Below are 72,089 nucleotides of genomic sequence, written 5' to 3'. Positions count from 1 at the left end.
TTTGAATAATATGCTTCAAAACTGGTCAAAGATAGTTCCTAAGATTTAGGAGTCATTTATGGTATTCAAAGATTGATTTAGTCAATTGTATATTATTTCAGTTTGTTATTTAATAATCACATTTATTGTGATGATAATTATCCATTATCCTATGGTTATGGTGTTAATTAGGCGAGATTATAATTTACTTAATTTGGTTTTCGTCTTCAACCTATAAAAAGGCATGATGTATTTGTCCATGGCAGCAAATCAATAAACAAGTATTACCTCAATTCTTTTTCTTTGTTATTTTGTTTTTCTCTAACAAAATTGATATCAGAGCCAAAATTAGGTCTTTAGAAAAATTAGATTTTTGGGAAAGTTAACAAAATACTCATGGCCAACAATGGAGTAAGTATCTCATCCTAACATTTAATTCCTTTGTTTAAAGAAGAAAATTATCACTTATAGAGTTTGAAAATGAAAACTTTGTTCAAGTCTCAAGAACTATAGGACATCATGGAGAATGGGTATGTGGAACCAGTAGAAGTTTCTGGTGGAACCCAGTTAAAGATTGCGGGAGAATCGAAAGAAAAACTCAAAGGCTTTGTTGTTCATCCAATCGGTTTTCCACGGATTGCAGCAGCATCTACCTCTCAGCAAGCCTGGAATATTCTCAAGACTGAATTTTTCTGCGACAAAAAGGTAATTGCTGTAAAGCTTTAAACACTCCGTACTGAATTTGCTAATTTGGCTATGAAGGATGATGAATCTATACAAGGGTTCTTATCAAAGGTCTCTGGGATTGTCAGTCATATAAGAACACATGGTGAAGTCGTCACTAATAAAACAATCGTTAATAAGGTTCTATGAAGTCTTACCAACAAATTCATCCATATTGTCACTGCTATTGAATAATCTAAGGATTTATCAACTTATACATTTGATGAGTTGATGAGTTCCTTGATCGCACATTGAGAACGGGTGAACAAGCCATCTGAAAAAATTAAAGAGAACGCTCTTCAAGTCAAAGGAGAGTCTTCCTCTAAAGGGAAACATGAGAAATCAAGAGATAGAGGGTATGGCAGAGGCAATTTCAGGGGACGAGACCGCGGAGGAAGTAAAGTCGTGGTTCATCCACAGGTCGTGGTCAATCTGCAGGTCGAGGTCAAAATAGAAGCAGTTGGCAATCTAGAAGCAATATACAGTGTTATTATTGCAAGAAATATGGGCATAAAGAATCAGAATGTTGGAGTAAAGAGAGATGAATCAAAGCAAGCGAATTTCACTGAGAATTCACAATAGGAAAGCAAGCTGTTCATGGCTCATTCAAAAATTGATCCAATGGACATTGTTGTGTGGTTCATCAACAATGGCTGTTCAAACCATATGGCTGGAGCAAGAACACTTTTCAAGAAGCATGATGAGTCACAAAAGTCAAAAGTATGGCTCGGAAATGATAAGCAAATCATAGTTGAAGGCAGAGGTACCATTGCAATTCCGGCATCAAATGATGATATGAAGCTCCTCCAAGATGTTCAGTATGTACCTTCTCTTGCTCATAACCTTTTGAGTGTTGGTCAATTAATTAAGGGAGGATATTCTATTTTATTTGAGAATGATTGCTGCAACATTTATGATAAAAAAAATCTAGCCACAAAATTGTAGGAGTCCAAATGACTCAAAATAAAATGTTTCCCCTTAATGTGTCTGATGGTGATGTTAGTAGTGCACTAACTGTTAAAGGTAGCACAAAGGCTGATTTATGGCATTTGCGGTATTGGCATTTGCGGTATGGTCATTTGAACGTTAAAGGGCTACAATTGTTAGGTCAGAAAAATATGATTGTTGGCTTATAAAAAATTGAAGCTGTTGAATTCTGTGAAGGGTGTGTATATGGAAAAAAAAGTAGACCATCTTTTCCTGTTGCAAATGCTTAGAGAGCTTCTACTTGTTTAGAGCTTGTTCATGCAGATGTACGTGGTCCCATGTCAACTGAATCTCTAGGAGGAAGTCGATATTTTCTGCTATTTGTTGATGATTATAGTCGAATGAATTGGGTTTATTTCTTAAAAAATAAATCCCAAGCTTTTGATTGTTTCAAGAAGTTTAAGTCACTTGTGGAGAAACAAAGCGGGTGTCAAATTAAAACACTTCGTACGGATCGAGGAAGCGAATTTGTATCAGATGAGTTTAACACCTTTGTGAAAAAAATGACATTCACAGACACGCCTCAGCAAAATGGCATAGCAAAGAGGAAAAATCGTACTATTGTTGAGATGGCAAGAAGCATGTTGAATTCAAGAGGTCTTCCAAAGTTGTTCTGGGCTAAAGCTGTGGCTATGGCAGCATATATTTTCTGAATATTTCTCCTACAAAGGCTGTCCTAAATCAGACTCCATATGCGGTGTGGAGAGGTAATCAACTAAGGGTAAGCCATTTACGTGTTTTTGGTTGTATAGCATATACTTTGGTAAATTCTCGCTCTAAGCTTGATGATAAATTCGTGAAATGCATATTTGTGGATTATAGTGTTCAATTCAAAGCATATAAACTATATAACCCTGTGAGTGGCAAAGTCATTATTAGCAGGAATGTTTTATTCAATGAAGAAGCAAGCTAGACATGGGAGAAAGAAGGCACACCAAAAACAATTTTCCACAAAATTGCACAAGAACATTCATCACTAGAGACTTCAATAAATGGTGGAAATGAGAATAATACTTCACCTGCTACACCAGCTAGAAGTACTTCATCAACACCTGATGGTAGCAGCAGCAATTCACAAAATTCAGGATCTTCTTCAGCACCACCACCTCATAAATTCAAGTCTTTAAGGGAGGTATATGAGTCCTACTCTTTTGCCTTGTATGTGACAGAACTAACATGTTTTGATGAGGCAGCTGATAGTGAAGAATGGGAAGCAACAATGATGGAAGAGATGAGGGCAATCAAACACAACAACATATGGGAATTGTTGATGTCCTAGAGGATAAGGCTCCTATTGGACTCAAATGGGTCGACAAAGTAAAGCATCATGCAGATGGAAGTATCAAGAGGTTCAAATCGTTGCTAAGGGGTATGCACAACTGATCAAATATAAATTAGCCACATTTTTATTATCTTTGTCATTGCTTATTTACACATTTTTCAGCTTAATTTATGGTTTTTTATCTTATTTTTACAGAAAAGGAAGAAATTGAAAAATTGGAGAAAAAGTGCAGAAAAGGCTGGAAAAGTGATTGGGTCAGAGTGATTTGGCCAAATCACTCGCAGAGACTGGCCAAATCACTTGCAGTGATAGAAAAACTGGACTGACTCACAGAAAGCGATTGGGGCAAGTGATTTGCCCAAATCACCCGTCCCAATCACATTGACAACAGAAATTGACAGCAGAGCGGGAAAAAGAAAAAAAATCAGATTTAAAAAGAATAGAAGCCCAAAAACACTTCAAACACTGCCAGCTCAAATCCAAAAGCCACAAGGATGTCCTTCTACCAAGAGAATTCCATCTACAACAAAATACAAGAAGAGAAAGAGGAATCAAAGACCACAAAGACCAAGTCAAAATAGGGATTCCAAACCTTAATTGAACTTGGACTCTCCAGCTATAAGAAGGCAGCCTCCAAACCAGCAAAGGCATCCTCTCCCACCTTTGGAAATCTACAGAATTCAGCAGGAGAATTGCAGCAGTCTCTTCTTCTCTTCCTCTCTTCTTTCTTTTGTGTATTTTGCCCACCATGAGTGGCTAATTTCCTTCTTTTTTAGTTGAAGTTGAGGAAATTCAGATTTGTGATGAATTGGGAGATTTAAAACTCCATTGTTAAACTCTTATTTTGCTTTCAATATTTATGCAACTTGATTTTTTCTATAATTGTTACTTTGCTTTTAGAATCAATAAGGGCCCATTGCTTTTAAATTGCTTGAGTAATAAATTGTTTGAATAATTTAAGTCCGTAACTGCTTATATTATTTGAACATAAATATAATCAGTTGCATAATCTAGACTTGACCACGCGGTTGGCAAAGATAGAATTGGGTTTCTCTAAGTCTTAATGCAGTCAACAGTTGTTCGATGCTAAATGCCCCAAGGACGTTCCTTGGCAACTTATTGATTAGTGTTTGATTAGCGAACGTTTCCTAATCAAACTAGAACTAAGGAGGAATTGGTTGTGAGAAGCGTCTTCCACAACCAAGACTAATTTATTGAAATAAAATAGGAGTCTTAAATAATCAATGATCAATTCTAAACAAGCTGAAATAGACTCATACTTCAACTAGAATCTCTTTCCCATTGAACTTCTCATCTATTTAAATTATTGCTTTCTTTTGCTATTTAATTTTAATTCATTATCATCAAAACCCCCCTTTTTTAATTATTTGTTATTTATTTGCCTTAGTCATTATTAGGAAAATATTCGGTGTCAATTCCCTGTGGTTCGACCCTATTGCCACTATCTGCAAGTTAATTGTTGATTGTTTAATAGGTTTATTTTTTACGGCTTCGACAACCGCTATCTGCAAATTCAGCAACCAAGGCCATGTGGGATATGTGCAAACACAAACCACCCAACTGATCTATGTCCATCCCTTCAAGAAGAAGACCAGCAAGTCAATGCTGTTGGAGGCTTCAATGGGCAAAGAAGATATGATCCCTATACAAACACCTATAATCAAGGTTGGAGGGACCATCCAAATTTCAGTTATGCAAGGGGCAATCAATATCCAAACCACCAGCAGAGGAATCAAACTCAAGCTGCACCTTAAAAGTCCAATGCACCCCTTGAAGAGATTGTGAAGACCTTAGCAAATACCGTGCAAAATCTTTAGCAACAAGTGAGCCAAATGGTCACTTCAATGAGCAAATTGGAGTCACAAGGGAAGCTACCATCCAAAACTGAGATAAATCCAAGGCAAAATGCTAGTGCCATCACATTGAGCAGTGAAAAAGAGTTGCAAGACAGTAGGGCTGAAAAGTTGCAAAAACAGGCCATGGAAGAAAATCTGCCAGAAAGTGATCAGGGCAGTTGATCTGCCCAAATCACTGACCCAATCACTAGGCAGACTGAGCTGCCCAGCAGTGATCTGCCCAAATCGCCAGAGAAGGCAGAATTTGATTTGCTCAAATCAACAGAACAGGCAGAATTCAGTCAAAGGCAGAAACAACAACCAGTGGAGAAATTCAAGGTACCTCCTCCCTTTCCCAAAAGATTTGCAAGATCTCAAAAAGAAAAAGAGGAAAAAGAGATATTGGAGACACTTCGCAAGGTAGAAATCAACATTCCCCTACTTGATACTGTAAAGCAAATTCCAAGGTATGCCAAGTTTCTCAAAGAGCTATGCACCAACCGAAGGAAACTTGCTGAACGTGAAAAGGTACACTCAAGGGCACCAGCATTGTGATCCAATTGGCTGATCGATCAGTTGTCTACCCCAAGGGAGTGCTTGAGGATGTGTTGGTGCAAGTGGACCAACTAGTCTTCCCAGCAGATTTTTATGTAATAGACATGGAGGAAGAAAAGAGCAACACCACCTCTGACATCCTACTTGGAAGACCATTCTTGAGCGCAGCTAGAACAAAAATTGATGTGCATGATGGCACATTAACCATGGAGTTTGAAGGGGAAGTTATCAAGTTTAATGTTTATGATGCCATGAAATTCCCCAATGATGTTTCCCCTGTTTATGGCCTTGATATTATTGATGATTTGAGTCAAGAAATTTTTGATTTTGATCAAGAAAACTTACTCTATGCTGGTCTTTGCAGGAAAGAAGAAGTGGACAGCAGCTATGCCATGACAGAAGCAGTGGAGACAGCAGACTGTTGTACATTGCTGGTGGCAGATGATCTGCCCAAATCACCTAGACAAACAGAATCTGATTTGGCCAAATCACTGGAATAGACAGACAAGGCCGAGCTAAATTTGACCACATCACCAGAATCAATAACGGATGATTTGCCCAAATCACTACGACAGACAGACATGACAGAAGGTGATTTGGCCAGACCACCCAAACAGACAGCAAGCAATCTGCCCAAATCAGCAAACCAGCAACAATCTGCAGATAAGACAGCAAATGCACCAGATTTGAAGCCCTTACCAGAACACCTCAAATATGCCTTCTTGGGAGCTGAAAATACACTTACAGTTATAATTTCCAACCAGCTCAGCCCAAAAGAAGAAGAAAAGCTCCTTGAGGTGTTGAGAAAACACAAGAAGGCAATTGGGTGGACCTTGGAGGACATCAAAGGCATATCACCCTCAACATGCATGCATCGGATACTCATGGAGGATGAGTGCAAACCTGTTCGTGAGGCTCAAAGAAGGCTGAACCCACCAATGATGGAGGTTGTGAAGAAAGAAATTGTGAAACTCTTAGACACTAGAGTCATTTACCCCATCTCTGACAGTAAATGGGTGAGTCCCATCCATGTGGTATCAAAGAAGACTGGGATTACCATTGTCCCTAATTCTGAAGGTGAGTTGGTATCCACTCGTGTACAAAATGGGTGGAGAGTTTGCATGGATTACAGGAAGCTCAACACAGCCACAAGGAAGGACCACTTTCCCTTGCCCTTCATGGATCAAATGCTTGAGAGACTTGCTGGAAAGAGCCATTACTGCCTCCTAGATGGATATTCGGGATTCTACCAAATTCCCGTTGCACCTGAAGATTAAGAGAAGACCACTTTCACATGCCCATTTAGCACCTTCGCATTTAGAAGGATGCCCTTCGGTCTTTGCAATGCACCAGCTACCTTCCAAAGGTGCATGATGAGCATTTTTTCTGACTATGTGAAGAAGATTATTGAAGTCTTCATGGACGATTTCACGGTATATGGCAACTCATTCAATGAATGCCTAGCCAACTTGAAAAAAATACTTCAAAAATGCTTGGAGTCAAATCTAGTTCTCAACTACGAGAAATGCCACTTCATGGTCAGCCATGGCTTAATCTTGGGCCATATTGTTTCAGCAAAAGGGATTGAGGTGGACAAAGCTAAAATTGACACCATCAAAAATCTGCCCTATCCAACCAGCATTAGGGAGATTAGATCTTTTCTTGGCCATGCTAGTTTTTATAGGAGGTTTATTAAAGATTTCTCCAAAATAACCCAGCCTTTATGCAGATTATTACAGCAGGATGTGTCATTCGAGTTTGATGACAGCTGCAAAACAGCTTTTGATTTAGTCAAATCACTGCTGGTTACTGCCCCAGTCATCCAGCCACCTGATTGGACCTTGCCATTTGAGATCATGTGTGACGCCAACAATTTTGCTGTGGGTGCAGTGTTGGGACAGCGAAAAGGTAACTCTCCTCATGTCGTTCACTATGCCTCACGCACCCTAGATGCTGCACAATGCAATTATTCAACCACGAAAAAAGAATTGCTGGCTGTTGTGTTTTCATTGGAGAAATTTTGGTTCTATCTACTTGGGACAAAGGTGATTATTTATTCAGACCATGCTGCATTGAGATATTTAATCAAGAAAAAAGGAGTCCAAACCAAGGCTGGTATGATGGATATTGCTGTTGCAAGAGTTCGACTTAGAGATCCATGACAAGAAGGGAAAGGAGAACCTTGTAGCTGATCACCTCAGCAGAATTCTGACCGAGATGGAGACATGCCCCATCAATGAAAAATTCCCTGATGAGCACTTCTTTGCTGTCCAAGAAGAGGAACCATGGTATGCTGATATTGTTAATTTCCTTGCCACAGGTGATTTGCCTACTGATTTGCCCAAACACTTGAGAGACAAGATCAAGAAAGATGCAAGGTATTATGTGTAGGATGAGCCTTACCTATGGAAGCATTGTGCAGACCAAGTCATAAGGAGATGCATCCCGGATCAAGAAACACATTCTGTCCTAGCCTTCTGCCACTCATATGGCTGTGGAGGACACTTTGGGCCACGCAAGACAACCTTGAAAATTCTTGAAAGTGGGTTATTTTGGCCTAACATATTTAGAAATTCCTATTTATTTTGTAGGTCATGTGCAAGATGCCAACAAACGGGAAACCTTGGCAACCGAAGTGAAATGCCACAAGCACCCATCATGGTGTGTGAAATCTTTGATATTTGGGGCATTGACTTCATGGGGCCATTCCCACCTTCCTTTGGCAACACCTACATACTTCTAGCCGTGGACTATGTGTCCAAGTGGATTGAGGCCAAGGCAACAAGGGCTGATGATGCAAAAACAGTTTGTGACTTTGTGAAATCCCAAATATTCTCAAGATTCGGTCTGCCCAAAGCCATTATCAGTGACTGAGGCACCCATTTTTGCAACAAGGTAGTAGAAACTCTCCTCAAGAAGCACCATGTCATCCACAGAACCTCTACTGCCTATCATCCTCAAATAAATGGGCTGGCCGAAGTGTCAAATAGGGAGATCAAGTCCATCTTGGAGAAAACAGTCTGCCCAAATCACAAAGACTGGAGTGTGCGCCTCAGTGATGCCTTATGGGCATATAGAACAGCATATAAAACTCCAATTAGGATGTCTCCATACAGGCTGATTTATGGGAAAGCTTGCCATCTACCTGTAGAACTTGAACACAAAGCCTATTGGGCTGTGAAGAGCTGCAATCTTGATGAGAAAGAAGCTGGAGCCAACAGAAAATTGCCTTGAGGAGATCCGGCGTGATGCATATGAAGCTTCATGGAATTACAAAGCAAAAACCAAAGCCTTCCATGACAAAAATATCTCCAGAAAACACTTCCAGGTTGGTGATAAGGTTTTGCTTTTTGATTCAAGGTTCAAATTATTTCCTGGGAAGCTTCGGTCTAGGTGGATTGGGCCATTTGTGGTTGAGCATGTCTATCCACATGGGGCTGTTGACATATGGAGTCCACAAACAAGCAAAATTTTCAAAGTTAATGGACATTGTTTAAAGAAATTTTATGAAGGATTTACTGTTCATCTTGTGAAAGAGATCCCCTTGGATCCCCCTTCCCTAGACTGCTGATCAACTCAAGGAAGTCCAGCCCAAGACAGAAAACAGGGCGTTACTGGGAGGCAACCCAGCTGAAGCGATCTGCCCAAATCACAGCCCAGTCTGGGGCAAATTGCCTGCATACACCATAGTCACAAGTAATTGGGGCAAGTGATTTGCCCAAATCGACAACCCAAATCGACAGGGTTCACCCCAGTAAGAACAAGATCAAACCAGGCAGTTGCACCAAAGAAGTGATTTGCCCAGGTGATTTGACCAAATCGTCAGGCCCAATCAACAACTCCGCCTACCAATAGCAAAAGGTGTGAACAGTACCAGCCATGCAACAGCAAGGAAGAAAGTGATTTGGCCAAGTGATTTGCCCAAATCACTGACCAAATCACCCTGTCAAGAAATCAGAGACTCAGCATTTAATGATCAGGGCAGTTCAACTACCCCAAATCACTTTAAATAATTTTTATTTTATTTTCTTCCTTTTCATGCTATCTCTTTCTGTTTCATCTCCTCCTTCTCTTTCAAGTCTTCCCTCACCGACGACCACCAGCGACAGCAAAGCACCATGGTAAGAAGCAAGATGATGGTTACCGGCGGCCTCGGAATGTGAAGGCGACGTGGGATGCCTAGGCCCATCCGTATTCCCACTAACAGCGATGAAGAAGCAATGGAAAACCCACCACCCGTCCCCAACGACGCCGACACTGAAGCGGCCGACGAAGCAAGAAACACCGTCAGTCCAACACCCCAGACCTATCGCCGTCGGACCAAGGCGTCGTTGATTGCACCACCACCTTCCTCACCATCAGTCGCGACAGACACCCAGGAAGGCGAAACGCCTGAAGAAGAAACTTATTCCACCAGTCATGGCCAGAAACGGCCAAGAACACCATCACCACCACCATCACCAAGCCCGGAGCGACAACAAGAGACACCCAGTGCCACACCGCCTGTAAGCCAAGAAAATGGCGAATTGCCTAGCGATTTGCCCAAACCGACCCACCCTGATCACATCACTCAGACCCTGACGTTCAACAAGGCGTCCGAAAGGGCCAGGCTAGACAGAGTTTCCTCTACATCCTACCACACAGGTAAGTACATTCACCTTGGCACTCTTGAAGAACTGAGACTCCAACGCCAGGTACGTACCTTAATCTCTGCCATTGGTTGGGACAAATTCTTCTTCCTCCACTTTCCATCCTTCACTGAACTCACACATGAGTTCTTCACTACTTTTTATTTTGATAAACCAGCCATGCACAACCTGCACACACCAGACATCATTGGATTCAGGCTATTGGGATAGCGATTTCGCTTATCCCTACAAGAGTTTGGCACTGCCACGAGCTGTGAATGCCCTGACTCTTCCTGGGATTTTTCTGCAGAATTCAATCCCAGCACTGCCTATCTGGAATTGTGTGATAACCCCCCTGATTCTTACTCACCCACCAGGTCTAAGGACCTGTATCTCAAAAATCCAAGCCTGAAATACATTCACAGGTTTCTGGCCTACATATTTTCTGGGAGGAAGGATGCACCCAACATCCTGACCAGAACGGAGCTGTACATACTGTGGTGCATGCACCACCACCAGAAACTACACTTTGGTTATTGGGTTGCAACCCAAATATCCAGCATTATCCAGTACCACCGCCCCCTGATCCTTGGGCACTTGATCACTGCCATTGCAGTGAACCTGAAACTTTTACACCCTGCCCATACTGATCTCACCCCCACTAACAAGCCAACCCCCCTGGACCTTCGATCTTTAGATGATATAGGGTTGCTTTGCAAAGTGGGGGACATTTTTTCTCTTTCGCCTGCAGGACCTCTCACACCACGCCATGAGCGTGTATTCCGAAAGAAGAAGGCACAGCCTGCCCCAGCAGATGGGACAGCAGGGGAAACAGAGCAGGCACCTCCAGCAAATGAATCACCTGCTGTGGCACCACAGCAGGAAGCACATCAAGACCCTGAAGACGCAGCCCTAAACCAAACAGTAGAGGCACGTCTCAGCAAAATTGAGACCAGAATGCACAACATGGAGCTCCTGTTGCAACTACTGGTAGATCATTTCCTGCCCACAGATCAGCAGAGACAGTGATTTGGCCTAGTGATTTGCCCAAATCACCTGGCCAAATCACCCACAGGCCAGGAAGTCCCTTTCCCTTTCCTCCTTAATTTTTCTATATATATGTTCAAACATTGAGGACAATATTTGGGATAGGTGTGGGGGTACTGTTGGATTACTTTTGCTTATTTTTGCAATATCTTTCGCTTTCTTTTTGTTTCTTTTTGTGTCTTTTTGCATCTTTTTACCCTATAACACACACTAGATTTTTTTTCCCTTTGCACACATTTTTCACTTTCTGCACACACACAGAATTTTGTCTTAGCTTTTGCTCTACTCAGCATAGATAACAAGGTTAAAAGAGCTTCCTATCTCATGACCCCATTGATTTTCCACCCCTTTAAGTCTAAATTGAATCAATTACAGTATGCTACCTTCACTTAGGAAGTTCTTTTCTTGAATTAAATCTCTAAATTTGCTGTGGTCAAGGAAATAAAAATATAAATGCATGCAAATAAAAAGTTAGTGTAACTCCCTATGAGTTGATTTGCCCAAACCATTATGAAAAGAAAAGAAAAAGAAAAAACCAGCACAAATCATAAAACCTATTCTTATGGTCAAATAAGCTATGAACAGAGCTAGTAGCCACTTGAACAAGTGACTAACTGAGTAATCGGGGGTGGGTATCACCAATATGCACCTTCGCGTAAAAATGTTAGTGACTTTTTCAGGTAAGAATAAAAAAGTTCTGCTGAATAAAATAAAATGCTCAAGGAAGGGCAAGTCACTCTTAGAGGTTGCATTGAGCTTATACAAAGAGAATAAGCATGATTGAATCAAAAATCTTTCCCTTGACCATAGTAGGTGAGGGGAATCAAGGAAAAGAGAAGAACAACCTTGGTGCATGTACTCTACACTGTAATACTTCAATTTAGGAGTATAGGGGGGCTGATTAAGTGGTACTTAGGCTCAAAAGAAAAAGGGGCTTGATTGACTAAGTTGTTTGTTGCTTGAGGACAAGCAAAAAGCTAGGTGTGGGGGTATTTGATCAAACATAAATTAGCCACATTTTTATTATCTTTGTCATTGCTTATTTACACATTTTTCAGCTTAATTTATGGTTTTTTATCTTATTTTTACAGAAAAGGAAGAAATTGAAAAATTGGAGAAAAAGTGCAGAAAAGGCTGGAAAAGTGATTGGGTCAGAGTGATTTGGCCAAATCACTCGCAGAGACTGGCCAAATCACTTGCAGAGATAGAAAAACTGGACTGACTCACAGAAAGCGATTGGGGCAAGTGATTTGCCCAAATCACTCGTCCCAATCACATTGACAACAAAAATTGACAGCAGAGCGGGAAAAAGAAAAAAATCAGATTTAAAAAGAATAGAAGCCCAAAAACACTTCAAACACTGCCAGCTCAAATCCAAAAGCCACAAGGATGTCCTTCTACCAAGAGAATTCCATCTACAACAAAATACAAGAAGAGAAAGAGGAATCAAAGACCACAAAGACCAAGTCAAAATAGGGATTCCAAACCTTAATTGAACTTGGACTCTCCAGCTATAAGAAGGCAGCCTCCAAACCAGCAAAGGCATCCTCTCCCACCTTTGGAAATCTGCAGAATTCAGCAGGAGAATTGCAGCAGTCTCTTCTTCTCTTCCTCTCTTCTTTCTTTTGTGTATTTTGCCCACCATGAGTGGCTAATTTCCTTCTTTTTTAGTTGAAGTTGAGGAAATTCAGATTTGTGATGAATTGGGAGATTTAAAACTCCATTGTTAAACTCTTATTTTGCTTTCAATATTTATGCAACTTGATTTTTTCTATAATTGTTACTTTGCTTTTAGAATCAATAAGGGCCCATTGCTTTTAAATTGCTTAAGTAATAAATTGTTTGAATGATTTAAGTCCGTAACTGCTTATATTATTTGAACATAAATATAATCAGTTGCATAATCTAGACTTGACCACGCGGTTGGCAAGGATAGAATTGGGTTTCTCTAAGTCTTAATGCAGTCAACAGTTGTTCGATGCTAAATGCCCCAAGGACGTTCCTTGGCAACTTGTTGATTAGTGTTTGATTAGCGAACGTTTCCTAATCAAACTAGAACTAAGGAGGAATTTGGTTGTGAGAAGCGTCTTCCACAACCAAAAATAATTTATTGAAATAAAATATGAGTCTTAAATAATCAATGATCAATTCTAAACAAGCTGAAATAGACTCATACTTCAACTAGAATCTCTTTCCCATTGAACTTCTCATCTATTTAAATTATTGCTTTCTTTTGCTATTTAATTTTAATTCATTATCATCAAAACCCCCCTCTTTTAATTATTTGTTATTTATTTACCTTAGTCATTATTAGGAAAATATTCGGTGTCAATTCCCTGTGGTTCGACCCTATTGTCACTATCTGCAAATTAATTGTTGATTGTTTAATAGGTTTATTTTTTACGGTTTCGACAACCGCTATCAACAACATCAAGGTGTTGACTTTAATGAAACTTTTTCTCCTATTACTCGTTTTGAAACAGTGACAGTGCATTTATCTTTGGGTGCTAAATTGAATTTGACTATTTATCAATTTGATGTTAAATATGCATTTTTGAATGGAGAGTCGGAAGAAGAGATTTATATGACATAACCTGAGGGGTTTGTAGTTAGTGGTCAAGAAAGCAAAGTCTATATACTTAAGAAAGCACTTTATGGATTGAAACAAGCACCAAGGGCATGGTATAAAAGGATTGACTCATATTTTCTAAAAATTGATTTTGTAAAGAATGAAATGAGCCAACTTTGTATGTGAAAAAGCATGATAATGGTGATTTTGTAGTTGTCTGTATTTATGTAGATGACATGATTTATTTGGGGTCTTCTGAAACTTTAATTGCTGAGTTCAAATCATGCATGATGGGGGAGTTTGAAATGTCAGATTTAGGAAAGTTGCAATATTTTCTTGGACTTGAAGTAAATCAAGTGGAAGATGGCATATTTCTTTCACAGAGAAAGTATGCAAAAAATATTCTATACAGATTTTATATGCACAACTGTAAAGAAGCAGCTACACCAATGAATGTTAATGAGAAGTTACAGCTTGAGGATGGTACAGGTGCTGTTGATCCAAGTTATTACGGAAGCTTAATTGGCAGATTGAATTATTTAACTCATACTCGGCCAGACATCATGTACTTGGTGAGTGTGCTATCAAGGTACATGCACTCTCCCACAAGACAACATCTTGGAGCAGCAGAAAGGGTACTATGATACAACATTGTCGAAACTGAAGATTTTGGCATATGGTACTCAAAGAATGGAAATGTCAGTCTACTTGGGTATAGTGACAGCGATTGAGCTGGCTGTATAGATGATAGGAAAAGTACTTCAAGTCATGTTTTTAATTTGGGGTCAGGTGCAATATCTTGGAGTTCAAAGAAGCAAGATGTGGTGGCACTGTCATCATCGAAAGCAGAGTATGTTGTTGTGATATCTGCAGCATGTCAAGCAGTTTGGTTATGAAGATTGCTGGTAGATGTTCATCAAGAGGAAAAGGGAGCCACAACAATATTCTGTGACAACAAGGCCACAATTGCAATGACAATAAATCCAGCTTTTCACAGTAGGACAAAGCACATTGATATTCGCTATCACTACATTCGCAGCCCGACTACAAAGCAAGAAATTGAGTTGAAATTCTATCTAATAAATAGCCAAGTTACTGATGTTCTTACTAAGGCTCTTCCCATTGACAAGCTTATTTATTTTCGACAGAGACTTGTTGTTTGTAGTTTTGAAGCAAAGGAGTATGTTGAATAATATGCTTCAAAACTCTGGTCAAAGATTGTTCTTAAGATTTAGGAGTCCGTTATGGTAGTTAAAGATTGATCGAGTCAATTGCATAGTATTTTAGTTTGTTAGTCAATAATCACATTTATTGGTGATGATAATTGTCCATTATCCCATGATTAGTATTAATTAGGCGAGATTATGATTTACTTAATTTGGTCTTTATCTTTCGCCTATAAAAAAACATCTGATGTATTTGTCCATTGCAGCAAATCAATAAAAAGGGTATTATCTCTCTCAATTCTTTTTCTTTGTTATTTTGTTTTTTCCCAACAAGTTCCACCACCAATATCAACCAATGACTTCAACCCCTCAAACACCCACATGCACTCATTTGATCAGCACTCGCGCAACCAGCCTAGCATCACTAGCCATTGCTTCGTTAAAGAAATTGTTGAGATTCAGTTCATATCCAGCATACTCCCAAATAAATGTCTTCCCATGAGCTGCATCAAATGGAGTAACATCATTGTTTAGGAACCAAGTACTCGTATAATGCCATGCTCCAGTTAACTTATCAGTAATATAATTAATTTGTATTTAATTATTATAATTTTTATAAATTTAAAATTAAATAGATTATAATTTTAGTTTATATGTTCAATAAATTAATCTTATTTAATATTGTTTAATAGATCAAAATTTTATTAATATAAAGATGCAAGTATATATTCTGTTTTTTTTTATGAGACTATATCTGTTTATTTGCTATCTCTTGTGTAGCTTTCCTTGTCCTTCTGAGTAGGGGAGTGTCCTATCCTGCTCAGTGGGTTATCCTCCCTCAATCTGGGTGGATATAAATATTTTTATTATTAAGATATAGGCTTGAAGTTGAGGTTGTTTTATTAGTAGATCAATCTCATATTATGTTATCCTTCTTCAACCTCCGGTGGTGCTTCAATATGCATTGATCGGTTGCTTGGTTGCATTAGTGGTCCTTGCATGATTAGATCTAAGGAACCCTGGGGTCTTTGAATAGTTTTGCAACTTGCATGGATGACAGGTTGACTTTTGTGGCTTAAATCGTGGAAGCCAAGGCTCTGTTTAGGTCTCTTGCCATAGCCTTAATGACTTTTTAGCTTGGTTAATACTTCTTCAAACCATTGGACTCCAATTGGACCTGTCTCAAACGACCATCTATGGCTTCCTTGGCTCTTCAGTGTGTTTTTAGCCAATTTCTCAGGCTCGATGGTGTGAGGTCATTTTGTTTCTTCATCTAATTTGTCTAGTTGGTTCAAGGCCATGATTATGTTGATGCTTCTCTTTTGCCTTTTGGCCCAATGGTCTGAGTTGTGTTGATGATACTATTGGCTGTTGAAGGCTCTGTAGTACAGACGTTGTTCGGTGTTGGTGGGTGCCGATTTTTGCTATAGATCGCAATGATAATAGCGAGTTTCTTTATTCTTTCCTTCTACTAGAATTTAAATATTAATGGGCTTGAGCTTTTTTTTTTTTTTTTAATCTTTAGCAACCTCATTCCAAACTTGATTGTAGTCTAAAAAAATTTAATAAAAAATATTTAATTTTTTTATATAAAATATATTTTTTTATTTTATTTATTTTTATATTATTGAAATAGTTCACATTGTTGTTTCCAACCAATCCTATATAATTAGTACCAACAAAGGAATAAAGCAAACCATTTTTTAAAGCAGAAAATTAGATCAAACATATGATAAAAATAATTCATAAACTTTTATATATATTAATTAGATCTACAAGATGACTGGATTTACCACTATGATAAAATAATTTATTTTATAGTGCACGTTATTCACTTTATCCCTGCAGAAATATTTTTTTTTAAAATTCCTGTCTAGGGAAAAAATATATTATTTTTTAAAAGAGTAAATTTAGACATGAAAAATATTTAAATAAAAAAAACCTTAAATTTTAGGTACCTTCAAACACTATCTTGTTTCTATTTTTCCATATGAAACTGCATGAAGTTGTCATCATATTCCAAGTACTTTGGTCAAACATGGCTGCTTGGCTTAAACTAAACCACCAATGAGAAAAAAATATAAAACCAGCCTGCCAAAAGAAGGGGGTGTTCCGCAATTTCTCTCTTCAATTTTTATTTTAAAATTTTAATTTGTTTTACCAACAAATGCTTGCATGGCTAATATTTTATTTAATTTTAAAATATAATTATAAGAGAAATTAATCGTGATTACGTTTTACTAAAACATTTCAATTTATTTTTTAAATTATTAATTTATTTTACTAACAACAATATTTTGTAAATAACATTTAATTTATTTTAAAATATTAATGATAAGAGTATTTAAAAAATATAAATGATAATATATAAAAAATAAAATTTTTAAAATCATGACACGTGTATACGTGAATTAAAATTTTTTTTATCTAGTCGGATCGGGTAGTAAGAAATCTGATCTATTAAATATAAAAAATCATACCAATAACACTCTTGAGTTATTTATTTTATGTTCCAACTCCTAATAGTGGTATCAATACTCTTTATATTCTTTAAGGGCTTGTAAAAGAGAAAAAAACAAGTGAGAATCCCTTTTACTAAAAAATTTTTAAACACTAGACTGCAGATTAATGGCTTCTAGTGGGTATATACTCCTTCATTACCTCTATTTTCTGGAGAAGGCTATGTGATTTGAGTTGTGAATATGAAGGCTTATCTCAAAACTTGTGATATGTGGGAGGTGACTGAAACTGGTAGAGAACCAGCTCCCTTAAGAGATAATTAGGGTTATAATCGAATCGAGTCGAGTCGAACTTTGATAAGTTTAGACTTGATTAGAAAATAAATTTAAAAGCTCGAGTTTGAGTTCGAGCTCGACTCAAACTTCATTTATAAAATCGAGCTCGATTTATAAAATAAATATTAAACTCGAACTAGATTCGCAATAAACTCGTTTATCACATTAACGAGTCAACTCAAACTCTGCTCAAAAAACTCGAATTTGAGCTCATTTAGACTCGAATTTAAGCTCGATTATATTATAAACAAGCTCAATATAATTCAAATTTATTTAAATTATAAATAAATTTAAATTATAAGGTAATTAAGAGACTTTTAAATTAAAATTTTTTATTTAATTGAAATCTTTCAAACCCAAAACTAATGAAAAAAAATGTAGAAGGGTTGTCCTTTTATAGAGAAGTCATAATCCTCCATATTCCTTCAACTTTCGATGTGGGATTGGTGTTTGCGAACGAGCATATTCACGAGCTTGTTCGCGACCCTACTTATGAGTTTGCTCGCAAGCCTGCTCACGAGCTTGTTCGCGAGTCTGTTCACGAGTCAGCTCGCAAGCTTATTCATAAATTTAAAAATGAGTCGAGCTCGTGAACCTAAACGAGTCGAATACTGCTAAGCTCAAACTCGGCTCATTTATTAAACAAGCCTAAAAAGTGAGCTCAAGCTCAGCTCGTTTAGAAAATGAGTCAAGCCCGATCAAGCTTTTATCGAGCCGAGTCTCGAATAGCTCACGAACAGTTTGGTTCGTTTACACTCCTAGAGATAATTCTAGTGTTGCTCAAATTAAGGCTCAAAGTGAAGAGTATGCTAAGGGATTTAAGGCTCTGTCATATCTTCATTCCTTTGTGTCCAATGTGATTTTCACAAGAATCATGGCTTGTGAATCTGCAAAAGAAGATTGGTACAGACTTAAAGAGGAGTTCCAAGGAAGTGAAAGCTTGAGGCAGATAATTATTCTCAACTTGAGAAGAGAGTTTGAGGTTCTAAAAATAAAAGAATCTAAAACTCTGAAGGAGTACATCGATAGATTGATGGCTGTGGTCAACAAAATCAGGTTGTTGGCTGAAGATTTATTAGATAAAAGAGTTGTAGAGAAGGTTCTTGTGAGCCTGCTTGAGAGATTTGAGTCTAAAATCTCATCTATTGAGGACTCTAAAGATCTGAGCAAGATCACTCTACCTGAGCTCATAAATTCTTTGCAAGCTACTAAGCAAAGGAGATTTTTTAGACAAGAAGATGCTTTTGAGGAGGCTTTTGTTACAATACAAAAATGAAAGATGGACAAGCAACCTGAAAGTGGAATGGTATTAAGCCTGTGCAATGCCATTACTGCAAGAAATATGGTCATATTTTCAAAAAAGAGCAAATTTCTACCTTGTCCAACCTGTAGAAAAACAAACCACTTGGAGAAGAATTGTTGGCAGATAAATGGTATTAAGCCTGTGCAATGCCATTACTGATTTCTACCTTGTCCAACTTATAGAAAAACAAACCACTTGGAGAAGAATTGTTGGCAGAAAAATGGTATTAAGCCTGTGCAATGCCATTACTGCAAGAAATATGGTCATATTTTCAAAGATTGCAAAATCAGATAGGGCAAAGTTTAAAATCAGTAGCAGGATCAGCAAGCTAATTTCATTGATGATCAACCTAAGCACTAGGAAGATCATCTGTTCATGGCTTCTCAGTCATATACAGTTGCTGATAACCTCACTTGGTTCATTGATAGTGGCTATATAAGTCCTATGGCTCGAGATAAAAGCTTATTTGTATCCGTGGACAAATAAGTAAAAGCTACTATGAAGATGGAAAATGAAGAGATAGTTCAAGCTATGAGAAAGGGTATTGTTGTTGTGCAAACAAAAAAGGTACCAAGTATATTTCTGATACTCTCTACATTCCTAATCTATATTAGAATTTACTGAGTGTTACTCAAATCATGAAAAAAGGATATTTCATATCTTTTAAAGATTCTTCATACCATATTTATAATTCAAATAATTCTGAAGTCATGGAGGTTAGAATTGTTAGTGTATTTGCCCCAAAATCATTCTGGGTTGATACAAAATGCGTTGTTTAGTTCAATATGCCTATTGTCATTCTTCACAAAGTCTAATAATGCTAAGCTCTAATAATCTTCATAGTTCAAGCTTCCAACAATCTTTAATATTGATCTTCTTTGCTTCTCCTTGATGCTGAATGATCTGGATTGTGTTGATGATACTTTTAACTATTGAAGGCTCTGTAGTAAAGAAGTTGTTCAGTGTTTGTGGATGTCGATTTTGCTATAGGTCACAATAATAATAGTGAGTTTCTTTCTTCTTTCGCTCTACTAGAATTTAAATATTAATGGGCTTGAGCCTTTGTATTTTTTTTTTAAATCTTTAGCATCTTTATTCCAAATTTAATTATAGCCTAAAAAAATTTTAATAAAAAATGTTTAATATTTTTTATATAAAATATGTTTATTTTATTTTCTTTATTTTATATTATTAAAATAGTTCACATTTTTTAAATATATGATAAAAATGATTTCACTAATGATCAACTTTTATATATATATATTAATTAAATCTATAAGATGATTGGATTTAATCTTATACATTCCACTATTATAAAATAATTTATTTTATGGTGCACGTTATTCACATTGACCCCTACAGAAATATTTAAAAATATATGTTTAAGGAAAAAATATATTATTTTTTAAAAAAATGAGTAAGTTTAGACATTAAAAATATTTAAATAAATTGAGAAAAAAAAACCTTAAATTTTAGGTAAACGAGAGAGGCTGAACCTCATCTAAAAGGCTTCTAGAGAGTAGGCAAAGTTTTTTGACTTGGGTCATCACTACCTCCAATAACGAGGGATATTTTGGTTGTTATAGTATTCGCAGCAGAGGGATATGGGCTCTAGTCTGTTTGGTTGTTAGAGCTTAGCATTATTAGACTTTGTGAAGAATGACAATAGGGATATTGAACTAAACAACGCATTTTGTATCAACCAAGAAATGAAAACATCAGAGACCTAAAATATAAATTGAAAATAAAGATAAGACTAATGAAGCTTGATAATTAAACTAAACTAAGGATAAACTTCAATGATGGATCTTAAACCCAGCACGGGGCTTATCTTATGATAACTAAAACCAGCATCAGAAAAGAGTTTTGCCCATTCTTTTTCATTTCTCTCTCGACCAGTCACTAAGACCATCATCAGCATATCAAACGAGAGTTGTGTTTCAGTGGAGTCATCATCTCCATTATGGCTCCCCACTATCATGTCTATGATAATCAGCTTCCCTCCTTTTCTGCCTTTAATGGCTTCTTTACATCTCTTCAGTATCTTCACACATTCTTCATCACTCCAGTCATGCAATATCCACTGTCCATCATTTGCCCATCAAAGAAAAGCATAAAAAATATTAATTTAGTTATTGAATTCCAAAAGCTATTGGTTTGCCTCCAACAACAGAGAAAAGAGAGGGTCAGATTTACCTTGAGTAAAATTGCATCGGAAGGAGGAATTTCATCAAACATGTCGCCTCCAACATATTTCAAGTTGTGAGTGCCTTGCAGACCAGCCACTACATGTGGGAGATCAAACACAGTGCAATCCAAATCAGGGAATGATTTAGCTATGGCTTTGGCCACAGTCCCTGTTCCACCACCAACATCAACCAATGACTTCAACCCCTCGAACACCCCCTTGCACTCATTGATTAGCACTCGCGTAACCAGCCTAGCATCACTAGCCATTGCTTCGTTAAAGAAATTGTTTAGATTCGGTTCATGTCCATGATACTCCCAAAATGTCTTCCCATGAGCTGTATTAAATGGAGTAACATCGTCGTTTAGGAACCAAGTGCTCATATAATGCCATGGTCCTATTAAAATAGGATCAAGCATGGCCATCAAGAACGGTGCCACACTAAAGGGGTTGTCCTTGAGGAGGAGCTGAGATGCATTGGTGAGAACATACCCTTCTTCTTCATCATTTTCACTGATTTTTGCTCGAGCAAAAAAGCCAGAGTGAACCAAAATGCGCATTAGGCGAGGGATGCAACGAGATTTGGCTGGGTGGACAGGCAAAGCAGAAATGAGGTGGGAAAGGGAGATGGGTTTGCCATGGCGCTGGATTACATCTGGGATTCCTAATTGAACTGCACATTTAAGGGACATGGAGTTGATGAAATTGAAGATGTGATTCCATACATGTGCTTGAGCTTCAAGAAGCTCAGCATCACCCAAATTAACCATCTTGAAGAGGTGCTTGCGACAAGCTTGCTATGGTAGATGTGCAATGCCTAGTACGCTATATATAGAGTGATGCTGGTCCAGATATTTGGATTGAAAAAACAATCAACTTGATGTTAAATTTATGTCAGTAGGTGTTGGCGTTTTGCTGACACTCCGTCATTACCAATAAAAAAAAATAATTATTCATTCCCACTTGATACAGGAAAAAAGACTTAAAAGAACTGGGCATTTCCTTAATTTTAAAATATATAAGAAAAATACTTATATGAATTTAGGTAGATTTAGCTTTTCGTTTGTATAGGAAAAATAAATTATATTTAAAAAATATTTTTTTATAAAAATTTTTTATAAAAAATATTTTTTAATGAGAGAACTTATTTTTTATTATTTAATTTTAATTTTAAAAATAAAATTTATTAACAAATTTATATATAAAATTTTTAATAAAAATCTTAATATCTAAGTGAAAAATGACTTATTTTTCTAAAAAAATAAAATTATTTTCTTTAACATGATTTATTTTTTTCTTTTGATCAAAAATTTTTTTTGATTAACTAAATTTTTTAAGTGCTTTAAATATAAAAAAATATAAAAAATATTTTTCTTAAAAATATTTTCTAAGAAAAATATTTTCTGGAACACAAACAGAATTATGTAATGTAAATATATGAATATATCTATATAAAACTCTATATTTTTAGACTCCTAATTCATATGGATCTGATTTGAGTAAGAGGATTTTTCTTTTCTTTTTTTGTGTGTGTGTTTTTCTTCTATTAGGAGCGGGGCACATTGTCTTCGTCGGTAATATTTTTTTCCTGTCAATTGCCCTTGTTGGGAGTTGAAGTAAATAATAAATAACTAAATATTGAGAATTAAAAATAAATGTCTTAAACTAATAGCGAACTAAGAAAAAAAAAACAGAGCAACTCAAAATGTCTCTAACCCTCTCCTTCTCTTACTGAGAGACAATAGTTCTTTGAATATATAGTCAAAATGATGCTGATTACATAGATTACAAAAGAGATTAGTAACTTTCATAAGTAAAGTAAGAAAATATAGTTAAGGAATGGTGATTTGCACTATAATCAGCTACCTAATATTTACATCATCACATCTACAGTACAAAAAGTAAACTTTAGTCAAAACATTAACTAAGAGTTAAGCAACCCAAATATTTAGGAAAAGTCTCATAAGTCCACACTCCTCATTGGGATTTTTCCTTCATACCTCAGCTTCTTCCTTAGTTCTTCAAACTTATTCTTGAACAATACCTTTATAAGTATATCAGCAAGTTGTTCATTGGACTTGCAATGTAGCAGCTTGATCTCTGATTCCCTTAGGAAATGAAATTTTACCTTAATATGTTTAGTTCTCCCATACTGAACAGGATTATTTGCAATAGCAATGGTTGATTTATTATCACACCATATAACAATAGGCTCACATTGCTCAATTCCCAAATCCTTCTATAGCTTCCTAAGCCAAATTGATTGATTTGCAATACCAACAGTTGAAGTATATTCAGCTTCAATAATAGATTGAGCAACCACCTCTGCCTTCCTTGAATTCCAGGAGAAAGGACTTGAACCAAGGAAAAAAGCATTGAATGAAGTGCTCTTTGAATCATCAACACTTCCAACCCAATCACTGTCTACATAACCTTCAAGCTTGACAGTTTTTCCTCTTTGAAACCACAAGCCAAATTCAACAATATCCTTTAAGTATCTCAGCACTCTCTTATCCACAACAAAATACAATTGACAAGGAGAATGCATAAATCTATATAACAATCTTGCTGAATACATTAAATCAGGTTTGCAAGTAGTCAAATATATCAAACTACCAACCAAACATCTATACAATGCAATATCTGCTGGTTCAGTTCCATCATCCTTGTTAAGTTTCTCATTCACAACAAAAGGAACAGCCATAGACTTGCATTTGTCCAAATTAAACTTTTTCAGCATTTCAATAACATATTTCATTTGAGACACAAAGATACCATCAACACCTTGCTCAATCTCTAGCCCAAGAGAATAGCTCATAATTTTCAACTTTGACATTTCAAATTCAGATTGTATTCTCAGCTTAAAATCATTCACTAATTGAGAATTTTCATGAGTCCCCAATATATCATCAATATAAAGTGACACAATCAGTTGAGATTCATCTCCAATACTGTTCACATATAAGGTTGGCTCATTTTCACTTCTCCTGAATCCATTTTGGATCGGAAGTGAGTCAATCCTTGCATACCAAGCTCTTGGAGATTGTTTCAGGCCATAAAGAGCCTTCTTAAGCTTGTACACTTTGTCTTCTTAGCTCTCTACTTCAAACCCTTTAGGTTACTATACATAAATCTCCTCATTCAGTAAACCATTCAAGAATGCAAATTTGGCATCCAACTGAAACACTTGCCATCCATTTTGGGCTGCTAAAGACAACAACAATCTAATAGTATCATGCCTAGCAACTGGAGCAAAAGTATCTCCATAATCAACCCCTAGTTGTTGAGCATAACCCTTCACAACAAGCCTAGCTTTCTACTTGAAGATAGAGCCATCAGGATTTACTTTAACTCTGTAAACACACTTCACACCAATTGCATTTCTGCCCTTTGGCTTAGAAGTCAATTCCTAGGTTCCATTGTTCTCAATTGTTATAATTTCTTTTTTTTTTATAGCATGTTGCCATTCTTTAACTTGAGAAGCTTCTTTATAGCAACTTGATTCTACCACAACCATATTACGCCTCTCATACATATCAGAAAAAGACTTGAATTTAGGAGCATGTGCTTCATCATCGAAATTAGACTCCTTTTTCAGATTCTGAATAAAAAATAGATTGGTTTCCAAATTCTAAATCAGAATTAGACTCTTTTCCAGATTCTAAATCTCCATTGCTAGAGCATCCAAAAATAACTTTTAGCTGCAAAGAGTTTGCTGCTCTAACAATGTGCTCGTTCTCAAAGTCCCAGTAGACTCCTTCATCAAACTTCACATCTCTACTAACAACCACTTTCTTGATTTTCACATTGTAGATCTTATAGCCTTCTAATGAAGTTGCATAGCCAAGAAAAATACCCAAATCAACTTTATCATCTAGCTTTACCCTCTTGACATCAGGAATAAGCATGTAGCAAATTGATCCAAAGACCTTCAAGTGACTTGCAGAAGGCTTTGACCTATACCATGCTTTAGCTGGGGTTTTCTCTTCCACTGCTTTATTAGGAAGTCTATTTAACAAATACACAGCTGTATAAATAACTTCAGCCTAAAACATCTTTAGCAGTTCTTTCTCTTTCAACATACATCTAGCCATTTCAACAACTATTCTATTCTTCCTCTCAAAAACTCCATTCTGTTGAGGTGAATAAGGGACTGAAAGTTGATGTTGAATACTAGCATCTTCACAGAATTTGTCAAATTCCTTTGAGGTATACTCTTTACCATTATCAAACCTTAAAGTTTTAAGAACATAGCCACTCTGCTTTTCAACTAAAGCTTTGAATTTCTTAAACACATTGAAAACTTAACTCTTGCTGCTTAGAAAAGACACCTAAGTCATCCTAGTCAAGTCATATATAAATAGGATAAAATACTTATTTTGGCTCAAGGATGGCACATTCATAGATCCATACACATCAATATATACAATCTCTAATTTTTCAGTAGTCCTCCTAACTTGATCCTTAGGAAGTGAGTATTTATACAATTTAACAAATTGACAGCTAGAACACACCCCATCACAAATAAAAATAGTAGGCATGTCTATAATCATATCATGAGATTATAAACTTTAAAGAATTCAAGATATAATGCCATATCTTTTATTCCACAACCAAGACTCATCTACAACAACTTTACATGAAGATTCAACACCATTAGAGGATATTAGAGGAAAGCTATTACCAATCATTCTAACCTCCACAACTTCAGAATTATTTGAGTCATAAATATGGCATGGAGAATCTTTGAAAGATATGGAATATCTTTTTTTTATCATTTGAGCAACACTCAGTAAATTCTGATCTAGATTAGGAATGTAGAGAGCATCAGAAATATACTTGGTACCTTTCTTTGTTTGCATAGCAACAATACCCTTTCTCATAGCCTGAACTATCTCCTCATTTTCCATCTTCACAGTAGCTTTTACTAATTTGTCCATGGATACAAATAAGCTTTTATCTCAAGCCATATGACTTGTACAGTCACTATCAATGAACCAAGTGAGGTTATCAGCAACTGTATAATTGAGAAGCCATGAACAGATGATCTTCCTAGTGCTTAGGTTGATCATCAATGAAATTAGCTTGCTGATCCTACTACTGGTTTTGAGCTTTGCCCTATCTGATTTTGTAATCTTTAGAAATATGACCATATTACTTGCAGTAATGGCATTGCACAGGCTTAACACCATTTTTCCGCCAATAATTCTTCTCCAAGTGATTTGTTTTTCTACAAGTTGGACAAGGTAGAAATTTGCCCTTTTCGCAGCACTACTTCCACTTTCAAGTTGCTTGTCCTGCTTTCATTTCTGTATTGTAACAAAAGCCTCCTCAAAAGCATTGTAATACCCAGCTAGACTCTGGTGTCGGAATTCCAACTTTTCGACGGAATACCCGTTGGAATCTGGAATCTCGGATACCGGAACCTCTTAGCAGGGTAAAATATATTTTTACAAAATATTTTTCATGATTTTATTGATTGGTTTTTAGTTAAGTTTTAAAATGAAATAAAAATGTTTTTGAGGAACAAGCCCAGGTTCGGCTGCCGAACATGGTGCTGCCGCGGGAGCTCTCCTTTCGGCCCCCGGAGGTGGTCTGGCTAGCCACCTATAAGAGGCCTCTAGTCCAAAAATAGGGGAGTTTCTCTCTCCATTTTTGGGCAAATGTGAGTTCTTGCCCTTCCTTTGGTGATTTTATGTTTTTCCTTCAAATTTTCATGAGTTTTCGCTTGTTTTTGAAGTTTTGAGCTTGGATCAAAGATTTTAAAATTTGGGAGACCATTTCTCCTCAACTCCAAGCTTGGGTCTAATATACCTTAGATCTTCAAGATGTAAGTGTAGATCCTTGTCTTTTTATATGTTTTAAGTAAGTTTTAAAAAGGGTTAAGGGTTAAAAATGCATGTTATGGCTAGATCTAAGGTTATAGGCTTTGAGTTAGGTTTTGTTGAATGTTTGCTCTTTTAATGTTTTAGTTGTTGTTTCTTTGGGGTTTAGGCTAGTTTTATGCCCCTTATGCTTGATGAGTGTGTATGCATGTTTTGAGGGTTTGGTTGTGAGGTTTTGGAGAGTTTTGGTGGCTGAGTGCATAAGGCAGAATCGGGTTCTGCCATTCTGGAGAATCCAGGTTCGGCCGCTGAAGCAAGATTCGACCGCCGAAGCAAGATTCGGCCGCCGACCTTTGGCCGCCTAATCTGCCTCCGAAAGGATGGACTTCCGGGTCTGTGAAGGGGTTAGGCCGCCGAACCTACCCTCGAAGGTTAGTGACTTTCGGATCTATGGAGACCTTCGGCAGCCGAACCTGCCCCCGAAAGTGTCTGACTTTCGGATCTGTGGGGACCTTCGACCGCCGAACCTGCCGCCGAAAGTCCTCTGCCCAGCCTTCCTTTGCTTGTGTTATATGCATGTTTTATGATATTTTAGGGGGTTTTTGGGGAGTTGTTTAGAGTCATGTAATAGTTGTGTTGGTCCCTCATTTGAGTCCATCTGTATAGGATCAGACCTGGAAGACTGTAGAGGCCAGCAGTGAGATAACTACTCCAGTGTTAGTAAAACGTCAACCAGAGGTGAGTAGAACTAAACTAATCTATTATTTTTAAAGTAATCAAACTTTTAAGCATGTTCATGCATCATGAATCCCATGTTATGTAATAGGTTGATGCATTAGAATTCACGAATATGATGCATTGCATAATTTACTGTTGATGTGGATGGATATTGGATGACCCACTAGCCCTCGATATGATATGACATGATATGATACGACATGATATGATACGGAAGTCCAGATCGAGGCCCATTCTACGCCTCTAGCACGATGTAAGAGAAAGTCCAGGTCGAGGCCCATTCTACGCCCCTGGCACAGTTGGATATGTTATGTTATATTTAAGAGGAAGTCCTGAGGAGCTCCGTTGAGCGCCGAGCATTATTTGGATATGTAGAGGGTTACTGGTGACAAGTCCATCTTGATGTGTATTGCTTGTATTGTGATGTATTTCATGAGAGCGTATGATTATTAAACTGTTTTTATGTTCTGCTCACTAGGCTCTTGTAGCTTATCCCTTTCCCCTAACCCTAGGTTTGCAGGGTCAAGAATAGATTGGGAAGTCGACTAGAGGCTGGTATAAGCTCATGTAATAGAATAGTGGTGGACATGTACTATGTAATGGATTAGATTTATGCCTTGCCCTAGTTTATGTTTTGTGTATCCCTATTTATCATGATCTTTATGTAAAAGTTTTAATGATAAGTTATGATGAACCAAGTTTGAGGCATGTGATTGATAGCGGTTGTCGAAGCCGTAAAAAATAAACCTATTATCAATCAACAAATAAATTTGCAGATAGTGGCAATAGGGTCGAACCACAGGGATTTGACACCAAATATCTTCCTAATAATGACTAAGGCAAGTAAATAGCAAAAATAAAAAGGGGGTTTTGTTTTGAAGATGTACTAAAGCTAATTAACAATAGAAAGCAAATAATTTAAAGATGAGTAAATCAATAAGAGAAAAGCTTCTAGTTGAAGTATGGATCTATTTCAGACTGTTTAGAATTGATCATTGATTCTTTAACACTCCATTTATTTCAATAAATTAGTTTAGGATGTGGAAGACGCTTCTCACAATCCAAATTCCTCCTTAGTTCTAGTTTGATTAGGAAATGTTCGCTAATCAAACACTAGTTAACAAGTTGCCAAGGAACGTCCTTGGGGCTTTTAGCATCGAACAACTGTTAACTGCATTAAGACTTAGAGAAACCTAATTCTAACCTTGCTAACTGCGTGGTCAAGTTTAGATTATGCAACTTGATTAAATGTGTGTTTAAATAATCTAAGCAATTACGGACCTAAATTATTCAAACAATTGTTACTCAAGCAATTAAAAGCAATAGGCCTAAATTGATTCTAAAAGCAAAGCAACAATTATAGAAAGATCAAATTGCATAAATATTGAAAATAAATAGAAGTTTAACAATGGAGATTTAAATCTCCTAATTCATCACAAATCTGAATTTTCCAACTTCAACTAGAAAGGAATGAATTTAGCCACTCATGGTGGACAAAAATACAAAAGAAAGAAGAAAGGAAGAAGGAGACAAGCTTACTGTGCTTTCTGCAGAATTTCTGCTGTGGAGAGAAGATGTTCCTGCTGGTTTAGATGTAGTCCCCTTTTATAGCTAGAGAATTTTAATCCCATTAGGGTTTGGAAATCTCCATCTTGACTTGGTCTTTTGTGGTCTTTGATTCTCCTTTTGCCTTTAAATTTTATTGTAGATTGAATTCTTTTGGTAGAAGGACATCCTTGTGACTTTTGGAATTGAGTTGGTGGTGTTTGAAGTGGATTTGGACACCTTTTCTTTGAATTCGGATTTTCTGTTCTTTTTCCGCCTCTGCTGTCAATTTCTGCTGTCAATGTGATTGGGGCGGTGATTTGGGCAGATCGCTGCCCTAATCGCTTTATGTGAGTCAGTCCAGTTTTTAGCTTTCTGTCTCTGCTTCCTCTGCTTGATTTGGGCAGTGATTTAGGCAAATTGTCATGCCCAAATCATTTCTGTGTGTTGCCTCCGGGTTTCTGTTCCTGCGGGTGACTTGGCCAATTCATTGACCCAATCAGTCTCTTGTGAGATAGTTCAGGTTTCTGCTTTAGCTTAATCTGGGCAGTGATTTGGCCAAGTTACTGACCCAATCACTTTTCTTGTCATTTTCTGCACTTTTTCTCCAGTTTTTCAATTTCTTCCTTTTCTACAAAAACATAACAAAAACATAAATTAAGCTAGAAAAATATGTAATTAAACAGCAATAAATATAATAAAAATGTGGCTAAATTATGCTTGATCAGTGATATTTACCATACTAGAGCATTTGATGAGGGCTCTAGTGTGGGTTTTATATATACAGTTTATGTTGAATGCACAGGTCGAGCTTGGTATATGGAAAGTTTAAATTTTTTTATGAAAATGTATGATCATGTATGGGATTTTATCAGGTACACAGGATGTACAGTAGGCTTGCTACGGGTTCCGGCGACCTTAAGTCGATCTGAATCCTAGCGCCGGTAGCGGTCCGGTTTCCGGGTCGTTACAAGCATCTTCTTGTCTAAAAAATCTCCTTTGCTTAGTAGCTTGCAAAGAATTTATGAGCTCAGGTAGAGTGATCTTGCTCAAATCTTTAGAGTCCTCCAAAGATGAGATTTTAGACTCAAATCTCTCAAGCAGGCTCACAAGAACCTTGTCCACAACTCTTTTATCAAATAAATCTTCAACCAACAACCTAATTTTGTTGACCACAGCCATCAATCTATCGGTGTACTCCTTCAGAGTTTTAGAGTCTTTCATTTTTAGAACCTTAAACTCCCTTCTCAAGTTGAGAATAGTTATCTGCCTCAAGCTTTCACTTCCTTGGAACTCCTCCTTAAGTCTGTCCCAATCTTCTTTTGCAGATTCATAAGCCACGATTCTTATGAAAATCACATTAGAGATAAAGGAATGAAGATATGACAGAACCTTGAACCCCTTGGCACACTCTTCACTATGAGCCTTAATTTGAGCAACAATAGGATTATCACTAGGGGTGTAAACGAATCAAACTGTTCGTGAGATATTCGAAGCTCGACTCAATAAAACCTCAATCGGACTCGGCTCGTTTTCTAAACAAGCAGAGCTTGAGCTCACTTTTTAGGATTAAACGAGCCGAGCTTGAGCTTAGCAGTATTCGGCTCATTTAGGCTTGCGAGGTCAACTCGTTTTCAAGTTTATCAACAAGCACGCGAGCTAACTCGTAAACAGACTCGCAACAAGCTCATGAGCAGACTCGCGAATAGACTCGCGAACAAGCTCATAAGTAGGCTCGCGAACAAACTCGTGAACATGCTCGTTCGCCAACACCAATCCCACATCCAAAGTTGAAGGGATACGGAGGATTGTGACTTCTTTATAAAAGGACAACCCTTATACATTCTTTTTCATTAATTTTGGATTTGAAATATTTCAATTAAATAAAAAATTTTAATTTAAAAGTCTCTTAATGATCTTATAATTTAAATTTATTATAATTTAAATAAATTTGAATTATATTAAGTTTGTTTATAATATAATCGAGTTTAAATTCGAGCCTTAATGATATTTTTGAGCGAAGTTTGAGTTGGCTCGTTAATATGATAAACGAGCTTATTACAAATAGAGTTCGAACCAAGCTCGAGTTTAATATTTATTTTATAAATCGAGCTCGAACTTATAAATGAAGTTCGAGTCAAGATTGAGCTCGAACTCGAGTTTTTAAATTTATTTTCTAATCGAGTATGAGCTTATCAAAGTTCGACTCGACTCGATTTAATTACAACCTAATTATCTCTTAAGTGAGCTGGTTCTCTACCAGTTTCAGTCATCTCCCACATATCACAAGTTTTGAGATAAATCTTCATCTTGACAGCTCAGATCACATAGCTTTCTCCATAAAATAGAGGTGATGAAGGAGCAGATACCCACTAAAAACCATCACTCTGCACTCTAGTGTTTAATGGTTTTTTAGTGAAGGGGATTCTCACTTTTTTTTTTCTTTCACAGGCTCTTAACGAATATAAGGAGCATCGATACCACTATTGGGAGTTGGAGCAGAGAATAAATAACTCAAGAGTATTATTAGTCTAATTTTTTGTACTCAATAAATCAGATTTCTTACTGTTCGATCCAACTAGATAAAAAAAATTTCAATTCACATATATATATGTATTCCGATTTTGAAAATTTTATTTTTTATATATTATTATCAATATTTTTTAAATATTCTTATTATTATACTTTAAAATAGATTAAATGTTATCTACAAAATATTGTTGTTAGTAAAATAAATTAATAATTTAAAAAATAAATTAAAATGTTTTAGTAAAACGAAACCACGATAAACTGTGTTGGATGTCTTTTAATTTCTCTTATAATTATATTTTAAAATTAAATAAAATATTAGCCATGCAAGCATTTGTTGGTAAAATAAATTAATAATTTAAAATAAAAATTGAAGAGAAGGAAATTGCGGAACGCCCCCTTCTTTTGTCAGGCTGGTTTTATATTTTTTTTTCTCATTGGTGGTTTAGTTTAAGTCAAGCATCCATGTTTGACCAAAATACTTGGAATATGATGACAACTTCATGCTGTTTCATATGGAAAAATAGAAACAAGATAGTGTTTGGAGGTTTCAAACTAGAGACCATATCCCTCTGCCGCGAATACTATAACAACCAAAATATCCCTCGTTATTGGAGGTAGCGATGACCCAAGTCAAAAAACTTTGCCTACTCTCTAGAAGCCTTTTAGATGAGGTTCAGCCTCTCTCGTTTACCTAAAATTTAAGGTTTTTTTTCTCAATTTATTTAAATATTTTTAATGTCTAAACTTACTCATTTTTTAAAAAAATAATATATTTTTTCCTTAAACATATATTTTTTAAAAAATATTTCTGTAGAAGTCAATGTGAATAACGTGCACTATAAAATAAATTATTTTATAATAGTGGAATGTATAAGATTAAATCTAATCATCTTGTAGATCTAATTAATATATATATAAAAGTTGATAATTAGTCGAATCATTTTTATCATGTATTTAAAAAACGTGAATTATTTTAATAATATAAAAATAAAGAAAATAAAATAAACATATTTTATATAAAAAATATTAAACATTTTTTATTAAAATTTTTTTAGGCTATAATCAAATTTGGAACAAGGATGCTAAAGATTAAAAAAAATATACAAAGGCTCAAGCCCATTAATATTTAAATCCTAATAGAAGGAAAGAACAAAGAAACTCGCTATTATCATTGTGACCCATAGCAAAAATCGGCACCTACCAACACTGAACAATTTCTTTACTACAGAGCCTTCAACAGCTTAAAGTATCATCAACACAACTCAGACCATTGAGCATCAAGGAGGAGCAAAGAAGATCAATATTGAAGATTGTTGGAAGCTTGAACTATGAAGATTACTAGAGCTTAGCATTATTAGACTTTGTGAAGAATGACAATAGGCATATTGAACTAAACAACGCATTTTGTATCAACCCATAATAATTTAGGGCAAATACACTAACAATTCTAACCTCCATGACTTCAGAATTATTTGAGTCATAAATATGGTATGAAGAATCTTTGAAAGATATGGAATATCCTTTTTTTATGATTTGAGCAACACTCAATAAATTCTAATCTAGATTAGGAATGTAGAGAGCATCAGAAATATACTTGGTATCTTTTTTGTTTGCACAACAACAATACCCTTTCTCATAGCTTGAACTATCTCTTCATTTTCCATCTTCATAGTAGCTTTTACTTATTTGTCCACGGATACAAATAAGCTTTTATCTCGAGCCATATGACTTGTATAGCCACTATCAATGAACCAAGTGAGGTTATCAGCAACTGTATATAACTGAGAAGCCATGAACAGATGATCTTCCTAGTGCTCAGGTTGATCATCAATGAAATTAGCTTGCTAACCCTGCTACTGATTTTAAGCTTTGCCCTATCTGATTTTGCAATCTTTGAAAATATGACCATATTTCTTGCAGTAATGGCATTGCACAGACTTAATACCATTTTTCTGCCAACAATTCTTCTCCAAGTGGTTTGTTTTTCTATAAGTTGGACAAGGTAGAAATCAGTAATGGCATTGCACAGGCTTAATACCATTTATTTGCCAACAATTCTTCTCCAAGTGGTTTGTTTTTCTACAGGTTGGACAAGGTAGAAATTTGCTCTTTTTTGAAAATATGACCATATTTCTTGCAGTAATGGCATTGTACAGGCTTAATACCATTCCACTTTCAGGTTGCTTGTCCAGCTTTCATTTTTGTATTGTAACAAAAGCCTCCTCAAAAGCATCTTCTTGTCTAAAAAATCTCCTTTGCTTAGTAGCTTGCAAAGAATTTATGAGCTCAGGTAGAGTGATCTTGCTCAGATCTTTAGAGTCCTCAAGAGATGAGATTTTAGACTCAAATCTCTCAAGCAGGCTCACAAGAACCTTCTCTACAACTCTTTTATCTAATAAATCTTCAGCCAACAACCTGATTTTGTTGACCATAGCCATCAATCTATCGGTGTACTCCTTCAGAGTTTTAGATTCTTTCATTTTTAGAACCTCAAACTCTCTTCTCAAGTTGAGAATAATTATTTGCCTCAAGCTTTCACTTCCTTGGAACTCCTCTTTAAGTCTGTACCAATCTTCTTTTGCAGATTCACAAGCCATGATTCTTGTGAAAATCACATTGGACACAAAGGAATGAAGATATGACAGAGCCTTAAATCCCTTAGCATACTCTTCACTTTGAGCCTTAATTTGAGCAACAGTAGAATTATCTCTAGGGGTGTAAACGAACCAAACTGTTCGTGAGCTATTCGAGACTCGGCTCGATAAAAGCTTGATCGGGCTCGACTCATTTTCTAAACGAGCTGAGCTTGAGCTCACTTTTTAGGCTTGTTTAATAAATGAGTCGAGCTTGAGCTTAGCAGTATTCGACTCGTTTAGGTTCACGAGCTCGACTCATTTTCAAATTTATAAATAAGCTTGCGAGCTGACTCATGAACAGACTCGCGAACAAGCTCGTGAGTGTGGAGATCCAAGAGAATCTCACCTATGTTGAGCAGCCAGTGCGGATCATAGACACCCAGATCAGGAAGCTGAGAAACAAGGAAATCCCGATGGTGAAAGTCCTTTGGAACCACCACAATCTGGAAGAATGCACTTGGGAGACACGGGAGTCCATGCTCCAGCAATACCCTTATCTTTTCTAAGGTTAGTTCCTTATGAGTCTTATGTGCTCTGTGTGTTTGTTATATGTATGCCTTGCATGTGCTAGTTGAGGAACGACCCGAAAATCGGACCGCTACCGGCGCTAGGATCCAGGTCGGCTTAAGGCCACCGGGACCCGTAGCAAGCCTGACATGAAACATGTAAACATGTATAATCCCATACATGATCAACAACATGCAATGAGTTTAAGATCGGCTCTTACCTCTTAAAGATCGAGAGAGAGACGACCTAAAACTCGGAGGTGGGAGAGAGTGGGTTCTTGAACCTCCAAGCTCCAAAACTTTGCTCAAAAGCTCAAATCTTCAAAACAAAGTTAAAACAAATGAAAATCTTGAAAGATCTTAGAGGAAAAACATCAAAGATTGGTGAGGGACGGCGGAGAGCTCACCTTGGCCGAAAATGGGGAAAAAGCTCGCCCGTTTTCGGGTAAGGGACCCTTTTATAGTGGCTGGCCAGACCATGTTCGGGGGCCGAATGTGCCTCCGCATGCATGCCATGTTCGGCGGCCGAACTTGAGGTTCAGCGGCCGAACCTGGACTTCCCTCACTTATGCTTTCGGGGGCCTAAAGCACACCCGCAACGCATGCATGTTCGGCGGCCGAACCTGAGTTTTCCTCCAATGCTATTTTCATGCAAAAACTCATTTTCTTTCATGCTTAACACATAAAAACACATTAAAACATTTTATAAAAACATGGTTTTATCCTACTAGAGGCTTCCGACATCCGAGATTCCACCGGACGGTAGGAATTCCGATACCGGAGTCTAGCCGGGTATTACAGTGAGCAGGCTCGCGAGCAAACTCATAAGTAGGGTCGCGAACAAGCTCGTGAATATGCTCGTTCGCAAAAACCAATCCCACATCGAAAGTTGAAGGAATATGGAGGATTATGACTTCTCTATAAAAGGACAACTCTTCTACATTTTTTTTCATTAGTTTTGGGTTTGAAAGATTTCAATTAAATAAAAAATTTTAATTTAAAAGTCTCTTAATTACCTTATAATTTAAATTTTATTTTTAATTTAAATTTATTTATAATTTAAATAAATTTGAATTATATTGAGCTTGTTTATAATATAATCAAGTTTAAATTCGAGTCTAAATGAGCTCAAATTCGAGCTTTTTGAGCGGAGTTTGAGTTGACTCGTTAATGTGATAAACGAGTTTATTACGAATCGAGTTCGAACCGAGCTTATTACGAATCGAGTTCGAACCGAGCTCGAGTTTAATATTTATTTTATGAATCGAGCTCGATCTTATAAATGAAGTTTGAGTCGAGCTCGAACTCAACCTCGAGCTTTTAAATTTATTTTCTAATCAAGTCTAAACTTATCAAAATTCGGCTCGACTCGGTTCGATTATAACCCTAATTATCTCTTAAGGGAGCTGGTTCTCTACCAGTTTCAGTCACCTCCCACATATCACAAGTTTTGAGATAAGCCTTCATATTCATAACTCAAATCACATAGCCTTCTCCAGAAAACAGAGATGATGAAGGAGTATATACCTACTAGAAGCCATTAATTTGCAGTCTGGTGTTTAAAAATTTTTTAGTAAAAGGGATTCTCACTTGTTTTTTTCTCTTTTACAAGCCCTTAAAGAATATAAGGAGTATTGATACCACTATTAGGAGTTGAAACATAAAATAAATAACTCAAGAGTGTTATTGGTATGATTTTTTATATTTAATAAATCAGATTTCTTACTGCTGGATCCGACTAGATAAAAAAAATTTTAATTCACGTATATACATGTCATGATTTTAAAAATTTTATTTTTTATATATTATCATCTATATTTTTTAAATACTCTTATCATTAATATTTTAAAATAAATTAAATGTTATCTACAAAATACTGTTGTTAGTAAAATAAATTAATAATTTAAAAAATAAATTGAAATGTTTTAGTAAAACGTAATCACGATTAATTTCTCTTATAATTATATTTTAAAATTAAATAAAATATTAGCCATGCAAGCATTTGTTGGTAAAACAAATTAAAATTTTAAAATAAAAATTGAAGAGAGAAATTGCGGAACACCCCCTTCTTTTGGCAGACTGGTTTTATATTTTTTTCTCATTGGTGGTTTAGTTTAAGCCAAGCAGCCATGTTTGACCAAAACACTTGGAACAACGTACACTATAAAATAAATTATTTTATCATAATACTGTATAAAATTAAATCCAATCATCGTGTAGATCTAATTAATAATATATAAAAGTTTATGAATCATTTTTATCATATGTTTGATCTAATTTTCTGCTTTAAAAAATGGTTTGCTTTATTCCTTTGTTGGTACTAATTATATAGGATTGGTTGGAAACAACAACGTGAACTATTTCAATAATATAAAAATAAATAAAATAAAAAAACATATTTTATATAAAAAAAATTAAATTTTTTTATTAAAATTTTTTTAAACTATAATTAAGTTTGAAATGAGGGTGTTAAAGATTAAAAAAAAAAGCTCAAGTCCATTAATATTTAAATCCTAATAGAAGGAAAGAACAAAGAAACTCGCTATTATCGTTGCGATCTATAGCAAAAATCGGCATCCACCAACACTGAACAATTTTTTTACTACAGAGCCTCCAACAGCTAATAGTATCATCAACACAACTCATACCATTGAGCCAAAAAGCAAAAGAGAAGCATCAACATAATCATGGCCTTGAACCAACTAGACAAATTAGATGAAGAAACGAAATGACCTCCCACCATCGAGCCTGAGAAATTGGCTAAAAACACACTGAAGAGCCAAGGAAGCCATAGATGGTCGTTTGAGACAGGTCCAATTGGAGTCCAATGGTTTGAAGAAGTATTAACCAAGCTAAAAAGTCATTAAGGCTATGGCAAGAGACCTAAGCAGAGCCTTGGCTTCCACGATTTAAGCCACAAAAGTCAACCTGTCATCCATGCAAGTGGCAAAACTATTCAAAGACCTCAGGGTTCCTTAGATCTAATCATGCAAGGACCACTAATGCAACCAAGCAACCGATCAATGCATATTAGAGATGATGACTCCACTGAAACACAACTCTCGTTTGATATGCTGATGATGGTCTTAGTGACTGGTCGAGAGAGAAATGAAAAAGAATGGACAAAACTCTTTTATGATGCTGGTTTTGGTTATCATAAGATAAACCCCGTGCTGGGTTTAAGATCCATCATTGAAGTTTATCCTTAGTTTAGTTTAATTATCAAGCTTCATTAGTCTTATCTTTATTTTCAATTTATATTTTAGGTCTCTGATGTTTTCATTTCTTGGTTGATACAAAATGCGTTGTTTAGTTCAATATCCCTATTGTCATTCTTCACAAAGTCTAATAATGCTAAGCTCTAACAACCAAACAGACTAGAGCCCATACTATAACAACCAAAATATCCCTCGTTATTGGAGGTAGTGATGACCCAAGTCAAAAAACTTTGCCTACTCTCTAGAAGCCTTTTAGATGAGGTTCAGCCTCTCTCGTTTACCTAAAATTTAAGGTTTTTTTTCTCAATTTATTTAAATATTTTTAATGTCTAAACTTACTCATTTTTTAAAAAAATAATATATTTTTTCCTTAAACAGATATTTTTAAAAAAAGTATTTCTGTAGGGGTCAATGTGAATAACGTGCACCATAAAATAAATTATTTTATAATAGTGGAATGTATAAGATTAAATCCAATCATCTTATAGATCTAATTAATATATATATATAAAAGTTGATTATCATTGAAATTATTTTTATCATATATTTAAAAAACGTGAACTATTTTAATAATATAAAAATAAAAAAAATAAAAAAAACATATTTTATATAAAAAATATTAAACATTTTTTATTAAAATTTTTTTAGGCTATAATTAAATTTGGAATAAAGATGCTAAAGATTTTAAAAAAAAAAATACAAAGGCTCAAGCCCATTAATATTTAAATTCTAGTAGAGCGAAAGAAGAAAGAAACTCACTATTATTATTGTGACCTATAGCAAAAATCGACATCCACAAACACTGAACAACTTCTTTACTACAGAGCCTTCAATAGTTAAAAGTATCATCAACACAATCCAGATCATTCAGCATCAAGGAGAAGCAAAGAAGATCAATATTAAAAATTGTTGGAAGCTTAAATTATAAGAAAAATTAAAAGACATCGAATATGTTCATCGTGATTACATCTTACTAAAACATTTCAATTTATTTTTTAAATTATTAATTTATTTTAAAATTAACCCATCAAACCAACAAATTAAATATTTATCTAAATGTCCTCATTTGGACACTCCACCTAGGGGTGAACAATATTCGGTTTAAATTGAAAAACTGACCGAACCGAATCGATTTAAAAATTTGATTCATTTTTTTATATATTTCAGTTCGGTTTGGTTTTTAATTTCAGAAATTTTGGTTATTTTGATTCGGTTCGATTTTAATAAAAAAAATTGAAAAAACCAAACCGAACTGATTAGTAATAATAATATGTTTTTTCAATAATATAGAGAAATTAAATCATATTAAAATTAAAATATTTAATTAAATTTTAAAATATTAAAAATAAAGGGTAAAAAATAAAAAAATTATTAAAAATTGAAACCGATCAAACCGAACCGAATCAGACCGGTTCGGTTCGATTCAGTTTTTAATCAAAATCGATTTGATTTTATTTTTATAAATACTAAAATTTTAATTTTCAGTTTATTCGATTCGATTCGATTTTAAATCGAACCGACCAAATGCTCACCCCTAACTCCACCGGACTTCAACATTATCGATCTATGACTGAGCATCCGTCACTATTTTTTACTGTCAATATTTATCAACACTTTTATTTAAAAAATGTGATTGTTGATAAAGGTGAGCACGGTATATTATCGGTAAGTGGTTGCAAATATTTTATTTTATATTTATTTTTTAATTTTATTCTAGAATATAGATAAGTTATCGAAAATTACTAATAAAATTTATGTTATCGATATTTTTTATTAATATATTTTTTTTATTAAATTTTTTTCATCAATAAATTATCTTTAATAGAAATAATATAATAGACCACTTTTAAAAAATAAATATTAAAAATTATAAAAAAAACGAATAAACATAGATATTTTTAGAATAAAATTAATCAATTTTGAAATGAATTTTAATAATATTTGAGAAGTTTAAACATTAAATTTATTAAAAAAGTTTATCTTGGATTAAATTAATTTTTACGGATAACAGTCCACTGTCTCCCACTAGTAACCGTCCAAATTTATTATATTTTATATATATATATATAAATAACCATCCAAGTTGCGACAATGATGGTATAAACAAAAGTATTATTTTATTGCATACACCTTTGAAATGGCTCCAAACAATTTGTTATTTTTCTTAGGTGTATGCTTGGAGTATTGTTAAATCCATTTCACCAGGTATTAAATTCATTTCCTTAAAGAGTATTTTATTGCATACCCCTTGGCAGGTAGGTGTATACACCTAGGGTTTAACAATAATGGATTTAATTTTCTTGAAGCCTAATACTCAGAAATTTAGAGAAAATAGAGTTTACAATGGTGGAGTAAGTTTGGTATGAGAAGAGGGTGCCCCTCTCCCTTTATTCTTTTCTAACCAATGACGTTTAACGGCCTTTCTGCTATATGGATGTCTGTCTCTATCATTCAGCTCTGTTCGTACAGTGGTGTCAGTTCCCCTTACTCATGTCAGGCGGCCATTTAATTCCCCTCAGAGCGAGTGCAAGAAGAGCTGCGAAAAGACCGAGCCTGCTGTCCATCCTTGGGTTCCATCATGGGGCTGGCTCCAACACAGCAGGTTCTGAACTCAAAGGTGGCCTAGGTCGGCTGATGTCTTCAGATCCGGTCCATTGCTGTGGGCCGGCTTTTCCTGAGGTGTTCCGGGCTCTGGGCTGACCTTCGCTATCATGGGCTCTGGCCCAGGCCTAGGAGGGGAAGAGACCCAGCGGTTATCAATTACCTCTTTACCTCCTCAGTAATTATTACATGATTAATGAGGGGGTAAACCCCGAGAACTTATTATGACCGTGTGGCCCAAGGACACTCCCATCAAAATGTCTCTTTTGTGACTTACTGTTTTCAAAATTCAAATTCTCTTAAAATCTTCAGAGAACCTCTGCCCTTCTCCTGCCTTCTGTGTGCTTCGTTCTCCCTGTCTCTCCGCTGAAATCCTTCTCAAGGTACGTTCTTTCCACTGTCATGGATGATTCTAAGCACCCTGATGTTATAAACCTAGAGTCTAAGGTTACCACTTCTACCCTCTCGAGTCTCTTCTCTCGGGAGTATCTGGATACCCCTCTCTTCCACATACGAGCTCCTCTCCAGAACGAGAGGATCGTTCTTCCCGATCCTCCTCCTTCTGGTTTAATTGACCTTCAAAAAGACCGCAGTTTGATTTTCTTTATCAAACAACGCGAGTACGGCTTGACTTTTCCCTTTTCCCCTTTCTTCATCGAGGTCTTCCGGTACTTCGGAATAACTCCCCGGATGTTGGTCCTCAACTCCATTCTGTTTATGTGTTCTTTTGAGTCCATCAGTTTGAGTTGGGGTTTCACCCCTACGGCTCGCCTATTTTCTACCTTTTTTCGCCTGGTCCGGGCTATTCAGGGTTTTTACTACTTTGCCTCCTGATGAGGGTTATCAATATTCTCGGGTCATAAGAACTCCATCAAAGGCTGGCTGAGGGGTTCGCTGTGGTGGAGCTAAAAGGAGGCCCTGGGTTGTCCTAGCAAGTGGACCTCCCTTGGAGAGAAGTGCCTCCGGGCTGCAACGATCTCCCTCAGCTAACCCTTTCTAAGCAAATCGACTATCTCAGACTGACTTCTGTTGAAAGGAAGTATGATGTCGAGAAGTGTATGTTTGTGTCCAGTCTTCAAGACTATAGGGACGCGGGTATTTTTGCTCAGTCGTGACCTTATCCTTCTTTTAATTTTAATTGAGTTTCTTTCTTATCTATTTTTGGTTTTTGTTTGCTTGCAGCTTCCAGATTCCCCATGGATAAAATCAAGCCCCCCAAGAACTTTGTCCTTTCTCGGGAGAGCATGAGAGCCGCTCTAGATGCCTTCAGAGCTGGGCAATCGGTGGTTGATATGACTCGGGAAGTTTTCGAGCTCATCTCCCCTAGGTCGGTGGGCCGATCCATGCATCCTGCCCCAGTTTCTTCTCGTGCTCCTAGGCCAAGCTCCAAGGGTTCCCGCTATGGGATTTCAAGGTCTTCTAGCCGTGGCCGATCCAATTCTTCTCCCCGACCTCCCGTGGTCTCTAAATCCAGGCCAAGCTCAAGTCCAGCTTCCAAGGAGCCCATAATTGAGGAGTCAGCCGAGGACGTGCCGCCTATTCGGACCGAGATCATCTCCACTTCTGAGGGTGCTGCTAGTGAGACCCTCAAGGATGTCCCAGCTGCTGGTGTTGTCCCTCAGAGCAGTACTGAGGTCATTTTCGCCGAGGGAGGGGCTTTTGAGGGCGGAGGTGAAGTTGTCTTGGCAAGTGAGGGTGTACTGGCGGCTGGGGTTAAGGTCGTCCCTGTGGGTAAGGGCGCGTCTAAAGACGAAGCCGAGTCCAAGTCTATTCCTGCTGCTCCTCACGCTAAGGCTACTGGTAAGCGAGCTCTGCCTGTGGAGATCCCTCCTGCTGCTTCGGCCTCAAAGAGAGCTCGTCCATCTCGAATAGCTACCTCTGCACTTCCCTCTTTGGAAAAAGGAAAAGCGCCAGTGGGGCTTCTAACCTCTGCCCCGGATGACGACGTGCTGAATGCGGATGAGATTACTCCCCAGTCTTCGGCGTGTATTGTTGTCGACTTGCTGTGGGCGAGGATGTTTGGGGGGACGACGAATGCCTCAGATCCACGCTTACTGGCCCTCATCAGCCTTACGGCTAGGGAAATACTTCTCATGGTAAGTTACTTGTTCTGTCATTAAGTTGATTTCATCTTGGTTTCTCTTCTTACTTACTTTATCGCCTTTTCTTCTTGCTAGGTGTTGGAGATCTTCATTGAGATTGATGCTCGGGACCAATCGCTCCAGAGCTCAATGGACCGTCAAATTGAGGAGGCTCGCCGTGAGGAGAATCTCTTGGCCACCGGTGATGCTAGGAGTCAGCTTGTTGCAGCTCAAGGTCAGCTGAAGTCCCTTCAGGAGGAGTTGGCATGGGCCACCAAAGCTGTTAAGAGGGCTGATCAGAGGGCAACTGTGGCAGAAAATCATCGTGATGAGGTTTTGATGCAGCTGTCCTCCCTGAAAGGTGCCCGTCGCAAGAGGAATGAGGCTTTAACTCAGCGCGATGAGGCCTGGCACCAGTGTGAGGCAATTAAGACAAAATATGAAGATGCCCAGGCCCATTGCGAAACAGTGATGTCTTAGAAAAATGAGACTCTAGCTCGAATCATTGTCCTTGAGCAGGAGCTCGACAGACGCAGTGAGAGACTGAAGGACCTAACCTTGGCAGCAGAGGAGTCAAAGCTTCAGAATCAGCAGCTCTGCCAAGAGGTTAAGGCTCTAGAAAGGAGATGTTCCGCCCTGCTTGAGGATGCTAAGCTAACTGAGGACAAAGTCAGGTTGGCGGGTGAGGAGCGCCTGCAGGCCTACAAGGAGTCCACTGAGTTTAATTCAGAGGTTGATCAGGCTTGCCAGAGGTATTTGCAGGAATACAAAGGCTCTTCGGAGTTTAAAACTGAGCTCGGGCAGGCCTGTGAGAACCATCTTCAGCTTTACATGGACTCCTCCGAGCTGAAGGCTAAATTTGAGGAAGACTGCGAGGCAAAACTGGCGGATTTCAAGGCTTCTGATGAGATGAAGAATGAGATATGGCACAGAGCCTTCCGTATGTTTGCTTCCGGGTTCAACTAAGGCTTGAAGGAAGATAGGGATGCCCCCTCCACCCCATTAGCTCGCCTCCAAGCCCCTGAGGTGGATTTTGATGGTGAGGAGGTGTGCTATGGGGAGGACGACAAGCCTCTGCCTAAAGGAGTTCCTCCCGCACCAACCAGTCCTTCAGGAGAAGATTCTGAGTGTGAAGGAGAGGAGGAGGAAGAGGATAGTGGGCCTCAAGCAGAAGATGTTGAGCTCGAAGGCGTAGATGTGGCACCTCTCGGGGGGGATACTGGGCTCTCGGGGGGTGAGATCGTGCCCTATATGGGCACTAAGGGGCAGGGGTCAGAGGGTGCTGAACTCCTAGGGGATAGCCCTGCGGACGATGTAAATAGGAGTAATGTAGTTACTGATGTCAGTCCTCTAAGGACAATTTCCCTCCTGTGATCATAGATGATTGAAAAGTAATAATAAAATAATGTTTTTGTTTCCTCTAGTGTCTGTGCTATACTTTTGTCTTTTTGTTCTTAATACTCGATTAAATGCCGATCTGTAATGAATGGAATTCTATCTCTATTTGTTTCTGTACTTAGTTTATGTTTCATTTTCGTTGTCCTGTTGGCTTCACCGACTTGGTTGAGCCCTTTAGGGCTAACTCATTCTTCTATCTGATTTGACTTAATTTTAATCACCGAGACCACGAACTAAAATTCTTTTTAATATTTATCTAACTCAGACGGGTTAAGCTTCTTCAGCTAGCATTTTGTCGTCCAAACTGATCTTGAGTAAGGGTCCAGTGTCTAATTGGGTCTTTGTATTCTACATTTTTGTTATTTTTATGAAGGCAATCGTGGCTGCTGCTGGTAGCTTTTATCGGCCTTGGGTGTTTGGATGTAGGGACGTCCCGTTGATTTCAAGCACTTCATCATTTCTGAGTATAATCTCTTTGTTGTCAGGTTGGGTCTGACCTTGTGCCCCCTCGAGTCAGGGAGCTCGGATTATTGGTGCCTTTCATGCTCAGTTTTCTTCTTATTGGTTTTCTATGTACTAGACTTTGATCCGAGCTGGGAGCTCGTCTCCTTGGCCTTGTTTTACCTTTTGACTGTTTTTCTTTTGTGGGCCTCCCTATATGGGCCCTTGCCCTCCTGGTTTGTTTGATTCTCTATTTTATTGAGTTTTGCCTTGTTCATGAGCTCGTCCCTTTAGGAGCTTATGAGCTCGGCTTCGAGCTTTTGCTTTTCTATTTGTTTAAAATCTACATTTGAGGTCGGACTTCCGTCATCGTTTTTGCGCTGAGTAAAATTGAGGCCGTATTCTTGTCCCTACGCTTGTATTTTTTTTTCGCTCCTGTCTTTTTAGGTGGGGAGAAGTTTATGGCCTTTATTTTTGCTCGTTTTTCGTTTGACTTTTTTGAGCTCCATTTTGTATTGCTTAGCTCGGTGTTCAGCTCTTTGTAGGTCTAATTCGCTTCTTCCTAGCTGTTTAGGCTTACTGGGGATCTGATCTCGTCTGTCCCCTCTATTACTTTGTCATCTCAGCCGGTTTTGTGGTGCTGGTTCATTTTTTGAGACCAGTCACCTACCTCACTGAGGGCTTCTCCCTCTTAGCCGGTTTTGTGGTGCTGGTTCATTCTATGAGACCAGTCACTTACCTCACTAAGGGCTTCTCCCTCTCTGTAATACCTGGCTAGATTTCGGCATCGGAATCCCTACCTTCCGGCGGAATCTCTGTTGGAATATGGAATTTCTGGAGATGCCAGAGGCTTCTAGAGGGGTAAAATGTGTTTTCTAAAAGGTTTTTACTGATTTCATGGTTTTAAATGAAAAAGAATTGAGTTTTGAAAAGAAAAGACCAAGGAGGCGTTTGCCAGGTTCGGCCGCCGAAAGTGAAGTTCGGCCGCCGAACATGGAAAGGCTTCGGGAGCGCCTTTGGCCTCCGAAAGCTTTGTTTAAACGAGCCAAGGTTCTGCCGCCGAACCTCAAGTTTGGCCGCCGAACATGCATTAGTTTAGGGGGCACGTTAGGTTGCCGAAGGTCTCTGACCAGGCCACTTATAAAGGGCCCTCAGATCGGAAATGGGCGAGTTTTCTCCCCTTTCTCGAGCTCAGGTGAGTTTTTGTCCTCCCTTGGCCGTTTTCATGTTTTTCTTCATCTCCTTCATGTTTTCATGAGTTCCATGGTTATTTTGAAGAGTTTTAAAGCTTAGATCGAAGTTTTGGGAGCTTGGAGCTTTTGGAGCTTGGATTCTCCACACCTCCGAGTTAGAGATCACACAACCCTCGATCTTCAAGAGGTAAGTGTAGATCTTTGCTTTCCTAGTGTCTTTTAAAGTTTTATGAAGGTTTTAATGGTAGAGTATGGGTAGATATGCATGTTAGGATTTATGTGGGTTTTATGCCCAATGTATGTTATGTGATGCTCATGTATGTTTATATGATGCTATGTTGAATGTTTAGGCTAGGTTATGCATGTGGGAGAGTGTATGCATGAGTGGGAAAGAGCAAGTGAGATTATGGGTTGTTTAGATGGTTTTGGCCTATGTGGGTCATAAGCTATCTATGTATGTTTTGATGTTGTTTTTGTAGTTTAATCAAGCTATTAAGCTCCTTTGTGCATGGTTAAGGGTTTATGCATGTTTTGGTAAGGTTGGGTGCTTGTTTTGGGGTGTTTGGAAGGTTTGGGAGGCTTGAATGCATGTGAAGCTGAGTTCTGCCCTTCTGGGAAGAACCCAGGTTCGGCCGCCGAAGGTGGTTTCGGCCGCCGAACCTGCCTTTGGATGCATGGATTGGCCGCCTAACCTTGCCCTCGAAAGCTGAGTTTTGGCTTGAAAGCAGACTTTCAGCCGCCGAAGGAAGGATTCGGCAGCCGAAAGTGCCTGACTTTCGTCTCTGGAGTGGGACTTTCGGCCGCCGAAGGTGCCCGAGTTTCGTCTCTGGAGAGAGGGTTCGGCCGCCGAAGGTGCCGCCGAAAGTGCCCTGTCCAGCCTTTTCATGGTTGTTCTGTATGCATGTTTAAGTGATGTTTTAGGAGGTTTTTGGGTAGTTGTTTATGAGTTGTTTAGAGTGTGTTTGGCACCTCATTCGAGTCCACCTGTGTAGGATCGGACCCGAGGGATCAAGGAGGCCATCAGTGTTAGCAGTTGCAGAGTTGGTTCAGCGTCTGCCAGAGGTGAGTAGAACTAAACTTAATCTTTATTTTATGAAATCAAATGCCTAAAGCATGCTCATGCATCATGTTTATATGTAATAGGTTGATTGCACTAGTTACACGAATATGAAGCATTGCATTATTTACTGTTGATGGAGATTGGACCAAGGACGACCCCACTAGCCCTAGAGATGTTGTGAGACCTGGCCGGGCCAGGCATACGAAGGTTGTGAGACACGGCCGGGCCAGGCATACTGAGACTGGAAGGGATGTTTTGGGGTTAGGTCCAATCCGTGATATGATTTGTTTGTGCTGTGACGCATTTCATGAAAGCATGTAATTAATGAACTGTTTTCTTTGTTTCTACTCACTGGGCTTTTTAGCTCACCCCTCCCCCCTAACCCCAGTGTTGCAGGTTTGAGGTTGATCGGGAAGTCTCAAGAGTAAAGGTTTTGCTTATGTAATAGTATTAGCTTAGTACTTTTAGTGTGGACATGTATTATAAATTGATATAATGATTTGCAAGAGAATGTAATGTAAAGTTAAGTGGAGTTATGTTTATGGTTTAGTACTGTGCTTGGCCCTGAGACTTGGTTAGTCCCTGTTTAATACATGATGTATGCTATGCTAGATGTTGAGTTATGTTTGAACTAATCTTGTGGCATGTGTTATTTACCACGCTATGGTAATGGATGAGGACCATAGTGGAGGTCTTGTGTTGTGGTTTGATGCATGCACAGGTTAGGTTTGGTTCTTTGGATGTGACTCCGGCTTGATGTATGTTATGTAGACCCAGCTAGAGTTTTGATGAGGGCTCTAGTAGGGGGGTCCTTTTATGTTTTCAGTTATGTCGCATACAGGTCAGGTTCGGTTTGTACATCAGATGTTTAAGTTTTTACGTTAAAGTTTTGATCATGTATGGGATTTGACCAGGTGCTAGGAGGTATGTTTGGCTTGCTAAGGGTCCCGGCGGCCTTAAGCCGATCTGGATCCTAGCGCCGGTAGCGGTTCGGGCCGTTACAGAGGGGTATCGGTTTCCGGGTCGTTATAGAGTGGTATCAGAGCTTTGGGCCTCGAGAGTACGATGTGTTGCACATCGGAAAGAGGTTGGTTTAGAGGTCATAGAAGGGCAAGCACAATAGGAAGAATCATGTCCACTAGGATAGGATGTTGAGTCCTGTCTTGATTGATGATGTGAAATGCCATGATTTTATATATGTGCATTAATGTTATGTATGTATGATATGTATGTGGGTTCATGTGTTTTCATATGAACCGTATGATGCTAATGATTGTTTGTATGCTTGTGTGTTGTTCTTCAAAGGAGCCAGAATGCGAGGTGCTCGTCGATCTGTGGAATCGACTGGAGTTCCATCTGAGAGGGAAGGTTTGGACACCTTTCCCCCTGCTCTGCCAAGAGCGCAGTCGTAGGGAGTCAGCAGATGGGGAACATCAAGGGACCCTGGAAGGTCTTTTGATGTAAGCAGAGAAGGAATGGCTCCAAGGAGGATGTCAGCTAGTATGAGGGAAGTGGAGTTGGATGTTCAGAGAAGGGATGTCAGTTTGGGAATCAGAGTGTCAGAAGAAGGTATGGGAGATTCTCAGGAGGATGCTCAGACTCAGGATTCCAGGATCTCAAGTTCAGGAGGGATTGATCCCTCCACTCTGAGTACAGCCTCCACGAAAAGCAAGAAGTGGGGCAGAACCCTGAGGGGGAAGAAGAAGAAGTTGTGGAGTCGGTTGAAGTCTAGTCTGGGATTAGGTGGTGGTTCGAGCTCTGGCTCAGGCAGTTCAAGATGCTTGAGGTGCGGAAGGCCGCACAAGGGAGTCTGCCGTTATGGGACTAATCTATGTTACAGGTGCGGACAGGAGGGGCACATAGCACGTGAGTGTCCCACTGCGCCCAGGTTGGCTCCGTCCCAGTAAGCAACTTCAGGTAGAGCAGCTCAGCCAGTAGCTCCAGCCGTGTTTCAGGTTAGTGGTCGAGGCAGAGGAAGAGGGTCAGCCCCTCATTCCTCAGGTTTCCGTGAAGAAGGTCCGTCAGCTCCAGCTCGGATCTTCACCCAAGCTCAGCAAGAGGCAGACACATCGAACATGGTGGTGTTAGGTACGATCACTTTTGAAAGTTCTGATGTGTATGTTTTTGTGAACCCTAGTGTTTTTTCTCTTTCTTTAGTTGCTCTAGGAGCTGTCGAGAGGTTGAGTTGATAGCTTTTGGGCTAGAGTGTTCTCTTTGGGTCAGTAGACTCACGTGTGATCCATCTGTGGCAGAGTCAGTCTGCCGGTTCAGTTCTGTGTCAGTTGAGGGTAGATGCCTTCCACCCGACTTTGAGGTCCTAGACTTGACTGACTGGACGTCAGTTTAGGGTTGGATTGGGTTTTTTCTGCTCGTGGTGCTATCTTGGTCTGTAGAGACAAGGTAGTTAAGTTCAGTGGACAGGATGGGTCAGAGGTTTTCTACTGAGGGAACACAGTAGGGATGCCTAGAGGTTTGATGTCAGCCTATCAGGTTCGTAGGGCACATAGGAGGGGTTGTCAGAGGGTTCTAGCTCTTGTTTGAGAGTTTTGCAGTCAGGTCAGGGAACCAGCCTCAGTGGTAATAGTTAGAGAGTTCTTAGTTGTTTTCCCAGGCGAGTTGTCAGGTTTACCATCTGTCAGGGAGTTAGAGTTTGGTGTAGGAGTGGTGTCTGGATGCAGAACCATTTCTACCCTTCCCTATAGGATGGCGCCTGCGTAGAGAGAGGTAGTAGTCAGAGTAGAGGCGAGACTTGGTAGACAGGGGTTTTATCCGACCTAGTACCTCACCCTGGATTGTTCCAGTGTGCTGGTGGGAAAAGAAGGATGAATTCTTGAGACTTTGTAACGACTGTAAGCAGTTGACCAAGGTCACTACCAAGAGCAGGTATTCCCATGCAGGATGGATGATCTATTGGGACAGCTAGTAGGAGCTGGTTGTTTTCCAAGATAGATCTGAAATTCGGGTACTACCTGTGAGAGTCAGAGTTAGTTTTGGGTTAGCAGTGAGAAGAAGCCAGTTAGTAGAGAAGATGAAGAGAAAAGAGTAAGGATCGGAGTAGCGCAGTGGAAGCGTGTCGAGTTTCAGGTGAAGGTTGGGTATTGCTAAGGTGTCTCTATTGGTAAGGGTGATTTCCTATGGAAAAGTCTATTCGGGTTTCCATGTTCCTGTGTTACGGAAGCTCGTGCCAGATCCAAGTGAGGTTCTTAAAGAACCAGAGGTGGAGATCTCAAGGGATCTCACCTGTGTTGAGCAGTTAGTGCGGATCATGGACACATAAGCCAAGAAGTTGAGGAACAAGGAATCCTGATGGTGTAAGTCCGTTGCAATCACCACAGTATGGAAAGGTGCGTTTTGGAAGACCCGGGAGTTCTTACTCCAGCAGTACCTATGTCTCTCTTTAGAGAGAGATTTTAGGTTTTGCTTGCTTGTTTATGTATGATTGATGCTGTGATTTGAGATGCCTGTTTGTTTGTGGAACATTCGAGGACGAATGTTCTTAAAGGGGGGAAGAATGTAATACCCGGCTAGATTCCGGCATCAGAATCCCTACCTTCCGGCGGAATCTCCGTTAGAATCTGGAATTTCTGGAGATGCCAGAGGCTTCTAGAGGGGTAAAATGTGTTTTCTAAAAGGTTTTTACTGATTTCATGGTTTTAAATGAAAAAGAATTGAGTTTTGAAAAGAAAAGACCAAGGAGGCGTTTGCTAGGTTCGGCCGCCGAAAGTGAAGTTCGGCCGCCGAACATGGAAAGGCTTCGGGAGCGCCTTTGGCCTCCGAAAGCTTTGTTTAAACGAGCCAAGGTTCGGCCGCCGAACCTCAAGTTCAGCCGTCGAACATGCATGAGTTTAGAGGGCACGTTAGGCTGCCGAAGGTCTCTGACCAGACCACCTATAAAGGGCCCTCAGATCGGAAATGGGCGAGTTTTCTCCCCTTTCTCGAGCTCAGGTGAGTTTTTGTCCTTCCTTGGCCGTTTTCATGTTTTTCTTCATCTCCTTCATGTTTTCATGAGTTCCATGGTTATTTTGAAGAGTTTTAAAGCTTAGATCGAAGTTTTGGGAGCTTGGAGCTTTTAGAGCTTGGATTCTCCACACCTCCGAGTTAGAGATCACACAACCCTCGATCTTCAAGAGGTAAGTGTAGATCTTTGCTTTCCTAGTGTCTTTTGAAGTTTTATGAAGGTTTTAATGGTAGAGTATGGGTAGATATGCATGTTAGGATTTATGTGGGTTTTATGCCCAATGTATGTTATGTGATGCTCATGTATGTTTATATGATGCTATGTTGAATGTTTAGGCTAGGTTATGCATGTGGGAGAGTGTATGCATGAGTGGGAAAGAGCAAGTGAGATTATGGGTTGTTTTGATGGTTTTGGCCTATGTGGGTCATAAGCTATCTATGTATGTTTTGATGTTGTTTTTGGAGTTTAATCAAGCTATTAAGCTCCTTTGTGCATGGTTAAGGGTTTATGCATGTTTTGGTAAGGTTGGGTGCTTGTTTTGGGGTGTTTGGAAGGTTTGGGAGGCTTGAATGCATGTGAAGCTGAGTTCTGCCCTTCTGGGAAGAACCCAGGTTCGGCCGCCGAAGGTGGTTTCGACCGCCGAACCTGCCTTTGGATGCATGGATTGGCCGCCTAACCTTGCCCCCGAAAGCTGAGTTTTGGCTTGAAAGCTGACTTTCGGCCGCCAAAAGTGCCTGACTTTCGTCTCTGGAGTGGGACTTTCGGCCGCCGAAGGTGCCGCCGAAGGTGCCCGAGTTTCGTCTCTGGAGAGAGGGTTCAGCCACCGAAGGTGCCGCCGAAAGTGCCCTGTCCAGCCTTTTCATGGTTGTTCTGTATGCATGTTTAAGTGATGTTTTAGGGGGTTTTTGGGTAGTTGTTTATGAGTTGTTTAGAGTGTGTTTGGCACCTCATTCGAGTCCACCTGTGTAGGATCGGACCCGAGGGATCGAGGAGGCCATCAGTATTAGCAGTTGCAGAGTTGGTTCAGCGTCTGCCAGAGGTGAGTAGAACTAAACTTAATCTTTATTTTATGAAATCAAATGCCTAAAGCATGCTCATGCATCATGTTTATATGTAATAGGTTGATTGCACTAGTTACATGAATATGAAGCATTGCATTATTTACTGTTGATGGAGATTGGACCAAGGACGACCCCACTAGCCCTAGAGATGTTGTGAGACCTGGTCGGGCCAGGCATACATATACAGTTGTTGTAAGACCTAGCCGGGCCAGGCATACGAAGGTAGTGAGACCCGGCCGGGTCGGGCATACTGAGACTGGAAGGGATGTTTTGGGGTTAGGTCCAATCCGTGATATGATTTGTTTGTGCTGTGACGCATTTCATGAAAGCATGTAATTAATGAACTGTTTTCTTTGTTTCTACTCACTGGGCTTTTTAGCTCACCCCTCTCCCCTAACCCCAGTGTTGTAGGTTTGAGGTTGATCGGGAAGTCTCAAGAGTAAAGGTTTTGCTTATGTAATAGTATTAGCTTAGTACTTTTAGTGTGGACATGTATTATAAATTGATATAATGATTTGCAAGAGAATGTAATGTAAAGTTAAGTGGAGTTATGTTTATGGTTTAGTACTGTGCTTGGCCCTGAGACTTGGTTAGTCCCTGTTTAATACATGATGTATGTTATGCTAGATGTTGAGTTATGTTTGAACTAATCTTGTGGCATGTGTTGTTTACCATGCTATGGTAATGGATGAGGACCCTAGTGGAGGTCTTGTGTTGTGGTTTGATGCATGCACAGGTTAGGTTTGGTTCTTTAGATGTGACTCCGGCTTGATGTATGTTATGTAGACCCAGCTAGAGTTTTGATGAGGACTCTAGTAGGGGGGTCCTTTTATGTTTTCAGTTATGTCGCATACAGGTCAGGTTCGATTTGTACATCAGATGTTTAAGTTTTTACGTTAAAGTTTTGATCATGTATGGGATTTGACCAGGTGCTAGGAGGTATGTTTGGCTTGCTACGGGTCCCGGCGGCCTTAAGCCGATCTGGATCCTAGCGCCGGTAGCGGTTCGGGCCGTTACAGAGGGGTATCGGTTTCCGGGTCGTTACACTCTCAGCCGGTTTTGTGGTGCTGGTTCATTCTATGAGACCAGTCACCTACCTCACTAAGGGCTTGAACAAGATTCAGGCACTTTTGGCCTTACTGTCGCTTCATCATCTCAGCCAGTTTTGCAGTGCCGGGGTCATTTTGGAGCCCGATCATCTACCTCACTGAGGTCTTGAACAAGATTCAGGCACTTTTGGCCTTACTGTCGCTTCATCATCTCAGCCAGTTTTGCAGTGCCGGGGTCATTTTGGAGCTCGGTGACCTACCTCACTGAGGTCTTGAACAAGATTCAAGCAATTTTGGCCTCGCTTCATCATCTCAGTCGATTTTGCAGTGCCGGGGTCATTTTGGAACCCGATCACCTACCTCACTGAGGTCTTGAACAAGATTCAGGCACTTTTGGCCTTACTGTCGCTTTATCATCTCAGTCGGTTTTGTGGTGCTGGTTCATTCTATGAGACCAGTCACCTACCTCACTGAGAGCTTGAACAAGATTCAGGCACTTTTAGCCTTACTGTCGCTTCATCATCTCAGCCAGTTTTGCGGTGCCGGGGTCATTTTGGAGTCCGGTCACCTACCTCACTAAGGTCTTGAACAAGATTCAGGCACTTTTGGTCTTACTGTTGCTTCATCATCTCAGCCGGTTTTGCGATACTGGGGTCATTTTGGAGCCCGGTTACCTACTTCACTGAGGTCTTGAACAAGATTCAGGCACTTTTGACCTTACTGTCGCTTCATCATCTCAGCCGATTTTGCAGTACCGGGGTCATTTTGGAGCCCAGTCACCTACCTCACTGAGGTTTTGAACAAGATTTAGAATTGATGTGGTTGTTTTTCTCTTTTTTCAAGGGAATCTTGCCTTATAACAATAATAAAAATAACACGTTTTGGCATAAGCATCAGATGCAAATATTTTTATTTATTTCATTCATATTTCTCATAATACAAGTGCTTGCCTATATTTGTGTACATTCAAGGGAAATACATCTTCAAATGCTGAATATTCCAAGAGTGAGGTTCCAAGTTTCCTTGTAAGTCTTCAATTCGATATACGCCGGGCTTTACAACTCTAACTATCCTGAAGGGGCCTTCCCAAGTTGGTGCTAGCTTTCCTATTGCAGCTCTCTTCCTCGTGGCTTCTAGCTTTCTTAATGCCAGGTCTCCCGCCTTCAGATTTCTCTCTTTAACCCTTTGGTTATAATAGCGGACTGCTCTTTGCGGGTAAGCGGCAGTACGAAGCTGGGCTTCGTCTCTGATTTCCTCCATGATATCCAGGTTGCTTCTCAACTTATCATCATTGGTGCTCTCACTGTTGTACTGTACTCTGTGAGTAGGGATTTGCAACTCGACTGGTACCACAGCTTCGGTTCTGAATGCCAACGCGAAAGGTGTTTCTTTTATTGGTGTCCGAGGTGTGGTTCGGAATGCCCATAGGATACTGTTAAGCTCGTCAGCCTAATTTTTCTTGGCTCCATCCAGTCGCTTCTTCAGACCTTGTAGGATAGCTCGGTTCGTGACCTCTGTCTGACCATTGGTTTGAGGGTGGGCCACTAAGGAAAATTTGTGCCATATACTCATATTTTTTGTGAATTCTTTGAAAGTCTTGCAGTCGAACTGCTGGCCGTTATCTGATATGAGCACTCTTGGTATCCCGAATCTGCAGACGATATTACTCCAGACGAAATCTATCATTTTTCTTGCTGTAATTGTGGAGACTGCCTTTGCCTCTGGCTATTTTGAAAAGTACTCCACAGCCACTATTATAAACTTCTTCTGTCCTGTGGTCTTGGGAAAAGGCCCTAGGATGTCTATGCCCCACTGTGAGAACAGCCATGGGCTGGATATGCTGGATTGAGGTGTGGCTGGAATGTTGATGGCGTTGGCAAACCTTTGGCATACGTCACATCTTTGGACGAACTCCTCGGCCTCCCTTTTGACAGTGGGCCAGTAGTATCCCTGTCTCAATATTTTGTTTGCCAATGTCCCTGCTCCTTCATGGGCTCCACATATTCCTTGATTTATTTCTTCCATCACCCTTACAGCTTCTTCCGGGCTCACACATCGGAGCCATGGGCTAGACTTCCCTCTTCGATATAGGGTTCCTCTTACCGCTTGGTAGTTGGCAGCCCGAGCTGCAATTTTCTTTGCTTCGGCTTTATCTTCAGGGAGCTTTCCCCTCTCCAAATATTCGAGGTACGGGGTCATCCAGTTCCGTCTTTCCTCAATCTCCATTACGGTGTTTTCCTTGTCAAAGGCAGGAGTGTTGATGTACTGTATGTATACCTCATCGGGGAGCTGTTCCAGTTCTTCCCTAGATAATCGACTGAGTAAATCTGCCTCTTCATTTTCTTCCCGAGGTATTCTCTGATATCTTACCATGATCCCTTGGCTTCTGAGTTCGGCCTCTATGGCCTTTACCCTCGTCAAGTAGTTCTGCATGGTCGGGTCTCTTGCCTGATATGCTCCCGTTATCTGGCTGATCACTAGCTGAGAATCGCTATTTATCTCGAGGTCGGTTGCCCCTACTTCCATTGCAATCAGCATCCCGTTTATCAGGGCTTCATATTCTGCTACATTGTTGGAGGCATTGAAATCCAGGCGCAAAGCATAACAAACTTTGAACCCTTCAGGTCCTTTCAGCATTATTCCAGCGCCGCTGCCCCCAGCACTGGATGCCCCATCCACATACAACTTCTAGCTGAATTCCTGAGAGGATTGCCTTTCCTTCTCCCCTTCTAATGCTCTTGAGGACGTCTTACCAGGTTCTGTTTGTTTTTCGTTGAAGGAGCACTCTGCTATGAAGTCGGCGAGGGCTTGAGATTTTGTGGTTGTGCGAGGTCGGTACTCTAAGCAGTAAGGGATGATCTCAATAGACCATGCAAGCATCTAACCTGAAGTTTCTGGTCTGTGGAGAATTTTTTTCAACGGCTGGTCTGTCATCACTACTCCTTGATGGCTCTCTAGGTATACCTTGAATTTTCTGACCGCTAACAATAGAGCATATGCTATTTTTTCGATGTTTAGATATCTTGTCTCAGCATCTTCGAGCACTTTGCTAACATAGAATACTGGTTTTTGCTCTCCTCCTTCCACTCTCACCAGTACGGTGCTGATAGCTTATTCCGAGGCTGATAAGTAGATTAAGAGCTCTTTCCCTTCTAGCGGACTACTGAGTACATGTCGCGAATTGAGATAGCACTTGAGCTCTTTAAAAGCTTCTTGACAATCCTCGGTCCATTCGAAATTCGGAACTTCTCTCAACTTCTTGAAGAATGGCAGGCACCTTTCTGCCGACCTTGACATGAAACGATTGAGCGCTACTACCCTTCCAGTGAGTCTTTGGACGTCCCTCACATAGGTCGGCTCAGGCATTTTCAATATGGCTTTCACCTTCTCAGGATTGGGCTCAATACCTTTTCCACTCACCATGTAACCCAAGAATTTTCCGCCTCTAATGAAGAAAGTGCATTTTGCTGGGTTCAGCCTCATTCTGTATCGCACCAGTACCTCAAATACTTCCCGCAGGTCTATCAAGTGTTGCTAAAAAGTTGGACTCTTTACCACCATATCATCCACGTACACTTCAACATTCCTACCAATCTGGTCTTTGAAAATCTTGTTCATCAATCTCTGGTATATTGCCCCAGCATTCTTCAGCCCAAAAGGCATGGCCTTGTAACAGTAAGTCCCATCTTCTGTTATGAACAAGGTCTTTTCCTCATCCGAACTGTCCATTGGGATTTGGTGGTAACCAGACATTGCATCCAGAGACGACATATAATCAAAACCGGCCGTAGAGTCGACCCTTTTATTAATATCAGGCAGGGGGTAACAATCTTTAGGGCATGCCTGGTTTAGGTCAATAAAATCTATGCACATCCTATACTTGCCATTGGCTTTTTTTCACTAGTACATGATTTGCTAGCCATTGCGGGTACATTACTTCCCTAATAAACTCTGCTTCCTCCAGCTTTTATACCTCCTCCCTGGTGGTCTGTTGCTTCTCTCTTCCTACCACTCTCTTCTTCTGCTTTATCGGCTTGGCTTCAGGGAGGACGTTCAGCTTGTGAGTCATCACCTCAGGGTCTATCCCAGGTATGTCAAATGGCTTCCAGGCGAAGCTCGAGGCGTGACTTCGAATCAGGGCCATTGCTTCAGGTTTTTGCTCTTCAGTCAGGCCAGCATTGAGACTGAAAACCTTGTCTGCTTCTGCTTCTGATAAGGGGAAAGTTTCCAGTTCTTCAACAGGTTTTGTTCTGGCTTCTTTCTTCTCATCTCGGACTTCCAGGACTTCCGAGTCAAATTTTTCCCCTGCCGAGCTCGGTTCCGACACTATGGCCAGGTATACTACTCTTGCCTCTTCTTGACACCCTCTGACTACTCCCATTCCTGCTTCGGTTGGGAACTTCATGGCCAGGTATTTGATGCTGGTCACTACCTCGAAATCATACAACACAGGCCTCCCTAGTATGGCATTATAGTTCAGGGGAATCTTTACCACTAAGAATACTTCGTAGTGAGTTCGAGCCAAGGGTGCTTCTCCGAGGGTCAGAGCCAATTTCACCTTTCCTTCCACAGGTACCGGGACTCCTCCGATCCCCTTCACCGAGGCCTGATCCCGAACTAACTGCTCTTCGGGAATTCTCATTTGCTGGAAAACCCTGTACGACAATAAGTTCACCTTGCTTACGTCATCAACCAGGATCTTCTGGACTCGGTAGTTGTGAATGACGGCTTCAATAGCGAGAGCATCATGGTGAGGCATCTGAATACCATGGGCATCTTCTGGGGAGAAAGAGATGACCGTTGGAGAGTGTTCTGCCACTTGCATGACTTCTGTACTGCTGCCTTCCCCATCTCGGCCCCTTTTCCTTCCTCTCCTGCTCATCCGACCTCCAGTTCCCCCGATAATCATATTGATGGTTCCACTGGAACCGTCATTCACTGGTCCCATTCCCGTCCTCCGAGGTCTTTCTGTTGTAGGATTTTGCTGGAGTCTTTCTTCTTCCAGTTTTTTCACAAAACTCTGTAGGTATCCTCTTTTAATCAGCCTTTCAATCTCGCTGATCAGTTGGTAACAGTTATTGGTGTCGTGGCCATACGTGCGCTGGTACTGACAGTATTTATCAGGATCACTTTGGCTTGCTTCGGCCTTCATGGGCTTGGGCCATTGGAGAAACTCCTGGTTTTGGACTGTCATGAGCACCTCGGCTCGGGAGGCATTGAGAGGGGTCAAGGTCTCAGGAACTCGCGGAGGAAATGGTCTTTGGTCCCTATGATCCCAGGGTTGTCTGTACGCCTCAGGCTTTTTGTTTTGCCTCTTTTCATGTCTTTCCGGCCTCCTCTCCTCCGGGGCTTTTCCTCTGTCTGCCGCCTCTTTAGCGAATCTGCTCATCATCAAGGCGTCATCCTGCCTTATGTATTTTTCTGCCCTCTTCATCAGATCTGCTAGCGAGGTAGGGGGCTTCCTACTCAACGAGCCGAAAACCTCGGGAGAGGTGGTTCCTTTCTGCATGGCTTCCACCGCCCTACCCTCATCTAGCTCAGGGATCTGCAGGACCTCCGTATTGAAGTGGGCTACATATTCCCTCAAGGATTCATTTCTCCTTTGCCCGACCGTCTCTAGGTAACTAGTTTTTCTGTCTCCCGGCACTCCTGCTATGAACCGATTGATGAATACATTGGCAACGTCTCCGAAGCTTCTGATACTTTCAGTTTTCAAGCTATTGAACCACGCCCGTGCTGGCCCTGTGAGCGTCATGGGGAATACCTTGCACATCAAGGCATCCGATAAGGTCTGCAGCTCCATGAAAGTTTTATAGTTAAGGACGTGCTCCCTGGGATTTCCCGTTCTGTCGTATGCTGCCATAGGCGGCATCATAAACTTTTTGGGGATGATCTCCTGTTGCACCCATCTTGAGACGGGCGAGGATGCAGGTAAGAGGGTCTGATTATGATCCTTTGCCCCCAACTCGGCCAAAAGCTGTTCTCTCATTTTCTGTAACTTTTGATCTACATTTTCTTCTTCTTGTCTGGGCCTCTTCTTCACGCGGTACTCCTCCTTGCATTCTTCGTTCTCTGTTCATCTAGTTGTTTTGGCAGAGTAAATGTCCACCTCGTCATTTTCTATCGGCTCCCTTACCCTTCTCCCATGGACTCTAGCCTGCGGCTCCTCTTCTTCACCGGCCCTTCTGCCTCTTTCTCCGGTTTCTCTGCTGTTTTGTTGGGGGTGATTGAAGGTAGGTGACTCGCGGTTGTCGAAGTCGGTAAAAAATAACCTTTCTGGTTATCAACAATTTACAACTGCAGATAGTGGTGAAAGGATCGAATCCACAAGGAATTGAGAACTTACCTATTTTCCTTATCAAGACCAATAAAATAAACTGAAATAAAAATAAACTGAAAAAGAAGAAAACTGAAAACGAGATAAAACTGAAAGAAAAATAATCGGAAAGCAAAATAAACTGAAACGAGATATAACGAGATAAAACTGAAAGAGAAATAAATGGAAAGCAAAATAAATTGAAACGAGATAAAATTGAAAACGAGATAAACTGAAAGCGGAATAAAAATAAAGTGCAATAAAAGTAAAAAAGGGGGGGTTTTGAGATTGATTTGATTAGCAAACTACTGAAAGCAATTAAATAAGCAAGTGATTAAATAAAAGAGAAATTCAATATGAGAAAGGTCTAGTTGAAGAGATAGATCCACTTTGGTTGTTTGGATTGATCATTGAAACTTATGTTCTCTTGATTGATTCAATAGATTAGTTATGGAGATGGAAAACGCTTCTCACCACCATGTCTCTCCTTATGATTAAATCAATTAGGGAACGTCCTCTAATCAATTACTAATTAACAAATTGCCAAGGAATGTCCTTAGGCCTTAGGCATCAAAACAATTGTCAATTGTATGAAGAAATAGAGAGATCTAATCCTAGCTACCCAAACTCATGGAGATGTTGCTAGATCATACAATTCCTTAGTTATTACACCAAGTGTTCTTAGGTCTGAATAATTTCAGCAATTACGGACTAAAAATTATCCAAACTAACAATCAATTACCTTGCAATCAAGAATCAAGTGGCCAATTTGATCAAAACAACAAAGTAATCATAGATTCAAGTACTAAATTGCATGAATATTGAACAAATCAAAGACAAATAGTTTATGTTCAGATCTCACAATCCATAAAACAACCTTAGTTTCAACCAATCTTCAACTAGAATAAAAGGTTTCAGCCACTCATGGCTGAAACAAAACAGAAAATAAAAGGGGAAAGCAAAAGATGAAGAACCGAAGATGGAGATGGAGAAGGGAGAGCGCCAGCCACTCCTCCTTGCCTTGGCCGAATGGTGTCTTCTTCCAATCTGCCTTGGATGGCCTCTTTGAGATCTTTAAATATGTTTTAAGGTGCCGTCTTAGGGTTTCAAAAGGCTGCCCAAAATGCCCTTGGTCCAAGATGTGCCATCCATGCACATGTGTGAAGGGAAAAACATGGGGCATGTGTGGCTTGTGCAAGAATGGGTCTTTTGGTCTTTGTTTGCTGCCCAAGTGTCTTCAAGATGCTGCCCAAGGTGCCCAAGACTTGGCTTCACATTCTCCTTGCCGCCCATGCACTAATAAGGAAGGTGGAGCCTTCTTTGCAATTTGAGTTTTGAATGTGCAAGGCATGTGGTGGCAAGCATGTGATCTTTGGATTTGGCTTCCTTGATAAGCTGGATTTTAAAATTCAAAATTTGAATATGAATCTTGAAGATTTGAATTTCAAAATATTTTCCTTATTTGGCTCTTCATATATGGCAACTTGAGACTTGGCTTCTTGAATAAGGAAAATGCTACTTGGAGATTGGAGATTTGAAATTTGAATTTCAAATTGCTTTGGCTGAATGTTCTTTCCTTCTTTGCCACTTTCCTTATTTAGAACTTTCCTTATTTAGCTTCACTTGATTCCAACTTGGCAGGCTTGCTCTCCTTTGCTTCATTTAAGGCAGTTTTAAGGGTATTTTCTCCAAAATGTCCTTTTTCACCATTATCTGCAAAATAATGTCAAGAGCACTAAATTAAGTATAAATCATGTAAATAATCATTAATAATATCAAGATAAAAAGGACTAAAATATGCTCTATCAGTAGGCTGGGGCTCGTTGGTTTGGATTGCTTCTATCACAGTCAGCATATTCGATGGGGTGTTGAGGCCCCTTTGCTGCATCATTTGCCCCAGCCAGTGGGCAGTATTTTGTAACTGGAGGGCCATGGCTCCGGGTACATTCCCTGCTGAGTTCGGCGAGGGATTAAAAGGGGTTTGTGGTTGGTTATTGGGAGTTGTGGGGCTGGAGAAAGAGAACGGTTGCCCCTCTTGGGCAGAGCTTAGGTCATTGAGGGTGTTGGTAATGTTGTTTTCGTTATGGTTGGCCGTTGTGGATCTCAAAAGGTTTTTTAAGAGTGAAACTCCGGTGACAGAAAGATCTCCTTCTCCCCACAGACGGCGCCAATTGATACTCTGAGATCCAGAGAAAATATAGTTTACAATGGTTGAGTAAGCTTGGTCTGAGAAAAGGGTGCCCCTCTCGCTTTATTCTTTTTCTTCTTTTGACCAATGACGTTTAACGGCCTCTCTGCTATAGGGACGTCTGTCTCTATCATTCAGCTCTGTTCATACAGTGGTGTCAGTTCCCCTTACTCATGTTAGATGACCATTTAATTCCCTCCAGAGCGCGTGCAAGAAGGGCTGTGAAAAGACCGAGCCTGGTGCCCATTCTTGGGTCCCATCACGGGGCTGGCTCCAACACAGTAGGTTCTGAACTCAAAGGTGGCCCAGGTCGGCTGATGTCTTCAGATCTGGTCCATTGCTGTGGGCAGGCTTTTCCTGAGGTGTTCCGGGCTTTGGGCCGACCTTTGCTATTATGGGCCCTGACCCAGGCCTGGGAGGGGAAGAGACCCAGCGGTTATCAGAGCCATTTTCTAGGCGTATAAAATAGTATTTTTAATAAGGTCAATTTACTTAAAAAAATTAAATGTTTACGCGTAATATTTTAATTTTAATTAATTTAATTTTTATATTTTAGTGTAATTTTAATTGATTTATATATTTTTAAATTTAATAATTTATGTGAAAATTGTTATAATCATTTTTTGATTGATTAATTGATTGAAAATTTAATAGTTATATTATTTTATATTTTAATGTAAACAATTCAATATGTATATTTGAATGCAAATTTATTTAATTTTTAAAATTAAATTAAAAAATAAATAATGTAATTATTAATACAGAGTTTACATCTTTAATCGTAATAAATTTTATTAAAGATAAATTTTATTTTATAATAATAATTATGAATATTTAATAATAAGATATATTATTTAATTTAAAATAATAGTGTATTCAAAATAATTAAAAATAATATAATTATTATAAAATTTAATAATTATTAATATAAAATAAAATTTATTTATTATTATTTTTTAAAATGAAAATTGAGAATAAAATCTGAAATTGCTACCAGATTCATTTACCAGAATGCAAAATCTATTTATTATGAAAATTACATCTTTAATAGTCCATTATTACTTTTTTTTTTTGAAATAAAGATGGAAAATTAGGTGTGTAGAATCTAAACTCTCTCAGATTTACTCTAATATATTTACCACCGATATATTTATCACCGAATTAAATCTGTAAGTGCAATAGTTCATTATTATTGTATTTAAAATTAAATATATTATTTAATTATAGTTAAAAATAAAATAATATTATTTATATATATATAATTAATTTATATTTAAAAAATAATAAAATATTATATTTCACATTCTATTTTTAACTCTTATATTTTAATTTTTAAAATCGATTAAAATTACATTTATATATAATGACTCAATTAAATTAAAATTTAAATGTTTAAATTAAAATATAAAATAATATAAACATTAGAATATTTTTAATCATTTAATTGTTAATTTATATAAAAAATAATAATAATAAAGTAATATATCAATTAAATTATTAAATTGTGATATAAATTATCAAATTTAATAATTTATAAATTAACTAAAATTATATTAAAATTTACAAATGTCATATCAATTAAAAATTAAATCAATTAAATTAAAATTAAAAAATTAAAATTAAAAAATTAAAAAATTAAAATAAAAATATAAATATCCACAAATCGTTAGTCTTTTTCATCAATTGTCCTTTCAACAACGATGAATTTAATTGTTAAAAAATAATCCATCATTGTTTAGAGCCCTTTCATAGGGTATGCCATAAATGAATTTAATTTATTTACGATTACATATCGCCACACAAAATTTAAAAAAAAAAATTAATTACGATTATATATCTTATATGTTAATGGCAATATTATATTTTTATTGGTTATTTTTAATTTTTTTTATAGAAATTAGAGTGAAAACATCATTTTTTTTATTTTAATTTATATTTTTCTAAATTTTATTATTATAAATTAATATATATATATACAAATAATAAATTAGATATTAATTGAGTTATTTATTTAAATTTTTCATATATAATATTATAATATTATAATTTAATATTTTATTATAAAATTAAATTATAAAATATATATTATAATTTTTATAATAAAAATAATATATTTTATTATAACAAATTTTTTATTAATATAAACATACCTATTTAGTTTAAAAATTCAACTCCACCAACAGAAAAAAGCCCGAAACTTATCTTTGAAATACTAGGTGGAAGAAGGGACAGAGAGTAGGACAATATTTTAGCTATATATTTTTTTTTTTTTGTGGAGGTAAATCTTAATAACGATAAAAACGCGTTGATTGGGGTGTTCCTTTCAGTACTGTCTAGCTACAATTTTTTCTAATATATTAAATATTACTATTTAATAAATATTCCTGAACCAGAATTTTAAAAAATTTATTTTTTGGACGTAAAATAATAAAAAAAAATCCGAATAAAAACTCTAATTATTGTTGAAATATTAGTGGAAGAAAAGACAGAGAGTAGGATAACATTTTAGCTATATTATTTGTGGATGTAAATCTTGATGACGATAAAACTTGCTGATTTCAGGGTGGAGTTCCTTTCAGTACTAACTATAATTTTTTTCTAATATATTAAATATTATTATTTATTTTGTATAATCTTTATAATTAATGCCTAAATAAGAATTTCTCTTTTATATTTTCTAGAAATTTTTTCAAAATATAAAATATTTTCTTGATAAAATTTAAAATCCAAAGTAGAGATACAAAAATATATTTAAAAAATATAGCAATTCAAAAATCATAATACAAAAAATCATAAGCTCACAAACTTAATTCTAGCAGAGAGACACGATTCATATGCGGTAGTTTGGATCAAATATCTCTTTTTCAGATAGCGCAAGGAAGAGTTGCAAAAGTTTTATCCCAAATTTGAAGCAGTATTGTACAACCTAAAATGTTGTATTTTCCATCCACTAAACCTAAAAAACAGGTTACTTAAGAAACAAAAAGCAGGCTTATAAATAACATAAACATAATAGAGACTTGAACTATCATCTTCAAGAAATAAATCTCTAATTATACCTTTGGATGCACACAACATAGGTCCAAATAGGGGAGGAGGCAGAGCTCCAGCCGTGTCACTCTTTTTTAGGTTTTTGATGAACTTAGAGCTTCCAATGTATTCTATGATCTATGCAAAATTCCCTCTCTATCACCGAGAAACTTCAACAATGAATTAGCAAAAACCATAACCTACATGTAGAAAGCCCTAACGTTACAAACACAAAAATCAACAAGGAACTTAACTAAAAATAAAGGAAAGCAAAAGCATATTTATCCATCCCTCTTAGTGAAATTGTTGGATTTACTCCAAAAAAAACAAGACGAAAAAGGAAACCACATTTCAAGTGGAGAAAAAGGAGCCTTTCCTCACTTGAAGGGATTGTGACTGATGAGACTTTTTCTAGATACTTAAATTGCTTAAGTCTTAGTTAATATTTTGATAAAGTTTACTTTTTGTTATAAATGTAGTGATGTAAAAGTTAGGTAGCTGATTATAATACAACTCACTATATCTTCACCATGCTTTCTTACTTATGAGAGTTGCTAATCTTTCTTATAATCTGTGTAATCAGCCTCATTTGGCTATATATTCAATAAATTATCATCTCTAGTAAGAGAAGAAGAGAGTTAGAGACGTTTTGAGTTACTCTGTTTTTTTTTGCTTAGTTCGCTACTGGTTTTAGATATTTATTTTCAGTTCTAAATATTTAATTTCAGTATTTAGTTATTTATTCTCTACTCCAACTCCTAACAGTGGTATTAGTGCTTCTTATATTCTTTAGGAGCTGTAAAAGAGAGAAAAAAAAGTGAGAATCCCCTTACTAAAAAACCTTTAAACACTAGAGTGCATAGTGATGGCTTCTAATGGGTATTTTGCTCCTTCACCACCTTTATTTTCTGGAGAAGGCTATGTGATCTGAGCTGTGAAGATGCAGGCTTATCTCAAAACTTTTGATATGTGGGAGGTGACTAAAACTGGTAAAGAACCAGCTCTCTTAAGAGATAATCCTACTGTTACTCAAATTAAGGCTCATAGTGAAGAGTGTGCTAAGGGATTCAAGGCTATGTTATGTCTTCATTCCTTTGTCTCTGATGTGATTTTCACAAGAATCATGGCTTGTGAATCTACAAAAGAAGCTTGGGACAGACTTAAGGAGGAGTTACAAGGAAGTGAAAGCTTGAGGCAGATAACTATTCTCAACTTGAGAAGGGAGTTTGAGGTTCTAAAAATAAAAGAATCTAAAACTTTGAAGGAGTACATTGATAGATTAATGGCTATGGTCAACAAAATCAGGTTGTTGGCTGAAGATTTAATAGATAAAAGAGTTGAGGAGAAGGTTCTTATGAGCCTGCTTGAGAGATTTGAGTCTAAAATCTCATCTTTGGAGGACTCTAAAGATCTTAGCAAGATCATTCTACGTGAGCTCATAAATTCTTTACAAGCTACTAAGCAAAGGAGATTTTTTAGATAAGAATATGCTTTTAAGAAGGCTTTTGTTACAATACATAAAGGAAAGCAGGACAAGCAACCTAAAAGTGGAAGTAGCGCTGCAAAAAAGGGCAAATTTCCACCTTGTTCAACCTATAGAAAAATAAATCACTTGGAGAAGGATTGTTGGCAGAAAAATGGTATTAAGCCTGTGCAATGCCATTATTGCAAGAAATATGGTCATATTTCCAAAGATTGCATAATTAGACAGGGCAAAGCTCAAAACTAGCAGTAGGGTCAGCAAGCTAATTTCATTGATGATCAACTTAAGCACTAGGAAGATCATATGTTCATGGCTTCTCAGTCATATAGAGTTGCTGATAACCTTATTTGGTTCATTGATAGTGGTTGTACATGTAATACCCGGCTAGAGTCCGGCATCGGAATTCTACTTTCCGGTGGAATCTAGGATGTCGGAATCCTCTAGAAGGGTAAGATTTATGTTTTTCTAAAGCATTGTAGTATGTTTTTATGTTTTAAGTATAAAGGAAATAAGTTTTTTGGAAAGAAAAGAGCCAAGGAAGAAATGCAAGGTTCGGCCGCCGAAGGTGAAAGTTCGGCCGCCGAACATGCATAAGTTTGGATTCACGTTAGGCCGCCGAAGGTGGTCTGGCCAGCCACCTATAAAAGGCCCTAGGTCGGTGAAATGGATAAGTTTCTTCCATTTTCACGGACCTCGGTGAGACCATGCTCTTCCTTGGGTAATCTTCATGACTTTTACAAATCTTTCAAAGTTTTGTTGAGTTTGTATGTTGTTTTGAAGGTTTTGAGCTAAAACCCAAGATTTTGAAGTTTGGAGAGTTTGAGAGAGAGTTGCTCCATATCTCCACGTTAGGATCACATATCCTCTAGATCTTCAAGAGGTAAGTGTAGATCTTTAGCTTCTTTGATGTTTTATAAAGGTTTTATGAAGGTTTTTGGGTAGAGATGCATGATTAGGGTAAGTTGAGTTTTTGGTTGATTTGTGGTCAAAGCATGCTTATGTGTTTAGTTGTGATGTTTGTTGGGGTTTTGAGGTAGTTTTGGATCCCTTTGTGCTTTTGGTTGCGTATTTGTGTGTTGTAGAGTTGAAGTGTGCATGTTTGAGAAGTTTGGCGGAAGATTGCATGAAGTTGAGCAGGGTTCTGCCTTACTGGAGAACCCAGTTTCAGTCGCCGAAAGAGGGTTCGGCCGCCGAACATGCTAAGGAAGTGGTTTCAGCTGCCTAAGCTTGCCCAAGCTTGCCCTCGAAAGTTTGGACTTTCGGCTCTAGAGGGGAGGTTCGGCCGCCGAACATGCATGAGTTTTGTCTCTGGAGAGGACTTTCGGCAGCCGAAGTGTCGCTGAAAGTGCTTGAGTTTCAGCTCTGGAAAGGACTTCGGCCGCCGAACCTGCCGCCGAAAGTGCCTTGTCCAGCCTTCCTTTGCATGTTTTCCTTGATTGTTTTAGGATATTTTAGGGGGTTTTTGGGGAGTATTTTAGAAATGTTCGTGAGTTAGTTTGGTCCCTCATTTGAGTCCACCTGTGTAGGAACGGACCAGAGGCACCAAAGAGATCAGCAGTGAGCACTGCTTCAGAGTTTCCAGAGTCAGTTCAGAGTCAGCCAGAGGTGAGTGGAACTAAACTGAATCTTTTAAATATGAGTAAGCAAATACTTTTGAGCATGTTTCATACACCATGATTATGCAATAGGTTGATTGCATTAGAACTCACGAAGATGTTGCATTGCATTTTATGTTGTTGATGTGGATGGAATGTGAGTGATCCATTAGTCTCTGAGAAAGACCAGGTGCCCATTCTACGCCTTGGCACTAGTTATGAGAAAGTCCAGGTGCCCATTCTACGCCCTGGCACGAGTTATCAGGTAAGACAGGAAGACCAGGTGCCCATTCTACGCCCTGGCACGAGGTATCAGGTAAGACAGGAAGACCAGGTGCCCATTCTATGCACTGGCACGAGGATAGGATGTCGGGACTATTGGTGACACATTCATCCTTGCCGTGAATTGTCTGTGATATGATGCATTTTATTTGAGCATGTTTCATTAACATGTTTTACTGTTCTACTCGCTGGGCTAGTATAGCTCACCCCTCTCCCTTAACCCCAGTTTTGTAGGATCAGAGTACAGGGGGAGTCAGAAGAGTACAGAAAGAGTAAAGAATTTTGAAATAGCATAGTGTGGACATGTATTATTGTGTAAAGAGTTGTAATGGTATTGTATAGAGTTGAGAATGGTGCTTGACCTAGATGTGTTGTAAAGCCTTTTTGTATACATGATCTGTTTATTGTATGTAAATGTTTTTATGAGAATGAAAACCAGGCTTACCAGAGTATGAGTTTAACCCGTCTGGAGCAAGCTCTAGTAAGGGGTTCTGTAGTACAGAGATAGTGCATGCACAGGTAGAGCCGTGGTTCAGAGCAAAGTTTTATACTTTTACAGAAAATGTATGATCATGTATGGGATTTTACAGGTACACAGACAGTATAGCAGGCTTGTTATGGGTCCTGGCGATCTTAAGTCGACTTGGATCCTAGCGCCGGTAGCGGTCCGGTTCCCGGGTCGTTACAGATTGGTATCAGAGCCCTAGGTTCATATGGTCGGACCTATAGAGAAAGTGTCGGGCTCATAGAGTGTAGGTTAAGTACAAGAGGAAATCATGTCCACTAGGATAGGATGTTGAGTCCTGTCTATATGATGTTGTGTAATGCCATGATTTATGCATGTGCATTGTTGTTATGTGATGTTTATTTGCTGATGTATGCTGTTATGTGTTGTTTTCCAGTAAGGTAAGATGAGAGGAACTCGTCGATCTGCACGATTGACTGGAGTCCCACCAGAAAGTGAGGGTGCAGCTGCTCGTCCTCCTGCGTTGCCAAGGGCGAGATCTCAGAGATCAAGCAGGGAGGGTACGTCAAGGGACCCTAGAAGGTCTTTTGACGAGAGCAGAAGAGGAACAGATAGAGGAGGGAGGTCAGAGGAAGTGAGGGAAGCTATGGATGTGGATCAGGGCAGGGAGGAAAGCATGGGTATGGACAGATCTGAAGAGGGTATGGGAGAGTCTCTTGGAGGCGCTCAGGCCTCGGGGTTTGGTTATCCACCCCAATATCCACCCTTTCCACAGGGCTCGGGGTATCCGATGGGGGGTACGTCGGATTACTCTGGTTTTACCCCATATCCTACCTACATGCCGTACATGCCTTATCCTCCTTTTTACCCACCATATCCCATGTATCCACCCACACCTTTCCATCCCAGTTCAGCATACCCTGAGCCAAGTGATACAGTACCTCCTCCACCCCCAAAACCAGAACCAATAGTTCCTGTTGTCCAAGTACCTCAACCTAGCTCAGCTGAGGGAAGCAAAGTAAAAATGACAGAGTATTTGAAGTTGGATGCTCCCAAATTCAATACGGGAGATGATCCATTTGAGTACCTCAAAACGGTTAAGATGATAACCGATGAGTTAGGAGCTGATGATAGCAGAGCCATTGAGATGGCAGGGTTCACATTAAAATGTAGGAAAGCTCGAGAGTGGTTCACGAATTATGTGGACCCCAGATTGGACAGCATGTCTTGGGGAGAGTTCGCCAATGAGTTTGCAGGGTGGGCTTTTCCTGACAGTTCCAGGGAGCTGAAAGTGATAGAATTTGAGCAGTTGAGGCAGACTGAAGAAATGAGTGTAGATGAATATACAGATAAGTTCCTGGATCTGCTTCAGTATGTGGGTCAGGCTTATGACACTGACCAAAAGAAGGCAAGGAGATATACCATGAGACTTCATCCCAGGTATTCCTCCTTGATTCTTCCAGCAGAGAAGGAGAGTTTCCACTCTATTGTGGATGCAGCCAGGAAGATGGAAGCAAGTGCCATCATTCAGGGGTCAGTAAAACAGCAAGTGGCACAGCCTTCGGGGTCTAAGACCCCCAGTGCAGCAGCTTCAGGCAGCAAAAAATGGGGAAAGGCAAAAGGTACAAAGAATAAGTTCTGGAGCAAGATCAAGTCTGGTCTGGGAATGGGTAATGGCTCTAGCTCTGGCGCAAGCAGTCTAGTATGTGGGAGATGCGGGAGACCGCATAAAGGAGTTTATCGGTTGGGATCTACAGCCTACTTTAACTGTGGGCAGGAGGGGCATTTTGTACGGGAATGTCCTAAGGCGACCTTTACGGCACCATCCCAGCAGATGACTTCTGGTAGTGTGGCTCAGCCAGCAGCTCCAGCCATACCTCAGAGCAGTGGTAGAGGAAGAGGAAGAGGGTCAGCCTCTTCTTCAGTAGCAGGTTCCCGAGGTGGAGGTCCTGTAGCCCCAACACGAATCTTCACTGTGACTTAGAAGGAGGCAAACACGTCGAACACAGTGGTGTTAGGTAATCTCATCATTGGGTGTTCTGATGTGTATGCTTTGATGGTCCCCGGTGCTTCTCACTCTTTTATTGCTTCTGGAGACGTGGAGAGATTGGGTCTGATGATCTCTGAGTTAGAGTGTCCTCTCTGGGTCAGTGGACCCAAATGTGACCCATCAGTGGCAGAGTCGGTCTATCGCTTCAGTTTCGTGTTCATAAAGGGTAGATGCCTTCCAGCTGACCTGGTGGTTCTAGATTTGATGGATTTTGATGTCATTCTAGGGATGGATTGGCTATCTATATATGGAGCTACCTTGGACTGCAGAGACAAGGTAGTTAGTCTCAGAGACCATGAGGGGTCAGAGTGTGTCTTCAGAGGAGACAGAAGAGGTACTCCTAGCGGTTTGATCTCAGCCCTGCAGGCTCGTAGGTTGCTTAAGAGGGGTTGTCAGGGGTTTCTAGCTCATGTGAGAGAGCTAGATAATCAGGTTAGGGAACCAGCCTCGGTACCAGTAGTCCGAGAATTTCCAGACGTCTTCCCAGACGAGCTTCCAGGACTACCACCTGATAGGGAGATAGAGTTTAAAATAGAATTGCTGCCTGGTACTAGACCTATCTCTATTCCTCCCTACAGGATGGCGCCAGCAGAGTTAAAAGAGCTGAAAGAGTAGTTGCAGGACTTGGTAGATAAGGGTTTCATCCGCCCTAGTACCTCACCTTGGGGTGCTCCAGTACTGTTTGTCAGAAAGAAGGATGGATCCCTCAGACTTTGTATCGACTACAGGCAGTTGAACAAGGTCACTACTAAGAATAAGTATCCCCTGCCCAGGATCGATGATCTATTTGACCAGCTAGCTAGAGCAGGTTGTTTTTCTAAAATAGATCTGAGGTACGGGTATCATCAGTTGAGAGTCAGAGAGGCAGATGTGCCAAAGACAGCTTTCAGGTCCAGATATGGGCATTATGAGTTCATAGTAATGCCGTTCGGGTTGACTAACGCCCCTGCAGCATTCATGGATCTCATGAATAGAGTTTTTAGCGAGTATCTGGATCACTTTGTTATTGTCTTCATCGATGATATCTTAGTGTACTCCAGAGATGCAGAGGAGCATGCCCAGCATCTGAGGACAGTTCTGCAAACACTGAGAGAGCATGGTTTATATGCCAAGTTCTCTAAGTGTGAGTTTTGGTTGAGGAGCATTTCATTCTTGGGGCATGTGGTATTAGTAGAAGGTATTGAGGTTGTAATACCCGGCTAGACTCCGGTATCAGAATTCCTACCGTCCGGTGGAATCTCGGATGTCGGAGACCTCTAGAAAGGGTAGAACCATGCTTTCATAAAATGTTTTCATGTTTTTAATGGTTTTAAAGTATGAAACTAAATGAGTTTTTGCATGAAAATAGCATTGGAGGAAAACCCAGGTTCGGCCGCCAAAAGTCAAGTTCGGCCGCCGAACATGCATGCGTTTTGGAGGCACGTTAGGCCCCCGAAAGCATGAGTTGGGGAAGTCCAGGTTCGGCCGCCGAACATTGCATGGATGCGGAGGCACATTCGGCCCCCGAACGTGGCCTGGCCAGCCACCTATAAAAGGGGCACTTAGCCGAAATGGGCGAGCTTTCTCCCATTTTCGGCCACAGCAAGCTTCCGACCTTCCTTTTTGCAACTCTTGTGTTCTTATTCCAAATCTCTTCCATTTTTCTTAAGTTTTAAACTCACATTGCAAGTTTTGAACATTTAAACCAAGTTTTGGAGCTTTGGGAACTCAGGAGCTCATTTGCTTGGATCTCCGAGTTTAGGTCGTCTCTCTCTCGATC

General features: G+C 39.0%; 2 protein-coding genes across 2 annotated transcripts; one reads left to right on the top strand and one right to left on the bottom strand.

Annotated features, from left to right (window-relative positions):
* Positions 1-20,564: 20,564 nt before the first annotated feature.
* On the bottom strand, positions 20,565-21,898 carry LOC110607464 (trans-resveratrol di-O-methyltransferase). The gene is made up of 2 exons (XM_021746583.2): positions 21,087-21,898; positions 20,565-20,973 (listed from the first exon to the last, which is right to left on the bottom strand). Exons 1-2 carry the CDS (start codon positions 21,846-21,848, stop codon positions 20,674-20,676), a joined length of 1,062 nt encoding a protein of 353 aa, XP_021602275.1. The 5' UTR covers positions 21,849-21,898; the 3' UTR covers positions 20,565-20,673.
* A 43,496-nt stretch (positions 21,899-65,394) lies between these two features.
* LOC110607467 lies at positions 65,395-66,183 on the top strand. The gene is made up of 2 exons (XM_021746587.1): positions 65,395-65,884; positions 65,978-66,183. Exons 1-2 carry the CDS (start codon positions 65,395-65,397, stop codon positions 66,181-66,183), a joined length of 696 nt encoding a protein of 231 aa, XP_021602279.1.
* Positions 66,184-72,089: the final 5,906 nt, after the last annotated feature.

Source organism: Manihot esculenta, chromosome 13 (assembly GCF_001659605.2).
Source record: "Manihot esculenta cultivar AM560-2 chromosome 13, M.esculenta_v8, whole genome shotgun sequence".
NCBI classification, from domain to species: domain Eukaryota; kingdom Viridiplantae; phylum Streptophyta; class Magnoliopsida; order Malpighiales; family Euphorbiaceae; genus Manihot; species Manihot esculenta.
This window is presented reverse-complemented; position numbering and strand designations above follow the sequence as displayed.

Coding starts and splice junctions, on each gene's coding strand:
- LOC110607467 (XM_021746587.1), top strand. CDS start 65,395: ATGCAGGCTTATCTCAAAACTTTTGATATGTGGGAGGTGACTAAAACT. Junction 65,885..65,977: donor TCTTAGCAAGATCATTCTAC/GTGAGCTCATAA, acceptor CAATACATAAAG/GAAAGCAGGACAAGCAACCT.
- LOC110607464 (XM_021746583.2), bottom strand. CDS start 21,848: ATGGTTAATTTGGGTGATGCTGAGCTTCTTGAAGCTCAAGCACATGTA. Junction 20,974..21,086: donor CCGATGCAATTTTACTCAAG/GTAAATCTGACC, acceptor AATGATGGACAG/TGGATATTGCATGACTGGAG.